A 72,089-nucleotide genomic window follows, 5' to 3' on the forward strand; every position below is an offset into this window, starting at 1 on the left:
AAATTAATAAATTATTTTTAAGATCAGTTTTAGATTTGGAGCAAAATTGAGCAAAAAGTATAGAGAGTTCCCATATACTACTTGTCCCCACACATGAACAACCTTCCCCATGATCAACATTCCCCATCACAGGGGTACATTTGTTACAATCAATGACCTTCATTGACACATCATTATTCCCCGTTGGGGTTCACTCTTGTGGTTGAATATTCTGTGGGTTTTGACAAATGTGTAATAACATATATCCACCGTTATAGAATCATACAGGATAATTTTACTGCCCTAAAAATCTTCTCATGTTCCTATTCATCCCTCCCTCCCCTGGCCCTTAGCAACCAACAATCTTTTTACTGTCTCCATAGTTTTGCCTTTTCCAGAATGTCATGTACTTGGAATCATACAGTATGTAGCCTTTTCAAACTGGCTTAAATTTCTCTTAGTAATATGCATTTAAGTTTCCTCCATATCTTTTCATGGTTTGATAACTCATTTCTTTTTAGTGCTGAATAATATTCCCTTGTTTAGATATACCACATTTCATTTATTCACTTGCCTGCTGAAGGATATCTTGGTTGCTTCCAAGTTTTGTCAATTTATGAAGCTTCTATAAACATCCATGTGCAAGTTTTGTGTGCACATAAGTTTTCATTTCCATTTGAGTAAATACTAAGGAGTACAATTGCTTTATGTATATATGTGATGAAAGTATATTTAGTTTTGTAAGAATTGTCAACTGTTTTTCAAAGTGGCTTTACCATTTTGCATTCCTACCGTTAGCGAATGAAAGTTCATCTTGCTTCGCATCTCTCGATATCATATCACATCACATCACATCACATCACATTTAATGATGTCTGTATTTTCGATTTGAGCTATTTTAATATGTGTGTGATAGTACTTCATTGTTGTTTTACTGTGCAATTCATAAATAACAGAAGATACGGAATGTTTTTTTGAATGCTTACTTGCTGTCTATCTATCTTCTTTGGTAAAGTGCCTTTTAATGTCTTTAGCCCATTTTTTAATGGGGCTGCTCATTTTCTTATTGCTGAGTTTTAAGAGTATGTTTATATATTTTGAATAACAGCCCTTTATCAGATGTGTCCTTGGCACATATTTTCACTGTGTCTTGTCTCTCATTCTTCTGACATTGTCTTTTCACAGAGCAGAACTTTTTAATTTTAATAAAATTTACCTTATGGTTTATTTATTTCATAGATTGTGCCTTTGACATTGTATTTAAAAAACTCATCACCATACCCAAGGTCGTCTAAGTTCTCTCCTATGTTACCTCCCAGGCTTTTTATAATTTTGCTTTTTACATTCAGGCTTATGATCTATTTTGAGTTAATTTTTGTGAAAGGTATAACATCTGTGTCTAGGTTCACTTTCTTGTATGTGGGTGTTTACTTGTTCTAGCAGCCCTGGGTGTAGAGACCAATTGTATTGCCATTTCTCCTTTGTCAAATATCAGTGGATTATATTTATATATATATAAACTGATCTGCCTTATGAAGTCATCAAATATGGGTTTCTACTCCCTTCTGTTGAGCTATTTCACCAATATTACGCTGTATTGACTACTGTAAATTTTACAAGTCTTCAAGTTGGTTAGTGTCAGTCCTGTTACTTTGCTCTTCTGCTTCAGTATCAAGATGGCTCTTCTGAATCTTTTGCCTTTCCTTATAAACTTTAGAAACAGTTTGTCGATATCCATAAAATAACTTGCTGGGGTTTTGGTTGGGATTGTATTGAATTCACAGATTAAATTAGAAAGAAGTAACATCTTGACAATATTGAGTTTTCCTATCCATGAACATTGACTATCTTTCCTTTTATTTAGTTTTCTGATATCTTTCATTAGAGTTTTGTAGCTTTCTTCATATAGATTTTATACATGTTTTGTTGGATTTATTCCTAAGTGTTTTATTTTTAGGGGTGCTAATATAAATGATACTGTGTTTTTAATTTCAAATTTCACTTGTTTATTGCTAGTATATAGGAAAGAGATTGACTTTAGTATATTAACATTATATTTTATAACCTTGCTATGATCACTTATTAGTTCCAGGGTTTTTTGGTTGATTCTTTTAGATTTTCTACATTGACAAATCTGTCATCTGTGAACAAAGACAGTTTATTTTCTTTCTCCCAATCTGTATAGCTTTTATTTCCTTTTCTTGTCTTATTGTATTAGCTACGATTTTAAGTATGATGTTGAAAAGCAGTGCTGAGAAGGAACCTCTTTGCTTCATTCCTGAGTATCACCATATTTAATACCATATTTGTTCATCACGAAGTCTTCAAAGTAATCATTGGATGAAGACCTTGGTGGTGGCATAATATAGTGAATAAAACATAGTCTTGAATTTGGATAAACATGGGTTCTTATATTTGTGTATTGCCTATGTGACCTTAAGAAATTATTTATCCTTCTTGAGCCTTGATTACATTATATAAACATTGGAAATAATTTCTATTTCTGCTGTTGTTATGAGGATTAGAGGTAATAGATAAAGAGTGCATGGATCAGAGAAGTTGATTCATAATAGCTGCAATTATTTGGCTATAATGTTTGCTTTTCGGAGAAGATGTAGAACCGACTTGTAGACTTGTAGACTTTATTCTCTCCACTATGAAGTCCTTAGACAAAAATAATTTCATATTAGAAAATTGTAGCCCTTCCTTGTCTTTTCTACATCTCAATGACTTCTTTACTGCTGTCACCACTGTATTCATAGTCATATAGTATAACAGCTAGCTACGGTTATTATTAGGGAAATAAAGTAATTTCCTAATGGCTCTAACTTGTTCAGGTTTTATAAAGATAGCCATAATCTCCTCTTAGATGTTCTCGACCCAGCAAACTTGGGGAATTTTTGTTTAAGTTCGTATTTCTTTATTTAGAGATATTTAAGGAAATAGGGTTCTTGGAGTTTCGAATAGAAAACAGAGTTAACATGATAGCAGACCACGCTTTTTGCATGAAATTTGGGGATAGAGAATGTTACGTGAAACTGAATTGCTAGCTCTCTGTGTCTGGGCAATGCATTAAAAAGATCTGATGGCATGCACTATCTTTAAGTTATTAGAGGCAGAGATAAGACCATTAACCTCCAGTCTCACGGAGGTGGTTGAGAAATAGCTGAGTAAGTTAAATAAAGCTTAACTAAATACAAGTCCTCCTCCTGTTGGGCTTTCTGAAACTTAACCCATAGAGCCAAGAAGTGATTGTGACATTGGTAACAAAAGTGGGCAAAAGATGAATGTGGCCTAAGACTTTTTAGAATCCTTAGGACAGAATCGTAATGTAGAAGCTGGCAGACCATATACAAATCCTAGAGCCTGGTCCCTTTAGTTTGCAGAAGAGACAGTTCCTAATGAGATGAAGATGTTCTAAAGTCACACAGCTGTCCCTCAGAGAGCCAGAGCTTGGCAAGGTATCCTGGCTCCTGCTATCACACCTCTAATGTCTTATGCTGATTCTTTGAGTGGGTACACCCTCCCACTTCTAAAATGGAAACTGCTTCTTGTTTTTTTTCTGCAGCTCAAAACACAGGCACTGCTGATCTACCTTATGAAGTCATCGAATACAGCTGTAAATCTGGGGGAAAAAATTCCCTTCCATTACAAAAATTTTAACAGATCTTTTTGCACTCACCCTGATAACATTTGAGCAATTGAGAAAATAAGTACTAATTGGTTGGTATTAGGTATTTAATCTCTTTGTTGATTCACATCACAATCGAAAGGGAATATTAATTTTTAAATAAAGAAGCATTATACTGTCAGCAATAGGATGCATAATTCATATCAGTCAACATTCTTTGAACTCTTATTTTCATACCAGGCGTTGCATTTTGTAATTTTCATATATATTATCACATTTTCAAGAACTCTTTGTCCAGTTCCTTAGGAATGTCTCCTGGAACGAAGGGATATTAGGAAATGAGCTCTCAGAAATATATAAGGGTTGGATGAGAATACAGTAATGAAAGTGTTTGGGCTACGGCATCAGACAACTTGGATTGATACTGGTCTTCGCATTCATTTATTGTGATGTCCTGGCCCTTGACCCGATTGCGTTTTACTTTCTGCATATGAAAAATGAAACAATAAAAAAAAAAGAATCTATCTTTCAAGAATCAAGTGGGATAAGATATGTAAAATATGGAGAGGGCCTAACATTTAGATGGTGCTCATTAATGTTACCTAACATTAGGATTTGTGTTATTATTCCTAAATGAAAACTCTGCATCACTGTGAATGGGTGAAACTTGACACTTTTAGTGGATAGGTGATTCGAACTGATTTTGTTACTGACCATTTATGAATGGTAATTAAAACAAAACAAAAAAATCTATTTACTGGTTTCAGTAACTGTGTATTATTTCAAGTATGACCACATGAGGGCAGCATGGTACCTTTTAAGACAAGGATGTAGCCTGGCTAAGAGAAGAAAAAAAAATCGAATATTAAAGCTTTAGGAATCATAGATACAAAATTAAAGCTAGAAGACTCTCTAATGATTCTCTAATCCAAACTTTCATTTCACTGTTGAAGGAACTGAGCTCCAAAGAGGCCAGTTAGCAAGTCCCCTGTCACACAATTGATGTCTGTTGACAGTGGAGCCGAGACCTGGTCCATAACATTATTAGTGGCAACAATAACTGCATTATCGGAGCACCTAAGGACTCTAAGAGACTCCTTGTTATGTATTAATATTGTGTGTGACAATATTTTAAAGGAAATCGAATAGTTCTGATAATGAATTCGCCACAGGAATGTTCCTTTCCGGTGAAATAGAAAAATTAAAAGATCGAATTTTATTTCTGGAAGACGTAAGTGTGAACTTGAAGGCAGAGGATTGAACTGTATGAGTTCTCAAGGTTGTCATTAATATTTTGCTCACAACTGCGTGTTTGTGAGTTGCCTTGAAACTGCAACACTGTCTCTAAGAAGCAGGAGCTAGCAAGGGAGGAGTACCCACCAGTTTTGCCTGGTCAGTGTCCCCATTTTTTAACTTACTTTTTCTCTGCACCCCCATCCCCAGCAATATAGCCATGCAAATACTACACATATACAGCCAGTAACATGCAAAAAAGGAAAAAAAAATACTCTCCAGGGCAGTACCACAGTGGGAGTACTCGGTGGGGGGAAAGGTGCTTTAACTTTGCATCTATCACGTGGACCGCTTTTCCAAACGTGGCGAATAAGCATCGGATAATCTGAGTGAATGGAAAATGCTTGCTGCACACTCCACTCTCCCTATTTCCCTCCACCTCCCTAATATCTTTTCAATGTTTGCAATTCTTTCCTTTTCTTCTCCTTTTCATTATCACCCATTTTCATTATCTATCAGCCTCAAAAATTGGATACTACGATATTTAATTTATCAACTTGACTGGGATGCAGAGTTCCCAGATACTGGGTCAAGTGTTGTGTTTTTGGATGAGATTAACATTTAAATCAGTAGGCTGGGTAAAGTAGGCTGTCCTCCACAATATGGGTGGGCCTCATCCAATCAGTTGACGGCTGAGCAAAAAGAATATCATAAGATAGCTAGTCGGTCCCAAGTAACGGAGAATGCCTCCTGCTCGACTGCCTTCGAGCTGGGCTTTAGACTTGAGCGGAAACATCAGCTGTTCCCAGGTCTTGAGGCTGCCAGCTTCAAACTGGAGCTTCACCATCAAGTTCCCCTGCCTCGTAGGCCTTCAGGCTTTGGATTCTGTACTGTACTTGTTCTCCAGCGGACGACTCACTCCGCAGATCTGGGGATCTGTAAATCTCCATAATCATGGGAGTAAATTCCTTACAATAAATCTCTTTAGCAATAAATACATAAGTAAATACAGTTATTTGGCTCTCTCCGATCTATTTTCCATTAAAATGAGCATCACTGTACAAGATTTTATGAACTTGAATAAATAATTAATTTAATAAATGATCTAATAAGTATGAAATCCATACTTTACACCAGGCACTGACTTCAAGTCCTCAGTTATCGTCAAGGTCCTCAGCATTTAGTGGGATTTAACAAACACATGCTGACTGGATGAATACATAAATTCTGTTATCTTGTGAAAGAATTTTTGTTTCTGTTAGAGCTCTGGCATTTTCCCTTCCAATGATACGTGAGCGTTTTAAAGAAATTAGCTTAGTACAAAGAAGTGCTTATTTTTTTGTTGCTAGGATACTACTTTGTCCATCCACAAAACTATGCTTATTACGGTTTTAGACTGAAGGACAAACAGATTCCAAGTAGGATTAACATAAAATAGAGAGGCTTAATATAACAGTGTTAATTGTAGTCAATGTTAGATCATTAGATTTCTGTTTAAGTAAATTTTTAAAGGCAATAATGGCAGCTTGACAGTATAGATTCCTATCTTCACAGGTAAGAAAGATGAGATCCATAAGACTGGTTCATTCGGTCAAGTTTGCATAATTAGTGAATGAGAGAGCTATTACCATAAATAAGATTCCCAAACATCTGGCCCTTGCAGCTTCTTCCTGGGCAAACTGCTTCTCTTTGTTGGCCTGCATATATGCTACCCCCTGGAAACCACACCTGGAAACCACTATCATCTGTATTAAAACTTCCTCAGAGACATGACCCTGCCCACCACTCTGAGCCCACCAGCCTCCCCTTTGCTCACTGGGCACCAGCATCCTTTCTTGTCTTTCCCCTGTCTCTCGGACACCACCAGCTCCATTCACACGTGAAAGCCTTTCCCTTATTTTCCTCCAAGCCTAGAGATCTCTTCCCCAAGATGTCCACATGGCTGGAGACCCACATTGCTTACCTCTTTGTTCCTTTAGATTTCAGCTTAAATGTCTTTCCTGAGCCCCCTAATTCGAGTAGCACACATACTGGGAGTCATTTTCTATTTCGTTTCTCTACATATTTTCCCCATAAAACATTGAACTATCCAAAAATATATTTTTTTTCTTTTTAATTTATTTTGATCTTTCTTATCTGTCTTCCTGGCAGATAATATCTAAAATCTCCTTGACGACAGAACCCCTCTATACTGTTGATTCTTATAGTGGATAGTGTCCAATACTCAATATATGGTAGGTGATCCATAAATACTCTCTGGAATGACTGACTCTAAGTCAGTGAAAAAAAACATTATGAAAATGTCGTTCATGAGAATAAGACCTTTATATCAGATGCTCGTTGAAAAGTATGATCCAATAAATAATAAAGTAAAGCTTCAAATGCTAAGCACTATCTAAATCAGCTGTTGGATCACTTGAATATATTTGTTAAATTTGTATGGAATTTCTAAACCTTCAAATTGAAGGGACTATATGTGTGTGACATTGGGATTAATTTTGAATAAAAGATATATGTCTTTATTTTTTTGAAGGATAATTTATTTTAGAGAGCAAATGTGCATGAGGGAAGAGGCAGAGGGAGGGATGGAGGGAGAGGGAGAGAGAGAATCCTCAAGCAGATGTCACCCTGAGTGCAGACATTGACACAGGGCTCTATCCCAGGACCCTGAGATCACCACCTGAGCCGAAATCAAGAGTCAATGCTCAACTGGCTGAGCCACCCAGGTGCCGCAAAGATATATATGTCTTTAATTGACAAAGATAATGTTGTGACCTTGTCTCAGATATTTAGTATCAGTTGAGTAGGAATTTATTTAAAGGCTTATGTTGTCATCATTAGAATAAGGTTATCAAGAGATCAAAAACAGAGAGATGCATCATGTAAAAGGTGACTGCAAGTCTTCATGACACAAGCAAGGATAAAAGCATAAACGACCTTATTCTACCATATCTCATGCCTTCTCTGGTATTTAGGAAGCCCAATAGCTTATATTTGATCTTTGTTTAAAAAAATAATGAATATATAAATATGAATAAATGAATATATAGAATCGAATCACAGTTTTTCTTTGTGTTATTGATTAAGTAGTCCAACTTCATAGTATTTTTCCACTGATTTATAACTTTCGTATTTTGAGTATAAATATTCTGAATAAAAAGTTGGATGGTTTCAAGGTAGAACACCCAGTCAGTCGGGAGTCATGGTTGCCAGGTTCTAAGTGCCAAATGCTTCTGGTGAAAGATCGGATGGTGGGAATAGCTGACCCAGGCTGAGTGAGTAAACATGAAGGATGTGATAAAAATGAATATTTGATGCAGAGGCCAGAGCTAAACTCAGAAGAAAAGCTGTTGTTTGGGAAATCATGGCCGGAATACTAAACCAAACGAAGGGGAAGAGGGTATGCTATAAAATGGAGTCGGGAAAGCCTCCCCATCAGTGCCTGAAAGAAACAGCTGAATAGGTATGCAGCTGGTTTGGGCTGGGTAGGAGCTTGAGTCATCCTTACTAAGCAGTTTAAATTGCTACATCCTGACTTCTTTTGCAATTGTGATTTTCTTTTTTTTTTTTTTAAAGATGTTATTTATTCATTCGACAGAGATAGAGACAGCCAGCGAGAGAGGGAACACAAGCAGGGGGAGTGGGAGAGGAAGAAGCAGGCTCATACCAGAGGAGCCTGATGTGGGGCTTGATCCCATAACCCCGGGATCACGCCCTGAGCCGAAGGCAGATGCTTAACCGCTGTGCCACCCAGGCGCCCCGCAATTGTGATTTTCTTAGAGGGGTGTTTGCACATTAGCCCCAGACACCAGGTTTTATTATCTATCTCTTTTCTTACATTACTGGGGTGCATTGTATCTTGGGTCTATAGTTCTTTCTCTCACCTGCTGTGTTATCACTTACCTGTGGATGGAGTATATTTCCTTACCCCATTGACTTTGGGCTTGTCCAAGTGACACCTGCTTTAGCTAATGGAATATTGGGCAGAAATGATCATGTGCCTTTTCCCAGCTTGTGCCCTCGTGGCAAGACTCAGCCAATACTCTTGGAACAGCTCCCCTTTGCCATGACATATCTCAGGATCTCTCCCTTCTTTAGTCTGGATCCTGAAAGGAAGATTCAAATCAATCTGAAGTTTGTGATTCAGCCTAGCCCAGGAAAGATGAGACAAGCCCAGCTGAGAGCACCCAAATGACAGATCCCTACTTTAAATAGCCTGCTAGATCTCTTTAGGAAGACTCCAATAATTGATCTATTACAAGGTCTAAAAGCAACTCAGGTTCAATATGGCAACTCTGGTCTGTAAGCTGCTGTCCCCTTCTCTCCATGCCAGAGAGCAGTCCTGGGTTCAGATTCTATTTTAGGGAAGGACAAACAGTAAACTTGCACCAGGACCCTGGTATCCATATGTTGTGATTCTCTGATCTGGATATTTCTGGGAGCTCTTCAGAGGAACACTGTAATACCAGTGTGACTGAACCATGTATCCCTGTACACACTGATGTACAGAACTGCTGATCCCTCTCATGGGCACAGCCCATGGCTTGTCCTTCTGTATTGTAACAGAATGGTCCTATATCATTTTGCACCCTACTCTTCTTTCTTAAACCTTGTCTATTGCAAACAAGTAAAGAATCGCAGTAATAGTCTCATCTCTGAAAGTGTGTGGGCTACAAATACAAGCTATGTCTGCGGTATTTGTTTGTTCCTAACTTAGCGTATTTATTCATGTATATGTATAGATGCTTTTCCTTTTTAGATTATCCTATTTAATTTTAAACACTGTGAAGGGAGAGACTATTGCTCTCTATAAAGTTATCCATAGGGCATACTAGAAAGTTCTGTGAAAAGTGAGTACTCAGTAGTTGTTGCTAGTTGCCTCTGTTCTCCACCTCGGTTTGCTACAACAGACCTGGCCAAAAACTCCTCGACCAAATGAGTCCCACCTTTGGTCCAGCTAATAATCATACTTTTGGAAGAAGTAAACATTGCTCATTAAAACAAGTAGTAAATATGCATCACACATTGGAGGAAAGCTCTAGTTAGTATATGAATAAAAAATCATGATCCAAATTAAAGATTAATTTATTTTATTGTTCTGAAAAATCAAAAAATCCAGCTTCTGAGACATTTTTAGTGATTGGCTTAACATGCCATCCTTCACGCATCAGTAGTTGATGGTTTTACTTTTTTAGAAAGGGAAAAGCTGGATGGCTCAGATGGTTAAGCGTCTGCTCAGCTCATGATCTCCAGGTCCTGGGATAGAGCCCCACAGGAGCCAGACTCAGCAGGAAGTCTGTGTCTCCTTCTCCCTCCGACTCTCTCCCTGCTCATGCTTTCTCTCCTCTCTCTCTGTCCCAAATGAATACATAAAATCTTAAAAAAAAAAAAAAAATAAATAAATAAATAAAAAAAACCCCAGCAAAACTAACCAAACCTGGAAAATTTATTAACTTTAAAAATAAACCGTTTAAATTAACATAAGCATATTTTCAAAGATAGTTTGGGACATCAACACTTTTTAAATTTACTCCAGCTCTAACTTTGAAATACTGGTTTGAGGCTTTTCAAAGTTGTAAACGATAGGGTTTACAAGGCAATATCAGTTAAAGAGGTGGGAGAATGATGGTACTAATTTCTTTTTAAAAATAGTTCTTATGATATATTTTGGAATTTCTTGAAAGAAAAAAATGACCTTCAGTTCAAGTATGTGATTTTCTAGATGTTAAGTATATTCTTTCAACAATCAAATTACAGACCATGCATTTGAAAACTCTGAATGACATTAATATATCTTTTCCCAAAAAGAAAAAACTTCTATAATATATGGAGAAATTTTTATTTTTTTATTTTTAAAAAAATTTTTTAAAAGGTTTTATTTATTTATTTGAGAGAGAGTGAGCATGAGAGGGGGGAGGGTCAGAGGGAGAAGCAGCCTCCCTGCTGAGCAGGGAGCCCGATGCTGGACTCTATCCTGGGACTCCAGAATCATGACCTGAGCCAAAGGCAGTTGCTTACCCAACTGAGCCACCCAGGTGCCCCAATTTTTTTTATTTTTAATATTTTTATTTATTTATTTGAAAGAGAATGAGAGCAAAAGAGATCACAGAAGGAGAGGGAGAAGCAGATTTGCCACTGAACAGGGAGCCTGATGTGGGGCTCGATCCCAGGACCCTGAGATCATGACCTGAGCCAAAGGCAGACACTTAACCAACTGAGCCTTTAGAACCTTGTGGTTATCGAAAACTTATTTCATTATTTCTCTATCTTTAATAATCATATTACAATATCGTAGTAAGATTTCTTTATATATTAAGGTGAAGCCACAAATCATGTAAGAAAATGCCCACTAGAAATTACCAAGTAAATAACAATGGCTTCTTTCTTCTGTAAACTACATTGGAGGTGATGGCCACCTTGTACAGTCTCAGTGAACTAAGTATCTGGTAGTTCAGTCTCTTACTCCAATGGAGATTGAAAATTTGCAAGAGAAACTTAACAGTTATACAGAATCAATGAGAAAAACACACACTAGTTTTAAAAATCATCCCACAGAGGACAGAGGAGCCAGTATCCTCATTAAGAGGGTAGAATAAAATGGTCTCACAGGCATTTCCAATCCCACCTGGTTCCCACATGTGATAGATGCTGAGTGCAAGGCCAGTGGGTCTGTCATGGCACCCACCAAGGGAGTGGGGACATGAACTTGCCTTAAAAGCTGTAAGGGCCAGGGGACCTGTTGAGGATATGCGGTATCTAGCTCTGCCCAAACAAAGTAAAGGCTGAGGCTGCAGGGAGAGGGAACTGGCCACAGCTGAATGAGGCACGAGCTGCTGTTAGCTCCAGTTAGCTGCTGATTCAGCCACCGATGCTAATTAGAACACCCAGAGATGAAACCAGACGCCATGTGCACCCCAAGAAAGATCGGGCTGGCCACTGTACAGTGAAGACTGCCGTGGACCTTGGGAATACTGTATAGATCTGAGAATCCATTCCCTATGCTTCCTCAAGGTCCCCTGAGTGTCCTTGCTTTCATGCACCCAACGCTGTCTTAGAGGGGAACGTAAAGGAGAGCTGGAGAATAAAACTAATAGGCTGGATTTTTTCTACTACCTTTCGTGGGAGTGTGTGAAGACAAGACCAGTTATAAAGTTGAGCTGGAGTAAGTTTGTGACAATGCTACAGACAAAAAAGCAAACCGTCTGTACACCGAATATTTGTGTTTCTTGCCATGTATTCCACGTCGTTATTTCTCAGACTTCTCTTTACCATTCTTTTTATTTGTGATGACATTGCAATCCAATATTATTAACGCTTTTCCCTTTACCCTCAAATGGGGGGCCTGTATCCATAGCTGAGAAGTAACAAGAGCATATTCCCTACATTTCAAAGAGAACCACTGACACTGCGGCCAGAAACCTGCGGAAACAGTCCTGTGAAAATGAGGAGCCTTGACCGTCCAAGACTGGGGGGATGGCCGAGGGGGAAGAAAAAGTGATTAGCTTTCTAGGAGGTATAGTATTAGTGGTGAGTACTGAGTCCTTCCCTTCCCAGCTTAGGAAGAGGCCCACCAGTCCCAATCCCCATGTTTGTCGACAGCAGGGAGCGTTTAGGGGAAGTCATAAAAGATAGAGGGCTTCCCTGCAAAAATGGAAAACCAGGGAAGGCTGGCCTTCTGATCTGCAGTTGGATGCCCGCTCAGGCAGCACATCTGCCTCTCTACCAGGTGCCCGCTTGAGCAGGGCTAAAGGTGAGCTGGGAGAGAGAGAATAGGCCAGAGAGAGAGAAAAGAAATGGTAATGGCTGCGTCTGCCATTTTAGTATGACAAGAATGTGTGTTTTTCACAGGTCAAATGGAAATCTCTAGACGGAGTTGAGCTGAGCTCTTTCTAGCATGTTGAGCATGTAAGAGGATCCTAGTAGCAGTGGGTTCAAGGTGGACCATCAGGGGCTGGAGCTGGAGGGGGTACTAGAGACTGGAGATGGAACCCAGACCAGTTTCTCATTTCAGGAAACTGTGGACCAGGGGGCTCTAGAGAACCTTCCAAAGACCTACACATGGGCTCAAGGAGTGGGCCAATACCAGGATGTCTGCCTCACAGAAGGCAGTGGCAGCCAGTCCGCATTAGCGAGGGGAGCAACAATAGCCCACCATAGAAGGACGGCAGCTGATCCCTGCTACAGTGACCTGTCCCGTCCCCCAGTCCATTCTCCTGGTCACGATGATCCAGGATTTAAAGTTTACAAGGGCATGGGGGAGGCAATAAAATTGCTGACCATTTCTCTTTCCTTAAACCCTTTCCCTGGCATAGCCAGAGAGAGCACACGGGAACGCACTGAATTAGATGTGACTGGACTTTTAACTTGAATGGCCTGAATTCTGGTAAGGGAAAATATTCAAAAAGTTACAAAATCTGCCTGAGATGCCACTCAAGGTTGAGAAAGGGGATTCAAATGAATATGACCCAAAATAGTGACTAGAAAAGAAATACAAAGCTATTTTATGCTTCTAGGCTAAATAAACTGCTTTTACAACGAAGGAGCAATTGTGAATTTAGATCAAAGTAACGGAGACTATTTTATAAGGAAAGCAGAAAGAAAACTAACATTTATGGAGCACACATTAACATGTAGGTAGTTCGCGAAGAGTCCGTATCTTTTACTCATTTTTACAAGGAGTTGCTTACCATTTCCTCCTTTAAATAGTGAAACCGAAGCTGCCAGACATTAAGTAACTTACCCAGGGACATAGAGCTAATGAATGGTGGATCTAGGATTACATTCAGGTAACTATGATGTTAACGCTGGTATTTATTCTCCTGTTCTCTGCTGCCACCAACCGAGGTGGACTGTTAGACATTCTGCATATTAAAACTTCCTTAACTGCTTTCTTGTTCATGTCTGATCTAGTATAAAAGTCATTCTTTGAAGTACGGTACACTTTACCTGGATTTGTCAAATGTATACGATGAGTCTTTGTCAGTTCTAATACTAATTCCCTGTTAAGAATGTGTAGAGTCTTGCCTTGTTGTGAATTTCCTTTGTTTGGGTGGTGTACTTTGGTGCCATGGAGATGATATTCACAGACAGATGTTAACACGTCATTATAAACACTGCCCGTTCTTGCTCTCTGCTGAAAACGAAGAGCTCTGTTAGCATTTCCTGGCACATCGCCATCTGGATTTGACTCAAACCTTCTTTCTTGACACATTTTCACTTTGAATGACGAGGGGTTTTGGTTGTTGTTTGCTCTGGTTTGGATTTCTCAGGTCATGCTGCAATTTCCATTTTGAAGAGTGAATGGTGGGGAAAGGAGAGGCAAGAAGAAGGGTTAGGCAGAGAAGACGGCCCTTTAAAAAACATGTTCGATGCTGGAGATTTTAATAGCACAAATCTGAAGTCAAGCACTGACTGAGTGATTTACTCAGATTTTCCCGTCTTAAGAATTCCAAGATCCTAAAATCTCAGATGAATTTTTCTGATACTCATCTGTTCCTTTGGCTTCCCTGCATTAGATAATTTCCCAATTTGTCCCTGTGCTCAGTATTTGATTAAATCTGACTAGTACATTCATGTTTGGCCCAAGTCTACTTAAAGTCTTTAGTTTTATCATTAGAGCTAAGGCTGAATTACATCAAATGCCTCTTTTTCATTCTGTATTTTAATACCTTCCTCCTTGGAACCACTCAGTGACATTTCTTCTTACACTGTGGATATTCGGCCGTTTCAGACCAAAAGACTTCATATGCTCATAGTCTTAATATTGATAACCATTTGGAGCTTATTTTTTCCAATCACATCTCTGTGGTGATTTAAATACCTTGATATTCATTTCCACCAGTAAGCAGTCTGTCTCATGGCAGTAGGCAAAGCATTAATCTCTCTTCAACAGAGAGAGAGAGATTTCTGAGTTGAAGAGGGAAAAAAAAATAATAAAACAAAAGAAAATACCTATACAGACTGTATTAATAATATATCATAAATTTAAAGGTTTGATTAACTCAAATGTCTGTACTGGAGACAAGAAAACGAAAAAAAAAGTAAATAAAATTTCTAATTGTATCTAGAAGTTTAAAGATACACCTTCGAAAGTGTATTTCTTACATGGGTATGTCCTACAGTTTGAGCTCTGCTTTCAGAGTTGTACTCATGGTTGGTAATTTAAGGACCACATGAGTGTGGAATTATGAGGAATAATCCCGTCCATCCTTGCTACGTTTGTGAGACTATACTTCTTAGAACAAGCATCAGCCCTTTTTTGTTTTCTAGTCTATTTTTACAAAGCATAAGAGCAGATCATGCAAACCCTACTTTGTTGACAAAGGCGGGGATGTTCTAAAATCACGCTGTTGATCAGAGGACCATCCAAAGGGAGAGAACTCAAAACATTTAACTGCCAGATGCTGGATCAATGTCTACTTTGAGCAAATGGAAGGTGACTACATGTTATCAGTGAACAATATATGCAAGAATAGTTTATATAAAGTTGAACTTAGGAACATTTCAATCTAAGTTTTGCATGTGCATTTCACCACACAGAGTTAAGTCTAGGTTTTGCTGTGTGTCCAGAGGAAAAAGAAGTTACAAAGATCCTGTCTGGATTATCTTGGGTGACCCTGATGTTGACTCTAAGGGCCACGTGCGGTACTGCTCTCCACCTAATGTCTGTAGAAGGTGAAGTTGAGAAGGTCACAGGCTACAGCCAACATTGGCTAGTTGAGGGAATAGAAAGCATGGGTTGGTTGATGCAGAGTGAGTTCGATGAAAGCTGCTTAAGGGCATCTATTCTAAATTCACTTCACCAGTTAAGTGACCATGTGAACTGGGTGATTATATTATCTTTACAACCTATTTACTCTTTTGAGGTTATCTATTTGCTCTTTTGAGAAGCTATCACCTGGATTCACTTTATAAAAATGACGAGAGATATCAAGTTCTCTTACTATTCCTATGAGCCTTCTGTTCCAAGCACTATGTCCATCCTACTGAGTGGTTATTTGAAAAGCTCAGTGGGTAAAATCTCTTTGAACTGTATTTTTCTTTTTAGCTGAATGAGAACATCTGAAAGTCCATCTCCCATTTTCTTTCATTGACACTAACTCAGTTTGACAGTCTGTACCCAAGAGAACTATATATCACAATGTGAACTAGAGTTGGCCAGACATTTAAATGCTCTTCCAGCCCTGAACTGACAAGGCCATTTTTAACTTTTATTTTGTTTGTAGACTGCTGTTCAAGGTAAGTTCCCATGTAAAGTGCCTGCCTCTGTTCCATATGGAGTTCACTTCTATTTGTTAGACGGACAACCTAATTTCTTCTTCTTTATTACATTGCAAAACACTTTAGGAGCCCTGGAAGGTAATTTTTGTCTACTTTTCTCTTCAGTAGTCACCTATTTGTAAACTTATGACAAATCAGGTGTCCATCACAGCCATGACAATCAAATGATATTTGATAAATAAACATAAATTGTGAGCATAAAACTGGTGCGGTTTTATTGGTGAAATAGAATGTACATTTAGGCCATCAGACAGTTCTGTTTCAAATCAGTCTAAATTGAGGGATCCCGTTTTTCTACCATTTTTCTTGATACTTTGGAAATTGCTCCAAAATTGAATTCATCGCTCTTGGGTACCACGATGATATGAAACCTAGAACTTTATGTACTTTGTATGTATGTTACTTCACTTAACTTACTGGATGAAATCACACTTTGCCCTTCTGTCCCTAAATGCATTATGACATTCTGTGTGTTCCTAATTTCAACACATAGCTATAACCTGATGGAAGCATCTTTGATCTCTTTGTATTTTAGTGCCTAATATTTGGATCGTTGCTTTGTTATAACTTCAGCTTTTAGTCTAACTAGTTGTTTCTAAGCAAAGCCTTTAAATTAATTCTTTAAAAATACCTCTTTTTATCTTACTGTACAAGACATTGTTTTAGGAGACACGGTTTCTGCTGCTGAAGAATTTCTCTTCTGGTGGGGAATAAAAGACACGCACAGCACAACACAATCAGTGAAATTCTGTGTTATCAGGGGGTAAAGACGAAAGTGTTGGAGTGCCCCGAGGGAGGAGAGATTGTCACAGGAGTCTTCCAATCTAAGAGACTATGACATCCTTGAAAGATAGATGAGAACTTGATATGCAGAAATGAGATTGAGGGAGGAAGTGGGTAGGACACCACAAACATTCCAATGGCTTGGCTTTTCTCTTAGAATAAAATTCAAGCTCCTTTCTTCAACATACAAAAGTCCCATCAGTGATTTTCCTCTTCGGCTGAACCTCAGAATCTAACACCTGGCCTTCTAACATCTGATTTACGTCATCCTAAGGTAATCCCTCTATGGAGCCAGAGTTAGGAGTTGCTGATGGGAGTGGTCTGGTCCCTGGCTCCCTGTCATTTCATACCATGCTCTCCCATGGCCACTTAGCTCCCCATCCCTACTGTCCCCACCTTGGTTTCTGCTCCCCAGTAGCATCATTCCTACTGAGGGTAACCTGCTGTTACTTGTACGTGGACTAATATTTCTAAGACAGTAACAACACCTAACACTTACCGAGCACTCCCAATGTCCCGGCCACTCTGTAGCATATGCATTGTGAAATGTATTAACTCATTTAATCCTCCCAACGAACTTATGACTTATCCTAATAATACAGTTGAGGTACCGGAAGCACAAAACTGTGACGGATGTGCACGGGCATGGCGGTGCTGAGATTCGGAGTGATACAGGCAAACCTCACAGCCCTGATGCTAAATCCTGTCAAGACACCTCTTTTTTGCCTCATCGTTATTTAGGATGATCCAAATGTCACCTTCTCTGAGAAGCTTTACTTGACCATCCTATCTAAAATATTTCCCACCTCACTCTGGTTACTCTCTAGTCCTTTACCTGGCAATTATAATGTTTATTTATATATTATATAAGTCTTTCCTCTACTACAATGTAAACTCCACAAAGCTGACTGTATCTGTTTGTTCACCACCATATTTCTAGCACCAGAAAAGCACATAGAAAGTTTTCAATAGCCATTTGTCACAGGATAGAATGAATTTCTGGTGTGAAAGGTGTACAAGGGGAACAAATTTGCTCCAGGCATGTTTCTTTTCCGGTGTATCTCTGGCATAATGACTTTATGATTTGAAATTCCGAGGAGAGGGCTAAGGACTGTTGGAGTTCATATACTCAACCTGTATGTCAACATTCCTGGAACCTGACCTTAAGGTGGACACTGCAGCAGACATGATGGCTATTGAGCACACATCGATTGTCCCCTGTGTCCTTGCTGGCAGAGCACTCATGTTGTCTTGGTGTTCCTTCTCCAGGAGGCTTCAGGAGAATCCGCCTGCACCGCACTGCCACAGGGCCAACTGTGAGAGTGTGAGCCCATCATGGTGGTCCTGTTCTACTTGCTGATGGTAGCTCAGGTTGGGCAAGGGTGACAACTGTGGCAAAAGAGACCTGAGAGAGAGTCTGCAGAGGGGGCCTCTGGCGAGGTGTAGGGAGGGGGGCTGGGTCTTAAAATCAAGGGACTGAACACCTCCTCTGTCCTCAGATGTGATCATGTGTGAAGGGAATTCCTGAGGCTGCTGTTCCATCTTGAGACAATGAGGATAGACAGCCTAATGGTTAAAAGTAGAGGCTTTGGTGTCAGAATGCTGCATTCAATTTCCAAATCTGCCACTTGCTGGCCAGGTAGTCTTGTGCTAGTTGGTTGACCTCTCTGTGCCTTATTTTCCTTCTCTGTAAAATGGGTAATGATGGTGCCTATTTCACGGGATCTTTTGCGGATATCTGAGTTAATATGAATCTAAAATTCTCTTATTAAAAAAAATAAGAATAAAAAGAGGGTCTGCCTCAGAGGACTATTGTGAGGAGTACATGAGCTAAAACATGTCTAAGACACATACACCAAGTCTGGCACACAGGTAGTGTTAATAAGTATTAGCTAGAAACAAAATAAGATAGGAATGCAGAGCCAAGGAAAGCCTCATGGAAATAGAACTGAAGCCCTGATTGTACCGATCTTGGAGCTACCTTAGCTTTGAAATGTTTTTGTATCAAATTAAAAAAACAATGTCATGGTTTGAACCATTAAAATCAGGGTTGCTGTCTCTTCCAGTAAGAGTGATCTTATCTGACAGATTGCCCTTGTGTGCAGAAGTAGTGCTACTGAGATCCCTGCAGCCAAGAGCTTCTTTTTCTACTCTATTCTAGTTTGGGCTCTGCTTAGGAACAAAGAAGCCATTCTCACTCATACTGAACACTTTGCTTTCACAAGGGTGAGTATTAAGTATTCTAATTCAATCCAAAACATTTAAATGCTCTCCACTTCCATGACCAAGATGGCTGATCACAACTACAGGGCACAGTTCTGAATGCAGACACTGGTAAATGTCCTAGAATCATGCAGGGATTTAAAAATCTTCAGCCGAGGGGCGCCTGGGTGGCACAGCAGTTGGGCATCTGCCTTTGGCTCAGGGTGTTATCCCGGCGTTATGGGATCGAGCCCCACATCAGGCTCCTCCGCTATGAGCCTGCTTCTTCCTCTCCCACTCCCCCTGCTTGTGTTCCCTCTCTCGCTGACTGTCTCTATCTCTGTCAAATAAATAAATAAAATCTTTTAAAAAAAAAAATCTTCAGCCGAGGCTAAAACAACAGAGAAAGCTTTCCAGTCTTACTTTCTTCCAGATCTAGCTCCCATGGCTAAAATTCTGAAGTCCAGAAGGTGCACTGTTTAATTATCTAGCAACGACTGAATCCATTTGAGAAAACCAGTTTGACCGATGGGTCCAGCTGTGGCCACTGTGCAGCAGGAGTTTTCTGATCACTTTAAAATGTTGGCTCTGCAGCTGTCATCTGGAACTTTAGACTGCACTAGCATTAAAATGCCAAAGCTATTTTCCAGGCTTGTCTGTATCAATGAGAAAGGTGGCATTCTTCAGCGGGAGCTTCAGTATACAATTTGCTACATATTCCAGGGATGTTGTAATCAGTGCTAATGTTTTTGTTTCTCTTAAATTCCTGGATTAGTGTAATTGAGCAGTTTAGAATGGGGTTATCTCAGGATAGTTTTTGCCCAGTAAAGGACTATTTGTTGAAGTCCTATTTTTCTCCTGCCTACCCAGAGCTGCTTATGATGGCTCAGACTGTGGAATGTGATTTCTGCCTCTTCCATTCCCACACTTTTTGAAATTCATTAGGGAAACCATAGGAGGAAGGGTCACTCCACCATCTTTCTTACCAAGACTGTCAGGGTGGGCATGAGAGACAGTGGAACGGCCACGAGCTTCTCTTTGAATCAGGGAGGTATGAAGACGATGAAGTTTCAGGATTGAGGCCTGTTTTTGTATCATCTCTGCCCTCAGAGCACATTAATTGGGATTATTCTTATCTTCCACTGAAACCAGCTGTCAGGTCACTCATAGGTGTACAGGGGTAGAATGAAGATATAATTTCTATGGCAACTTTAGTGAGAAGAAGAATTTGTAGTTTTCAAATGGCTAAGTAACAAATGACAATTTAAAAAAATGTATATATAACATCATTTTAAAATGGTGCTCACTTCAATCCTTTCTTTGTTGTGCTGCAAGGTCACACTTATTTCCCAAGTCTTTAGAAAGAAAAAACAATCTAAATGTTAGTATGGTATCTTGAGATCTAACTCTGAATAAATGCATCATTTATGTGCTTTCAAGGTCACCTTTTCAACCAAAGAAGAGAAAAAGGATCATTTAGTTGGAAAGGTCAGTTTTGATATTATAGGAAGGTGAAGAAATTTATTTCAGGTTACTTCTCTCTGGAGTCTATAAACATTAATTATATGGCCAATTATATAGAAGTGTAACTTTCTCTTTTTCTTTCTTTAGGGGTTATTTCTGCTCTAAACCCAGTTAGGTGTGTTTAGCATAGGAACACTTTGTGATCTTGACCACAATCGCTCCTCACCAATGCTTGCTGTAGTTTTTAGTAACACTAAGAAAAAGAAGAATTAGTTGTAGATATGTGAAAAGCTTGGTAAAGTATTTATTACAGTGAGCATTCAGACAGTTTTGCTTGGAAATTATTTCACATAAAGTAGAAAATCTTCTACAGTGCCCAGAGTTATTTATCCACAAACAACATCTTGACCTTTGTTTTCTCTTAGCTGAACTGAATTTTCCAGTTGTGGCTCCATCTCTTACACACAGCATTAGCTGCTAATGATTGCAGTTTTTCTGGTTCGGAGAAAAATTTTCTTGTTTTTGCTATTTTTCAGAACCAAAGGTCAAAGGTTTAAACTTATTCATATTTTCTCTTGGTTGGTAGGAAAACAGTCCTCCTGCAGGATCCGTGAGACTGATCTAAGGAGAAGTCTTGGTCAAAGGGAGTACAGTAAAATGGCAGAGCTGTAAAGGAAAGGATCAGGAGATCGTGCCGTTCAGTTTGGCCCGAATTTCCAAGCTTGGAAGCACAGTGATTAGTGCAGGAATGATTACAAGGATGAATGAAATGGACTTTTCAAAACGTTTTGTTATAGTTTCCTTCTTATTTCCAGGTGCATGATGAGAGAACAATATGAAGTCATAAATCTAGGTAGAAAACCACAAAGCTTAGTTATAGTCTTAGATAATTTCTATCTTTTATAAGCCTCTCTGTTTAGCTTCCCCATTGCCATGTTAGAATTTTTCTTAACAAACTAAAGAAAAAACACATGGAATACATTTTTTGTTTTAACAGAAGAGAGCTCATCTGCAACATTCTTAAAGAGATTTGCATTTAATGTTCTGGAATGTTTGTTTTTACATTTTTACCTGAAAAAAAAACTTCTTTTTTTGGTCTTTTGTCATTGAAAAGATTTTTCATAATTTATACGCTACAGAAAACCTTCCTTAGTTTCTACATATTTAAGCAGTTTGTGCTATATTTATTTGCACCTGTTTATGGCATCTTTTAAAATGCCCCATGTGCTCTGTAAGAATCTGTCTTCTCTTCTAGTTGGTTGAACACAGAAAAAACCAACCAAAAAAAAGAAACAACCAAAAAAAACAGATTGAAAATCTAAAGAAGTTGAGATATCAAAGGTAGACTAGGACAAAGGAAACATTTATCTAATGGGGGTTCTAAAGAAGAGACAGATGAAAATAGAGAAACAAAATAGATGATTTTTTCAGACCAATAAATAATCCCTCGGATTGTAGAAACAATTTAAGTCCTGATCAATAAGAAGACACTGAGATATATTATAGAAAAACTGCAGACCAACAAAGATGAAGATTAAATATTAAAATAAGCAGTGATAAATCACAAATTATAAACAATAAGTCACAGGAATTATAATTTGACAGTAAGCATCACATTAGTAAAAACTGAGTGCAGGAAAAAAATATACTGAGAGAAAATAACTTTCAATCTAAAGTATCCTTCAATAGTGAGGGTAAAATAAAGATATTTAATACAAGGGTGACTTAATACAGAATTTTGCTGAAAAAATCATTGAAGAATGAAATGTATTAAGAAAGAAAAAAGAGCTATAGTGAAAAAAAAAGAAGGTAATAAGGGAAATATAATAACAATTTAATGATTTTAAACATAAATTTGGGGCTTTGAATACAAAGGAGAACTAACATACCAGGCAAAAATCACAATGGAAGATAGACTAAAGCATTCTAAGTCCCTTGTGTTATTTAGGAGGAAAACAGAAATATTGATTAATGTGCACCTTTACTAAGTGAAATGAGTACATTAAAAATTTAGAGAGGAGGCGAGTGAACTTGAAGATGTATTTATTTTATGATATTATTTAGAATGCAGTATAAAGAGTAAACATGTATAAAAATAAAAGAGTTTGTTACAAAGTGGTTTCAGAAAGTTAAACATTCCACTAAGTAAAGTTCAGAAGTAGAGAAGAATGGTAGAGAGAGAAAACATTTGAAGATATTTGGAGAGTATGTTAGAGGTGATAAAAGATTATAATCTGCAGATCTGAGAAGTCAAAAAAGTAAAAGTAAAATCTAGTAGTAGGAAAATCTACATTGTGTGAGGCTGTATTATTCTTCCCAGATATTTTCTGCTCCTTTCTAAGTAAGAAAACCATTTTACCACGCAATTGCTATTGAGTTTGGCTGTACAGCTTGCTGTGGTTAATGAAATGGAAGTAGAAGTGACATAGGTCTCTTTAAAGCTGAAGCCTTAAGAGAGAGTGTGTTTTGTCAGGTCTTCCTTCTCTTCTGCCATGATTACTGAAAATGCCCTAATAAAGGCTTGTCTATCAGCCTTGATCCCAGACAAATGAAGACGGGAGCAAAGACATAGTCAAACTGCAATGGACATGTACCCTAACTGAGGTATAAACATACGTTGCTATAATCTACTGATGTATTTCAAAGTTTTTTTGGTTTTGTTCGTTTGTTTTTATTAATACAGTTTCAACTAGCTGAACATTTCTCTATGGAGAGCGATTGTGTTCTTCTGGGGACATTTGTCAATATCTGGATTCATTTTTGATATGTACAATTCAGGGACAGAGGTTGTGGTGGTGCTACTGGCATGTACTGGGTGGAGGCCAGGGATTGCCACTCCACATCCTACAAGATACAAGACACGCTCCATGACAAAGAATTATCCAGCCCCAAATGTCACTAGATTGAGGGGATGAGGATCACTGACCTAGTCTATCCTGATAGCTCTATGCGCAAAGACATATTCCAGTGAAACTGTAGATCACTGAGGACGCAGAGCTCTTAAAACGAATTGACTGATTACAGCCAAAGGAATACCAATGAGCCTGTCAGCAACTTTCAGTAGAGACCAGAAGATGAAGGCATAATACCTCAAAAATCTGAGAGAAAATACCCATGAACACAGAATTGTATAATCAACAATCTTTTAGACGTGAGAGCAAACTAACGACATTTTCATATCACCCCAAACTAGAACATTTGCTGCAATTAGGCTTTAAGTAAAAAGTATATTCCAGCCTCTCTCTACCCCCAAATTAATCCTAGTTGAGACGTCTAGTATGCAAGAAGCAATAATGAGCAAGCAAAGTAGTAACTACGAGGACATATTTAAACAAACATGGAGGGATGCCTGGGTGGCTCAGTCGGTTAAGCGTCTGCCTTCGGCTCAGGTCATGGTCTCAGGGTCCTTGGATAGAGCACTGCCTGGGGCTCCCTGCTCAGTGGGGAGTCTGTTTCTCCTTCTGCCTGCTGCTCCCCCTGCTTGTGCTCTCTTTCTGACAAACAAATAAATAAAATCTTTAAACAAACATCGAACATATAAAACAATATCTTGTAGAGTCAAAAAGAAATGAAAACAAAGCTAAAATATCTGATAACTAAATCAGAGTTGAATTTTCCAAGCTTCTTGTATTATTTGAAGTCTAGTATAGTTTAGGATGGAAATTAAAACTTCTAAGGTCTCTGAGTCTTAAAATACATGAAACTAAACTTGGCGGAGATACAAGAGAAATTGACCAATCTACGGATCACACTACGTTTTTACTCCCACACATAACTCATGCCACTCTCCATACCCAAAGAACTTGCTAAAACGAGATTGTAAAGCAAATCTCGAAAATACTGAAAAGCACGATAGGCTTCTTTTCACTTTTGTGGTAAAAGCTTTTTCAACCCAAGGACAAAAATTGGACTAACACCTAGATGGAAAAATGTCAGTTAAATGAATATACATTTACGAAAACATAATGAAGAGGACTTTGCAAATTCACGTATCCACATTATTTCTGAGTCAGACTCTGGCTACTTTGTGGATTGACACTGACATGATTACATCTAAAATTAATGGCTTTCCTGTATTCATCGGTAATGTGTGGTCATAAGACAAAGCATTTTAACTTCTTTTTATTACGTGACACGATTAATGCAACATTCATCATTTAAAATCACTGGGAACATTGTTAGATACACCGATTACATATAAAACAAATGGAAATTTAAAAAATACATTTTCCATTCATTCATTATGTATCTCTCTACACTTTAGCAAAGGTAAGCAACAGCCAGATAGAGTTGAAAATTAAGCTTATAATTGTGATGTATAGTTTCTAATTTTAATATCAAGGTCTGCGGAGAGAAGATAGAGAACAAATTAAAATTATAAAAAGAATATTAAACATGCAGTTCTGGCAGGATACAAATTGGTTTCACAGAGCATTTTAGTAGAGAGGTTAATGAGAACTTGTTGGACTAGTTTCATCTGTGAAATTAATATTCTCCATATATTTCTTTTACTCTTCATTTATTTTCCTGTAGCACAAGTATTGCAGATTTGATAAGTTGGCACATTAGATAAGTAGCTATTTTTCTCAGATATATAGTCTAAACGTACTTTGTGATCAAGCATAGCTGGGCATACTACTCATTATTTTCATGTTTTAAAGTAGTATAAGAAATCAAAAGAACAAATGAAAAAAATCTATTTTTCTTCCTTACCTTGAAAAAATGAAGGTGGAAAATAATTGTGGCTTTTCTATGTGTGAAACTAGCAATCACTTTTTGAAATATTACCCCATGTTTTTCTAAGTTTTATTTTGGATGGTGATGAGCACAGAACAGATTCACTCAGTACCATAAATTACTATTTCATATTTCATTTTCACACTTAATTTGTCTTTGGGAAAAACAGCTAAAGCTCAACTTTGCCAAGTCTTTGGAGTGACTCCTAGATTGCTTCTACAGCTCCCTTCTCACGACCTCTGCAAATACGTGCACTACCAACCCTTTATTCTGAGACCTGAACTATGAAAGCTCTTACATGCAGTTGTCAGAGGAGCAAATGAATTAAGACTGGCAAGAAAAGAAAACATAATCATAATGATTAAAAAAAAAAAAAAGCATTTTCAAGAGTTTACCATGAACTATACAAGTAATTTGCATGGAATTCTCATCTAATCCTTAAAAAAGAGATACTGTTACGAAACTCATTTTAAAAATTGGGAAATGTGTAATAAAAAGTTTGGCTTCAGCCCAAAGAGAAGTCTGCCCTTTGTCCCTAGTTACTAAGAAGTAGCCTCGAAGCTCTTGGAAATTCCCAAGTGATTGGCATGTTCTGGTTATTTACGGTGGGCCTCTGAAATCACACCTGATAGTTTATGCTAATGAGATGATTCAAGATGGGAGTATGCCATTCAAGATAGACGAACCACGTGACCAAAGGGTTGGGGCTTTGGGCCAAGTGACATCAGTCCAACCTTCTGGGAGAGAGGAGCTGGAGATTGAATTCAACCACATGGTCAAAGATTCAATCAACCATGACTGCATAATGAAACCCTAATAAAAACCGAACAGTGAGCTCTGGTGAGCTTCGGGGATTGGCAATACACTGTGTACCTCCCTGAAGACAAGGAAGCTTCACATTTGGAATCTTCCCAGATTCCACTGTGTGTCTCTTATTTTGGCTGATTTTAGTTTGTATCCTTTAGCTCTAATAACATTGTAATAGTTAGAATATATAACAGTAGGCATATAAGTAGTAAGTATACTTAACTTTTCTGAGTTCTGTGACTTCTGGCAAACTATCAGTCCCGAAGGTAGTTGTGAGGACGCCCAAATTTGTAGCCAGGTGCTCTGAAATGAGAGTGGTCCCAGGAATCTTCAACCTCACAGCTGGCATATGAATTAAAGGCAGTTTTGTGGGGACTGTCCAATCAGACTCTGCAGTTTGTCAATCTCATTGCACAACTGAGGCAGACTTGGCAGGCTGGAGGAGGGTGCCCTTAACCTTGAGTTTAGCTAACTCTGGCTATGAAATCAAGTCTCAAAGAGTTTCGTTGATTTGTTCAAAAATTTAGAGCAAATATGTGGAGAATTTAATATCTCTATCCCAGCAGTGTAGTCTGATTCCAAGATCCATTCAATTTATTTTACGCTGCTTCATAAAGCTCTAGAGTGAAAAGATATGATCTTAGTTTGGGTTCCCCCAGAAGAATTTGAGACAAGGCCAAGAGCAAAAGTAGTGGTTTTGGGAGGTGCAAGACGCAACAGTAAGACAATGGAGAATTGAACCAGGAAAGGCAGCCCGTGTAATCAAACCGGCTCCCATTCTAGCTGACCAGTGCTATTACTTCTGGCACACTCTGCATAATGGTATAAAGCACGGGCCAGCCGGGGGCCAGAGCGCTGTGACGTTTGCAGTCCAAGACAGCTCCTGGTTGAAGATGGAGTGCTGAGAAAATGGGGCATGTTAATTTCCTGGCACATCTAGACTGCATAATGAAGAGACAGCAGTCTTGAAGGGTTTTGGAGAAAGTTATTCGACAAGCACATGCAGATGTAGCAGCCGGCCGTCTGTGGGGGAGGGGGACATGCTGCAGTAACAAGGTGTGAGGGGCCGGTGCACACACAGACAGCTATAAAACATTTAATAGCAGATACAATAGCACTGTCTTGGAAGGTGAAGTATAAAGAATCACAAACTACACCAGACTCCGCAAGTCACCACTGTCACAATCTAAAAGGTAAGAGAGGAAGTCTATGACTAGTCATCGCACTGGAACACTGAGCTACATCAGACAGTAGAAGTCCACAGTCATAACAAAATCATCTGCTTTTCAATCTTTTTCTCCCTTAGGGAATGAGGGGCTTCGTTATTCCTGCAGCAGATGGGAGTACAGCCTGAAGATGTCAGCCCTCGCCACAGAGCTTCAGTTGAAGGTAATTGCTTTGTCATGGGTCTTACCTCCTTCCAGGATATCCTGACTGCAATGCATGATCAATACAAGACTTCACCAAAAACTCTTCCTAGCCCCAAACTCCACTTGGGGTCAACAATGGCCTTTTGGGCTGCATTTCATCTTAACTCTTAGCTTTGCCTATTCCTGCTTTTCTCTCTCCCACAAGTGCCAATTTCAAGAGCACTTCCTAAGAAATGTCTTGCACACAGATCTTCATCTTGGTCTGTTTCCCACAAAACTCAACTTGAAACAATCAGAGTACCTTAATGTTTCCTCTAATACTAAGTTGTGATGATGCCATTGTCTAAATATGGAAAAAAACCCCACCCTAGTCCTGTAAATATCGTAACATTTTCCAATTCCAAAGTACTATTATGTAATATGGTATTCCTGTATAAACCCAGTAACTCCTTTTCACTCTTTTAAAAGAAATCTTAAGGAAGTTAATAAGCCAAGGTCCCGTGATGAACAGCCAAAGCTTATGTCTGATGTTCAGTTACTTAATAGTTGATAACTGTCTTGCCAATTACATGCATTTTTAATTATGTCAGTTGTACGCTTAAGTTCATTTTCAAGGGATTGAAAAATACGATTTACTCTTACAATCTGAAAATATAATTGTGGTCTAAATAAAAGTGAATTAAATTTTAACAAATGAATTAGACAGTGCTTCACCTTTTGGGAAATTTTGTTTCAAAAGCCGCATCACTATCTTTACCTATGCCTTTCATCACTTTTGATGTACAGTTTTAAAGAGGCTATCTAGCTACTCTTCCTTTAGTCAATCAACTTTATCTCCAGTCACAAAAGGCAATTATTATAAAAATTGCAATCACAAAATAACCATTAAGTGCATCTTTGTTGTGAAAATATTTAAAACAGGTTTTCAGAACTTGCATGAAGCGCTAGAATGCCTCAAGGTCAGAGGATCTCCTCTGGGAGCATGTTTCCAGGGGCTTTTTGTATAAATGGGTGCATGCTTTTGTTGCTGCTTCAGGGACTGAGAAACTCAAGTGGCACTTACGTAGCCCTGGCCAGGAATACTAAACAGGCTGAAAAATGTGGAATAGACTCATACACACATCGACCTGTCTCAAGTGTGAATAGTTACACCATGAAAAGATGTTGACAACTGTCAGTTTATAAATGCAAATACAAAACATACAACAAATTGGTTAAGTCACTTTTTGTTCTCTAATCCTAAATACTTATTATCTACTCTGCTATCTTTTCGAAATGTGTAAAGGCACTTTGCAAATGTTATTTATTTAAAAATATGTGTGTTGTTTAAAAAGTATTTCCAGGCTCATAGATTGAGTAAGAAGAAGATTTTTAACAAAAATGTATTGGTTATTTATTTAGTTTTAAGAGGTCTTTAAAACTGAATTACAGTACTCTTTAAATTTTGGAAGAATTTAGTGAAATATATTTAATTTTGTAGCTGTGATAGAGACATTAATTTTGAGTGTCTCTAGAATAATATTATTGATATGATTGAAAATTGATATTTATAAAGATTTATTAGCCCATCTTAGGCAAGTTAATTTTAATTCATGTTTGTAATGCTTATTCTTTATGCATTTAGAAAATTTATTTTATTTACCCTAGAATCTGTATTTTCCTCATGGTTAATTCAATCACTGGAACTTAAGAGATTTATGTAAATACTGTAGGACATCATTCTGCTACTCTATTAGACCACATAGAGACTCCAAAAAGCCTATAAAAAGTATGCCCAAAACCACTAAGGAGAGGTCGGTTCTCTGGGACTGAACCAGATATTCACAACCATAAATTAATACCACTTCATCTGTGTTACCTAACTGCTGGAAAAGTAGAGAAACGAAGGCTGTGATGTCTTGATCTGTATGAAAAAGAAAGCTAATTGCATCACATCATTCTGTTCCACTGCTTAGAAATAGAATTCCAAGTAGGTAAAAATGCACTTTATTTTTATTAGAGAAATGATGGCTTTCTCTCTCATTTCACTTCAGTCAGTTCCTAAGGATTGGGAAACATAAGTGCAGTGAGTTTCAGCGTACTCTTAATTAGGCTTCCAAAGCTAATGGTGAGAGTAAGTCACTGAATTGGCCCACTAAGCAATATTTTTCAATTCACCAACTGACCTTAACTTTATTACGTAGAATGGGAGGCTTTGCCATTTACTCTAAATTAAACTGAACAAATTATCTATATTTTGTTTGATCCAATCCTATCAAGAAATCACTACTTCCCCTTGGAGCACAGTCGGATTAGTACCAGTATCTTGCCAGGTTTCTGTTTGTACTGCAAAGTCTTACTGGACCAGATGGCTTCATGGTGAAGTCTATCAAACATTTAAAGAAGAATTAAGGTAATTCCTTTTCAAACTCTTCCCCAAAACTGAAGAGGAGAGAGAACTTCCTTACTCATTCTATGATGCCAGTGTTACCATCATAGCCAGCAAGAGACACTACAAGAAAAGTGCAGGCCAGCATCTCTCATGAATATTGATACAAAAAGTCTTCAACAAAATACCAGAAAACAAATTCAGCAGCATATGAAAAAGATTATATACCATGACTAAGAAAGACTTATTCCTGGAATTTAAAGATGGGTTAACATATGAAAATCAATCAGTGTAATAAGCCACATCAATAAAATGGAGAAAAACCACATGATGATCTCAATTGATGCAGAAAGAACATTTACAAAACTCATGATAAAAACACTCAACAGGGGCACCTGGGTGGCTCAGTCAGTCAAGTGTCTGCCTTCGGCTCAGGGCGTGATCCCGGCATTCTGGGATCGAGCCCCACATCAGGCTCCTCCGTTGGGAGCCTGCTTCTCCCTCTCCCACTCCCCCTGCTTGTGTTCCTTCTCTCACTGGCTATCTCTCTCTGTCAAATAAATAAATAAAATATTAAAAAAAAACACTCATCAAACTAGGAATAGAAAGAAATTACCCCAGCATAATAAAGCCCATATATGAAAAACCCACAACCAACACCATATTGAATGGTGAAAGATGGGGGAAAACTTTCCTTTAAGATCAGAGAAAATACAAAGATATTCACTTTCACAGTACTGGGAGTCCTAGCCAAGGCAAATGGCCAAGTAAAGGAATAAACGACATCCAAATTGAAAAGGAAGAAATAAAATTATTTCTGTTCACAGGTGACATGGCCTTATATATAGAAAACTCTAAATATCACACATACACACAAAATACTAGAACTGATACATGAAGTCAGCAAAGTTGCAGGATACAAAGTCAACACGCAAAAATAAGCTGTATTTTTGTACACTAACAATGAACAATTCAAAAAGAATGCTAAGAAAAATAATTCTATTTTTTATAATACCATCAGAAAGAATAAAATAACTTAGGAAAAATTTAACCAAGGAGGTAAAAGACTTATTCACTGAAAACTACAAAACATTGCTGCAAGAAATTAAAGAAAACATATATAAGTGGAAAGACATTCTGTGTTTATGGATTGGAAGACTTCATATTTATTTATTTATTTATTTTTATTTAAATTCAATTAGCCAACATGTAGTAACATTATTAGTTTCAGATATAGAGATCAGTAATTCATCATTTGCATATAACACCCAGTGCTCATCACATCACTGGTCCTCCTTAACGCCCTTCAATCAATTACCCCATCCCCCCACTCCTCTCCCCTCCAGCAACCCTCAGTTTATTTCCTATGGTTAAGAGTCTCTTATGGTTTGTCTCTCTCTCTGATTACTTACCATTCGGTTTTCCCTCCTTTCCCCTATTATTCTCTGCACGTTTTCTTAAATTCCACATATGAGTGAAACCATATGATAATTGTCTTTCTCTGATTGACTTATTTCGCTCAGCATAATACCCTCTAGTTCCAACCATGTCGATGTAAATGGTAAGTATTCATCCTTCTGATGGCTGAGTAATAGTCCATTGTATATATGAACCACATCTTCTTTATCCATTCATCTGTTGAAGGACATCTTGGCTCTTTCCATAGTTTGGCTATTGTGGACACTGCTGCTATAAACATTGGGGCACATGTGTCCCTTCGGGTCACTACATTTGTATCTTTGGGGTAAATACCTAATAGTGCAATTGCTGGGTCATAGGGTAGCTCTATTGTTAATGTCTTGAAGGACCTCCATACCTTTTCCAGAATGTCTGTACCAGCTTGCATTCCCACTGAAAGTGTAATAGGGTTCCCCCTTCTCCACATCCTCACCAACATCTGTTGTTTCCTGACTTGTTAATTTTAGCCATTCTGACAGGTGTGAGGTGGTATCTTATTGTGGATTTGTATTTCCCTGATGCCAAGTGATGTGGAGCATTTTTTATACTCCAGAGAGTATATAAATTGGGTCATTATTAACAAATTTCGTGTATCCGCTTACAGATGTTTTCTTAAGGGGCACCATTTCCCTCAAGGTACGCCATGTGTTACACTTGGATATTGAATACGTACCCAGCCACGAGTCTGAGCCTCCCAGACCTTTAACTCTGCGGAACATAAGTGGCCAAGAACTTCACCCACTGCCCTCTGAAATGTACCACCATGTGTGTTTGCACCTGTGCCATGCTTCCCACAGCCAAGTCCCCACCAATGACTGAGCACAATCGGGATACCAGGCAAGCCTGTTCCCAAGAAAAATACCTTCGATGCCATCTGTCTTGCCGACGCTTTCTCCTACTGTATAAAAACATAGAAAACTTCCATTCAATTTTCCTTCCCTCTCACCTTTGCTCACGGTTAGCCTAGCATGGTTAGCCTAGCACGAGTAGCCTAGCACTTTCTCAGCTTTATCCAATGCTGGATAAATCTCTTTATCTCCTAATTGAATGTAATTTATCTTCATAAATAGCTTTATCCACAATAGAGTATGAATTTTCTGCATACAATCTAAAGAGAGAATAATTTGAAGGAACACCTCGTGCCGTGCCTTGTATATGGAATCCTATTGTTCAGCAGTTTCTGGAAGAGGAAGTATACAAATTCATGTTGAATGAATGAATTGCATTTGAAGATCCAACATTTTAAGTACAAAATTATAATATCTATATGAGATTTTAAAATTGCAAATTAGTTAAAAAGTATGTTAACTGGCAACACTTAGGCATCTGAAGTAGAAGTGGGCCTGACCTTAGATATAAATAGTAAGACTTTTTTTCTGTCATAAAACATATGTAACATAAAATTTACCATAGTAACCATTTTGACATGTGCAACGCAGTGGAATGCATTCACCGTGTTGTGCAACCATCACCAGGCCTCATCTCCAAAATTTTTTCATGATTCCACATTGAAACTCTATACACATTAAACAATAACTCCCCAGAATCCCCTCCTCTGGCCCCTGGTAGCCACTATTCTATTTCCTAACTCTATAAATTTAACCAGTCTAGGTACCTCATATAAGTGGAATCATGCAATATTTGTCCTTTTGTCTGGCTTCTTTCATTTAGTATGTTTTTAAGTTTCACCCACGCCGTAGCACGTACCAGAGCTTCACTCCTTGTTAAGACTAAATAATATTCCCTTGTATATTTAGACACACTTCGTTTTTCCATTCATGCGTCGAAGGAAGGTTTGGGTTATTTCCACTTGTTGACCGTTATGAATAATGTTGCTACGAACACGGGTGTATAAATACCTGCTCAAGTCCCTGTTTTGCATTATTTTGAGTATGTACCTAGAAGTGGACTTATTGGATCATGTGATAATTTTATGTTTAATTTTTTGAGGAAGCACTCAAACTCAAACTCTGGAATGAAAATTATACATATTTCCTAATACATAGTCCTACACAGTACATCAGTGAAGATATAATGAGAGTTCTGACATCAGCCTCTCCTCTAGGGAGCTAGCATTGACACTTAACCTCTTTCTTTCTTTCTTTCCTTTCTTTCTTTCTTTCTTTCTTTCTTTCTTTCTTTCTTTCTTTCTTTCTTTCTTATTTTAACATTTTTGGCTATTTATTTATTTACGTATTGAGAGAGAGCATGGGGGACGGGCAGAGGGAGAGGGAGAGAGACAATCTTTAGCAGGCCCCACGCCCAGACCTCAGGCAGGGCTCCATATCATGACCCCGAGATCATGACCTCAGCTGAAACCAAGAATGAGATGCTTAACCGGCTGAGCCACCCAGGACCCCCTTAACCACTTTTTCTGAGGGATCCATGTGTATCTTCTGTGTGTCTCATGTTTCACTTCAACCAAATTATCTTTTGTTTCAAGACTTTTATATCATAAGATTTGATATGTGATAACACATTCTTATTCAATGTCAATTCTTTGATATTTATTTAAGAGTCTTTATTTCTTGATTATACTGAGGACCATTTGCTTTGCTCTCTTGTGCTTATAAAATACTTACTATGCTTATGAGATACTAGAGCATTCTCTCCCTATATCCAGCACAGCCTTCTCTGTATCTGTGTTCCCTATTGTGGCTGCATTTTCTCTGCAAGATATGAGCACTCTATCTATTACATGGCAATGACAAAAGGAGCTTAAATCATGTGGGGCCCTTTATGCTTGAGGTTCCAACAGAAAATAATTTTCTTCTTTTCAGAAGATGAAAAAATGTATTGTACAACTCCAGAAATTATTACATCATTTCTCTACCTACGGTAGGACAGATCATTTCCATCTGAAGATTGCACCACCATGTGTAGGGGTGTGTGTGTGTGTGTGTGTGTGTGTACGTGTAACTGAATAATAGACACAATGGTGTACATAACAATGCCAATATATTATAAATGTATTTAAATTAGTTTTCTAGATGATGATACACTTTGTTTTACTTTTCCATTTATTTACTTAATCTAATAAAAAGTAATGTCTTATAATTTTATACATTTCATAATTCTATGGTTACTTTTCTCATTTTTTGTTTTATACATTTTGTTCCTCTTTGCTTTTTTTTTTTTCAAAGAACCAGATTTTAGATATATGTATTTTTTTGTTTGTTTCTTCTTTCAGTTTTCAAACTCATTACTTACTCCTTTTAACTTATCAGTCAGTCCCACTCTTCTTTCTTTTGGTTTACATTGGTGTCTGGGGCCCAGACTGTTCTAAACTTTGTGGGTTTCCCTTGTATTTGCCCATAAGTGAAGCCTAGTTGCAGATTTGGCTAAGCTTTCAGATTAGCTCACTGAATTTTTCAACCCATATGGAGACCCCTTAATTTGAGGATTATTACCTCTTTGTGGTTTTTTTTTCCCCCCTTGGGTCTTAGAACTGTTAGAAGTATATTTTCCTTCTCTATTCCTTCCACATAACTGCTGACAATCAACCAGATCATTTTGCTTTTGGTGACTTGGCCCCATCCATTTGCATACTGGAACTCTTGGAAGACGCCTCGTTATTCATTTTTTCCAGATGTAGTGTGTCTGTCTGTCTGTCTGTAGGATTTATTTATTTATTTATTTGTTCATTTGCTCATCCTTTTACTCATTTTTCTCTTCCTCCTTTTTTTTTCTTTTGTTTTTGTGGGGGGAATTAGGGATCTTCAAAAACTATGAAGTTGCCACCATCTTCCCTTGACTTATTTGTTAAATGACACTCCGACTGATTTAATAGTGAGGACGCAAGTCAAGAATGGCAACTGGGAGCCTGGTTGCATAGCTATTGCTATGGTCCAGGTGAGAGATGGTGGTGGCTTGGATACTTTGAAAGTGTGGCCAGAGAAAGCCCCTCTTGAGGGTCAACTTTTGAGCTGAAACCAGAAGGGTGAGAACAGACACATGGAGAGCTAGGAATAAAGCCTTCCAGACAGATTCTGGTACAGGTGGGTGGTGGTGAACTGAACCATGAGCAGTGGAGACAACAGTTCAGGGAAAGACTAGAAAAGGAGATAAGATCCAAGTCATGTCTGTCCTTGTTACCTCTGAGTGTTTGAGATACACTCAGAAGCTATTTCAGATCACAGCCAGTGGTCTACACAAGTAAGACAATTATAATAGGAACAGAATGAAAGAACGGCCAAGTAGAAATACAAGAAACCCAGCATCATGCCAGAGAGAAAAGAACAATAGAACTTGACTTGGGCTTTGGCATAAGTCTTTTCGGGGAAAAAAATAGCATTTACGCATTAAAGAATGAGCATGATTTTGGCAGATGGGGAGAAAGGCTATGAGCACTTCCCATACTTTTCAGACTGAGAATAGCTAGTTCCAACGAAAAGTTTGCTAGTGTATTAAACTATATTCAATAAACGAATTATCTCACACTTGAAATAAATATATACCCTCCCTGCAAAAAGTCAAGTTAAGGTATGTTAAATTCTGTAGTCATGGGTGATATTTGATCATCTCAGGAAGACTCTGAAGACAACAGTCATATTTGTGTTTTATTTTGAGATTTTAATCGTACAAAGAGTGTAGGGAAATTGGTTTTCAAAGAGGTGGTTATACCGTCTTTGCTTTTGGGACCCTTTATATACTAGTCATCACAATTAATCGATAAAGATATTAACCACCTTTTAACAGCATATAGTATAACAATACTTATGGTCAATAAAAATAGTATCTAAAACTCATACATGCTAAATGCTTTACATACATCATTGCACACCTCACTCTAACCCTTCCAAATAGGTAATATTATTATCTCCAATTTACAGATGAGCCCACTGAGTTTCAGTGAGGTTCAGGCTACATTCGAAGACATTCATCTGTGAAATTGCTAAGCTGGAGTCATACAAAGTTCAGCTGACCCCAGAGGCCACGTTTTTGGTATAATATTCTACTGATAAAGTCACTGTTTTACTGACTTTTAAGAGACTTCTGATTTTGAATTCTGTGCACTGCCAGTATTTTTAACCAGATATTTGAAGACTTTTTCTACTTCTTTTCATGGTCAAATTTTATTTTCTGGACATTCCAAATAGGGTTGAAATTTCCCCCCAAATAAATAAACAAAGTGTATTAACACAACGAGAATTGTGATTTCAAGGACTAATTTAATCTTTTCATGAGTGCTTTTCATTTCAGCACAGATTATTCCGTTATGCCATTAAGATTCAGCTCTGTTGTGTGGTTGTTTAAAAGCTAGTTGCATGCCATTTTAATAGAAGCCTTTGTATAATGTTGTTTGTTTCATTACTTTCAGATTAGTTGATCAACAACCTGCAACACAACATTCAATTTTGTTCCCTGTGAAAATGTTCAGGCTAATAGGTTTCATACGTTGTAGTTCAATTTATCTGCCTATTAGGAGAGGTCATTAAGTAGAAGAAACCAGCTTTTAGAAATAATGAGTTTTTCATTTACTGGTACAGGCATTTTCTTTAAAAAGGCATCATTAATCACATAGTTAAACCACTAATTAAAAATGTTTTACTTTGATTTGCTTTATTTTCCTGAACTACATTAAATACCAGTCTGTCATGTGAATGGCAAGATCAAAGACCTCTGTGCTCCCACTTGTCATTAAAAAATTAATAATAGCTTTGCTTTGCACTTTTTTCATCACATAGGCCAGTGTGTATGCACGTGTGTGTGTGTGTGTGTGTGTGAGCTTCTACTTAAGCCAATGTGTGAGATATTTTCCACTAACAGAGAAGCCACCTTCCAAAATATATATCAACTATAGAAGCCATCTAAATATGCAAAATGTATCAAATGGAAATATTTACCATGCAGTTACTATAATTTCATTTTTATTTCTGTTGGTGCATTTTGTTGGTTTAAGTTAAAATTTATTTCTAAGCGTTCTGTTATACATGGGTTGCATTATGCGAAGAACCAATATGTTCTCGTTCTTTTTTAGTGAACTGGACATCACTGGAAGATAAGAAGCAGGATGTTTTGGTAGAAAGAACAACAGAATGGAACTAAGAGACTTCTGTTTTGGTTCCCCCCCCCTCCCCCCAATCTGCCCTAACTTGCTCTGCAATGCAGATCACTGAAACTCTCTGGGCCTGAACTTTCCACTATTGCAAAATGATAAAGTTCAAGATTTTGTGTTTTCTTCTAGATTTAATGCACCACAATTTTAAACTATTGTTTTGTTTTTAGGTGAAGAAACGAAATTTGCAAGAATATAAATGCACAAAGTATATGTTCTTTCCTCATATACTGTGCTATTTTATAATGTAGTATATTATGCTCTTTGATCTGAAGGTTCTAAACCACTGGATTAAAGTCCTTTATTGAATGATGAAAACAATAAAAAGAGTAAATGCCTTCGTATACCTTTTTCTTCCTTTTTTTTTTTTTTTCAAATACAAAGGTATGGTACTCTAGCAAATGTTTTGCATAAGCTAAATTTAAAGGCACAGGCATTACTGTTTGCTCAGTATTGCATTGCCCGCCCGGGGAATAAGACTGACGTTTGCTAGCATGTATATGCACTCCGAAGTAGAATCTCGTTCTTATTCTGGTTTTTTCATGTCAAAATTGAAAGCAGTCAAGAAATACAACTGAAGGTATAAATAGATCACCTTCTAAGCTCTAATTTATTTGAAAATGTTACCTAATTTTCATTTAGTAGTTAGGTCAATAGGTAAACCACCATTGGTGGGTGAGCTAATAAAAGAAACCAGGGCAACAAGTGACATAGGGGAGTAGAAAGGGACATTCCATATGGCAACGCACCACTTATTTACCTACTGTTTTTCCTTTGCTTTTCCTTCCTAAAAATTTCAAATGTAGGAACCAGCCTGGATTTGGGAGTCACAACTAGTTCTATTTGAGCAGATTGGTCAAGTTATCATAACTTAGTGGATCTAATTCTCATCATTGTGAAATGGGGAGAGCTGTGCCTGCTACTCAGGGATGTTTGATGGTTAAAAGGAATGCCAACATTAATTTAATGGCATTCATTGCATACCTGCTATTTCCCAGGGACGGCAGTAAAGTGATGAGTAGGGATGACAAGGCCCTATCCTAATGGATCTTATGTTCTTATGGGAGACAAACAATATGCAAGAAGTAAATACGTGTATAACACAGTTCCTTGAAGTGATAATTACCAGGCACATACACAGTGCTTATTAAAAACTACGAGATCCCTTATTCTCATGAAATACAGCTATTCATCTAGTGCTTGAATACACTGTACAATATATTTACTATATGATTGTTTAGTATTTTCTTGAGCATACAGTAAATAAGAATTTACCTCCCCAAACAAACCCATTTATTCTTTGGGAAGCACTGATAGTAAGGGCTTTCAGATTATGCTGAACCAACTTCTATCACTGTCTACCAGTCCTCATTGTATATGAGAAACGTCCATATGTTGAAAGACCTAAACCTCTGCTCCCTGATGTCATCTCTTCCCTAGGTTGGCACCCTGGTTCCTCTCATCATGATCCATAAGATATGTTTTAGAGCCCCTCAGTTTTCTTTTCATGCTCTTCAGTTTTTCCATTTTCCTTTTAAAATCAAAACTCCATATGGCTTCTGACCAGGGAAGAATATAGTACACTTAGACATCTGAAGCTAATCTTATCCTTGTGTTGGAGTTTTTCCCCCCATTACTTTAGTCTAAGGTTACATTAACTATTTTGCTGGCCAGGTAATACTATTGTTGTTATTTATTTAGCTTATTCCTAAAACTCTTGAGACTTTTAAATGCTTTACTTCAATTTTTAGCCCTTTCTCTTCCTTCCTTCCTCCTGTCGACACTTCCTCCCTCTCTCCCTTCTTTTCTTTCTTTCTTTCTTTCTTCTTTCTTTCTTTCTTTCTTTCTTTCTTTCTTTCTTTCGCTCCATTCCCATTCCTTTTCTGGGATTTGTACATGTGGTGTTCTGAAGTCAAATGCAGCGTCAGTGTGTCTTTTCAGAAGACTGATCTGGAAAATATGGGGTTTATCATACTACTGTCTCTGAATTGTGTTGTGTAGACTCTTGGTAAGTTCATGCCTGCATATAAGTTAGTATCCTTTGGATGTCATTGTTTAAATAGTTACATAGTCCCTTACTTGCAATTTAACTTATCTATCAGTCTGGCTCCCCAAAAATGTCAGAAAATACATGTGTCCATGCCATCGGAATGTGAATGGCTTGATACATGTGATAGTGTCTCATGAATTCTAAATGACAGAGCATTGATGGAAAGACATTAATTACGTGGGAACCTGATTTGGTTCCCCAAAGATTACTGAATAACTTAAATAAAAATACAGTAATATTGTTATATTCTTACAATTTTATATATAATTGTATATATATATACAATCTTATATGTGATATTATATATAATATATGTAATATTAAGGAATATATACCTATTCCTTCTGAGAAATGTGGAATAGATTTTCCTTAAAAACAAGCTAACTTTTTTATTAATGTATTTTCTTACCTTAATGGTGTAGACTGTGGAATAAACAGTTGTCACTAAGTGCTATGAAAGAAACCGTCTTTAAGGCACACTACGCAGTTTGTTTTGTTTTTTCAGAATCTTAACAGTTATTGTTTGGCATCCTATGCTCCATTTGTCCACAAACAATATCTGGACTGTGTATTATTTTTTAACTTGGTACCTTGGGAACATTAGCAAAGATTTGTTGAGGGGCCCCTGGGTGGCTCAGCCTGTTGAACTTCTGACTCTTGATCTCAGCTCAGCGGTCCTGAGTTTTGAGTCCTGGGTTGGGCTCTGCGCTGGGTGTAGAGCCTACTTAAAAAAAAAAAAAAAAAAGAAAAGAAAAGATTCGTTAAGCTCTGAGAAATCTTAATTTTAAAAATAAAACATTCTATTCAGTTATGTAACATATGTATGATTAATGTATGCATAATTTATATACAAGTACAAGTGATATACTAGGAATTCTGATACAAGCCAGTTATTTCTCTTCACTAAAACACTGAGCCAGGGCTGTGGGAAAGACAAGTTCTGCTCCTTGCTCTTTACCTATGTGATCTAGTTTTCCCTGTGCTGGTATGTGCTGGAAGAGCTCTCTCTCAGATCAAGGTTCTTACAGGTCAGTCTCTGCGTGTGCACCTGTTCCAGTGATTGACTCAGAAGGTTGCTTCTTCTGGCCATTTGTGTTGTGTGCCCCTATATCAGAAATAATTTTCCCTATATGTAAGGACCTGAGACTTATAGTGAGTCTTTGGGGTTTAAGAACTATATGTACTATTTATCTTGATCTCCACTGAGTTCCATTTCATTCCCAGCTGTCAACTGCCATTGTGCCTAAATGGTGTCCTCTATCTTACAATAGCAAAAAGAGGAATATTTTTTACACTTTTCTTGGTGAAAGAGACTTCTCCATTTAGGCTCAAGCTTGCGATGTCACCCACTGCATAGAGTGATTGGTACAGTGGCACATACAGTGTAGCAGTATTAAACATACCTTCCACTGGCAATAATTTTAGAAGAGTTTCCATGCACTAGTGAGACATTTAGAAAATTAATATTTGGGGGCGCCTGGGTGGCTCAGTTGTTAAGCGTCTGCCTTCAGCTCAGGGCGTGATCCCAGGGTCCTGGGATCAAGCCCCACATTGGGCTCCCTGCTCCACTGGGAGCCTGTTTCTTCCTCCCCCACTCTCCCTGCTTGTGTTCTCTCTCTCACTGGCTGTCTCTCTCTCTCTGCCAAATAAATAAAATAAAATCTTTAAAAAAAAGAAAATTAGTATTTGGCTTGATTTTGCTTTCATCAGAAGAATATTTAGTAATACTTACTAATAAGAGCACTTTTCTCTTTTGTTCTGGCCTAAAAGCCATGACCCAGAAGCTCAACTAGCATTAATACTCATTAAGCAGTGTAATAATTCTATATACTTGTTAATCTGAAAGTTGAATTCATATGATTGAATGATGATACTCAACATGCTCTTAATTTAAAATTATAGGGGCGCCTGAGTGGCTCAGTCAGTTAAGTGTCTGCCTTCGGCTCAGGTCATGCTCCCAGGGTCCTGGGATTGAGTCCTGCATCAGGCTCCCAGCTTAGCGGGGAGTCTGCTTCCCCTCTCCCTCTGCCCCTCCCCCATGCTTTTGTGCTCTCTCTCTCTCTCAAATAAATTAAAAAATAAATAAATTAATAAATTAATATATGACATATATTTAATTCTTTGGGAATTCGTTCAAGATATTTTCTCTAAGTTTATTTTTTTAGTGTTTTAATCAAAACTTTTTAAAATTAACTTTTTGATTTTGAGATAATTATAGATTCACGTGTAATTGTAAGAAAAAACACAAAGAGATCCCATGTGCTGTTTCCCCAGTTTCCCCCAATGGTAGCTCTTTGTAAAATGATAATACATTATCACAACCAGGAAACTGAAATTGATGCAGTTGACATACTTCACCACAGGGATTCCACAAGCTGTCCTTCTATAGCTGTATCCACTTCCTTCCTGCTCTCCTCACCCTCATCCTTGGAAACTACCAATCTGTGCTCCATTTCTATCATTTTGTCATTTTGAGAATATTGTATAAAGGTCATCATATAATACATAATCTTTTGGGATTGGCTTTGTTCACAGAACACATTTCTCTGAAGTTTCATCAAGGTTGACATGTGTAACAATAGCTTGTTTTACCTTTTTTATTGCTGAGTAGTATTCCATGGTATGACTGTCCTCCAATTTTTGTTTTTATCTTTGTTTTTAAGCATTTTCCCATCGAATGACGTCTGAGCTGTATCCGGTTTTGGGATGCTATGAATAAAGCTGTTAGGAACACTTGTGTTTGTGTAAAGGTGTTCATTTCTCTGGGATAAATGCTGAAGAGTGCAATAATTGCCTGAGAGCGGGTCCTTGTGGATTCCATATTTTCTTTGATGATAGAACATGTCCTTCTTGAGAGTCCTCTGGAATAGATGACAGAGTGATGCTTTAAACTCCCATAGACAGCAAGCCATGTAACCAAGGAAACTACAGATTATCTCATTCGACCTTCTAATTTTACGAATGAGGTTTGAGATTTGGAGAGCTTTACTGTTTGTCTAAGTTCACAATAGTTTTTAAACTTTAATTCACCATGCTGCTCAGTTCTAATATTATTTTTCCAAATTTTCTTACTCATTGACTAACTGAGGCTCAGGTCTTGCAAGGAACTACACGGGACAAGGTCATTAAAGTTACGTCTTAAGTTCTTCAGAGAAGCTGTGGAATTTCAGCCATATATAAAGAGGAGTGGAAACAGGATGACCTATAGAGTTCTGTTCTATTTAAAATCATTCTATTCTACAACAATGTTGATTGTGTCCCTTCAGTAAGTCTCCAGGACCACTTCTTGGCCCTGGGCAGTAATCGAGTCATCTCTCATTCCTTCTTCATACGTTCTTTGGGATTCAGACTGTTCCTTTTCCAAAGCGTTCATGCTCTGCTCTGGTTTTATGAGGATCTTTCCTCCTAAGACTAGCAGTAAAATAGAAAATAGTCTCTACAAACAAAAACAAACATAATATATTTCACTGCTAATTATTGTGACACAGAATATGGAGTAAAACAAACAAAAATCATAATTCAAGACCAGTTACAGATAGTTTATAAATTCAGTAGCGTCCTCCAAATCACAATCTAGTGAGCTCTAGACTTTGTGTACATGAGAATTACCCAAAACGCTTGTTAAAAATGTAGCCTTTAATCACTGCTCCAGAGTCTGAGGCTGAGAAATTTGCATTTTAAATAAGACCTCCCTCCATTGACCTCCCTCCACTGTGGCCAGCTGGTTCTTTTCCGGATCATATTTTGACAAAACTTTGAGGAATATGCTCTTTTTATATAGTAGCTGAAAACCCGCCTCCGACAAGGTGATTCTTGAAGCCATGGGATATGACTCCTCTGTTAAGCCTCAAGTTAGGTTGGATCTTCACAGCTACAAGGTCTGATGGAATTCCCACACACTTCCAAATCTTTTTCTCTAATCACTCTTCTGGTCATTGTATTCTGTTATTATCATCAGATCTCATTTTCTTCCCCCAAAGAGATTATTTACTGGTTTAATTTCTTTGCCTCTCTTACTGTTTCAATTTGTTTATGAAGAACTTGAAACAGGTGATCTCTAAATACCGTCTTGCCCCTGGAGTGCTGTAATTCTAGGATTCTGTCTGGTCATTGAAGGAAAGAATGACTCATAGCTGACAGTGATGAAACAGATTTGACTTTAGCAGCAGGTCAGAAATTTCCAGCCCTATAAGAAGAAAAGAACCACACATAAAGGTATTGCTTTAGAGGCGGAGAAGTTTTTATTTTACTCTTCAGTCGCCTATTATAATTGCTATGTCATTGATTACCCATATCAGAACTTCATTTGGATAATGAGATACAGGGTTTACGTATAGAAATACATTTATAAAAGCATTTTATAAGATTTATTTTTTTAAATTTCAAATCTATGTGAATGGAAGAGTACAGACTTATTGACTGGGGAGAAAAGACACAGATGGCAAAATATATTCAGCAAAATGCATTAGCATAATTAAAATTAGAACTCAAACTATGAGGGTTTGGAAGGGCATTTTCAAGTGCCCTGATGGAATATTGAATAAGATTCCAGATATATGGATGTGCGGATGGGGAGGAAGCAGATTGTTCTGCACTAGTGTCTGGAAGGCACTATTTGCATATGGTGAGTGGAGTCAGCATGCCGATGCCCTGTACCTTCCCAAAGACCTTGCACATCTAAGGATTGCTCCACTCCTGGTACTACTCATGTTCCCACTGTCAAACACTGCAGGAGATTAGGAGTTCTTCCATCCACAGGACTTTCTGGCTCTGATTTTGTTCTTTAGAAAAAAAGTAGCTGAATCATGTCTTCAAAGTTTGTTTTCTACTATGAAAAATGTCAGCACATGTATTATATTTTTTATTAGACCAACCTTGTGTGCTCTATGCCATTTAACCATTGCAAGTCAAAAGGAATAGATACTTTGTTAAATCCACAACACACTAGCTTGTTAATCTTTGGACAGTATGAAAAGAGCTGATTTGTTTTCATCTGTTCAGTAGGTATTGCAATAAGTTTTTGTTAATGGTGAAAATTCTGGGGAGAGGTGTGGTAACCTTGCAGTGCTGACGTAAAGGTTTAAGGAGCAGTAAAGCAGTAAAGCACCATGGGTATTTGAGTTTAATGTGAACTTCATGTAACAACAAGAACAAAAAATAAGAAAACCCCTGATGATCACAGTCAGGGATGTGGCTAATGTTAATATTTAGTGAAAATGTAAATAATAAAATAAATACTGTGTTCTCAAAGTCATATAATGGGATGATACTATCACAATTCTTATAATATACATATTGGTAGTATCTCAGAGCTAATTTATAATACTCTTTCTGGACTATGTTAAAAACTCTATATCAGCAGGCACAAGACCATAATTTTGTATAGAGTTTTCTTAGGATGCAAAATAGCTGAATAAAGACACACAAAAATAGTAATATTCCCCATAGTAGTGCAATTCCTACTCAAAGTGTTGAATAGATAACCAAACTGATAACTTTCAGACTCAACCGATATTTTTCTCAAAGAAAGAGATGGGCAGAACCTCTTCCAATTTCCCTTGCAGAGGAAGATGTAGATTTAGAAAATAGCATTTGTTAAATATATTCAAGAAAGACCGGTGCAAAACCTAATTATTGTCAGAATTTTAAAGTTTATACCCATTTAAAAATCCAAAGTCATAATACTGTATCTAAACAATTCTCTATTTTTACTATTGATTTCCCTTTCAGCATACAGAGTCATTCCATCCCTTTCGCTCATGTATTTAGTGACTGTAGTGAGTCCTGTAGCATTAGGAATCAGCTCAAACGTTCCAAACAAAAGTGCATAAAAAGCATATCATATGTAGCTTCCAAGTTGTCATATTGGTATGAAAGCTATTTTGTTTCTATTCAAAGATATTGTGTGAAGACAAAAATGAGCTGAGAGCTCACAGAACTTAGTTAATATTCAATCCCTATGGAAATAGGTTATCATTAGAAAGGGGTTCACAGGGAACAACTGGCTTAATGAACAAGGTAGAGTCACTTTTATGCCACACCATAGATTATTCTTTCTGACTCTCAGGGTAAAATCTGAATGTTCCCTTTCTTCCTTTCCAGCTGGTAATCATTTGTATGCATTTCTTAGAATAAACGACACTATGCCTCTTACATCCATTCCTCTATTGTATATTTGGATTCTTCATCCCAGTTAAAAGACCAGAAGGGAGGTACTGTAGGCTGCTTTATATTGTCCTGCACTCCTTCTCTCTTCTCTCTCACCCAATAAAAAGAAAATAGAGGAGCAAAATATGTGTAGGAGTCACTGTGGTATGGCTGTGATATATCTTTATATTGTTCTTATGTTTTAAACATGAAATCCTCAGTAAAAGGAACAGTCCCTCAGTGATGTGAAGTGTCAGCACTTAGCATCCGCATTACTTCACGATATTGGGTCTAGCCACTCATCCTATTTGTGGTATGCTTTCTGTTTATGCTGAGTGATTGAAAAAGAAGGCCAATTTCATGTGGTTTTATTCCCAATATTTACTTGAGGGAGGATATATTGATATAATATGGTTTCAAACAGCTCTAGTATTAAGCCTTCTCATGAGAATATCTTTTATTTTTTAGCTAGAGTTTAAGTAGAAAATGAAAAGACCATTTATTTCAAACCTAGTAAGTGCTTACTACTGCATATACATTATTTCATTACTACTTACACTTACTAGGTTAGGTATTATCTCCCTTTTACCAATGATGAAATTGAACCTCAGAGAGTTAAAAGAAAGTGCTCAAGGTCACCTACCAAGTAAATAGTGAGAAGAGGAAACTCAGGTGCCTGACTGGAGCCTCTAGTTGAACTACAGCTGGAGAACTTACATTTGCCATTTGAGGTCAATGTAGAGATATTCTGGAAGAGTGACCAGCTGCCCTGCTTTGCCCAAGACTGAGGAGTGTCCCAGGATGTAGGACTTTCATTGCTCACCCTGGGAGAGTGTGGGGAAAACCAACACCATCAGGCTCCCTAGACTGGAATGTCAAACCAGAGTATCCCTCTGGCTTCTAAAGACAAAAATTATTCAGCCAATTAAAAAAAAAAAGTCTTAAGATTTTACTTGGTTCTCCTGAAAGTCTTTTGAATACTGTCTACCAATCACGCCCACTTCCAGGGTTTTTTTTTTTAACTAAGCTACACTGGGTGCATGATTCTCTAAGAATAGAGCGAAGATGTTTTCCTCCTTACATAAAAAGCCATTGATATGAGCATTTCTCTCTCTCTCTGACTCCCAGTCTCCTCTTGTTATGTTGGTGGAAACTTTTGTCCTTGTCTCTCTCTCTGTGCGGGTGTATGGATATATGTAGTATTTCAATAATGAAATCCTTTATATATTGATGATATCTCTGGTTCCCCATCATTAATTTTGAATTTATTTTAGTAGCAATCGCTGTTTGTAATGTTAAATCATCCACAACTTCTAATGGGGAAACCATTTTTTAGCATGTGACTTATTTGATTTAATCATAATATGTGGTCTTGAGACAGTGACTATAACTGGCATATACAGAAATTGAAAATAAATAGCCACAATAATATTTCAGATAGTAAGACCTTCCTTCTTGTTTTGAATGCAAACTATAATCTTTTTTTTTTTTTTTCTGAGAAAGAGAAGATGAGGGAAGGGCAGAGGGAGAGAAAGAATCCCAAGGAGGCTTCATGCCCAGTGCAGAGCCTGACGTGGGGCTCGATCTCACAACTCTGAGATCATGACCTGAGCCAAAATCAAGAGACAGATACCTAACCGACTGAGCCACTCAGGTACTCAAGACTATAATTTTCTAAAAGTACTACTTGAGTTCCTGCCCCATCTCATACAAAAGGCATTTAAATATTTACTAACATAAAACTGTTTTTTTTATGTTGCCCAGAACATTAGAAAACTTAATACAAACCTGCATGTTCAAAATGACCATTTCCTAAACTTGTTTCATTAACCTGGGAATTCCCAGATAACATTAAGAAGAATTTTATATATCAAAGAATTAAAAAAGACTTGGGCCTTCATCAAATTAGACTTTTAATAATAGAAATGATCTATGAGAAAGCTTACTATGTTGAAAACCCTCTGGTTTTCTGATTTGAGGTGGTGCTATTTATTATGATGAGATTTTGATTTAATTTTCAATGCAACGGTGCAGATATCTGGAATCTACATTCACTCGGTTAACGTTAAATTAAGATTGTGCCATGTATTTGCTATAGCCAATGTATCAGGTTGTCATTAACATTCAATAATAACGAGAAAACTATTATTGTTATTTTTTTTATTACATGAAAGCAAAGGCTTCTTACCCCAGGTGTTTGTGGTAGCCAATAAAAGTATAAATACTCAAGCTATAAAAAACAAAATTCCATCAAGTCCTTCCATAGTTCATGTTTATAGAGCATTCTAATTAGCGATTAAGAGCAACATCTCCTCTCTACCACCTCCAAAACATTTCCTTATTTTCCCCAAACATTTCCTCATTTCACTCATAATATCGAATAAAAATGTGTCTGATGTTTTTCTGACCTTAGGGAATAATTTAAGGGTAGTGCAAGGAAACAAGCTGATAGCCGGAGCAGGTGCAAAGTAAGTGAGAACATCTGTAGTTACTTCCAGTAACTTTAGAGCCTTTCATAAAACTGCATGGCAGGCCAGAAAATCAGGGACAGTAGATATGAGCGGTTGTCAGCAACTTCACGTCAAGCGAAATAACCAAGGATGTTATCTAAGATCTCTTGATGGGAAGATCAGTTTTCACTTTTAATTAAATGGGGAAAACCCAACCCTCTCAATGAAAAACTTTTGCTCAGAGAAATACATTGTTAGGAAAATGGATCTTTATTGCCTTTGCCCACGCGGCCTCTCATAATGGGGAGTAGGTTGTGCTTAATCTTCTAAGCGAACTGTCTTTATGTTTGTGTGTGTGTGTGTGTGTGTGTGTGTGTGTATAAGATAAATTATATGTTAAATGTATATTTATATATTCTATACCTGTATAAAATGTATCTAATATATTACATATATATTTTAGTAAAAGCCTAAGGCCAAAGTGATCTTGTTCCAAGCACCACTCTCTCTGTATAATTTCATGACTGATTGTAGTGGAAGATGTAGCCAAAGGGACCCGGTTTGTAATGTGTCTGATCCATAGCTCTGGGGCACTCAGGGTCACTGCTTAGATTCTCCGCGGTATACCTTTGTACTACCGAGCTTTTAAAAGGACATTGTATAATGAAATAGTTATTCTGCAGTAAGAAATAGGAACAGAAAGATTTTTTTTCTTTCCTCTTGGCCTAGAAGGGTTCTTTGTTATTTTTTGACCCAGTGTGCAGGAAGGAATATCCATGAGCACTATTTTAATACACACTGCAAAGTATGCATGAAGCCCCTTTGTAGCTCTGGGTTTCTGCCTTCCAGGGCCTCCACAGTGTCTGAACACTTCTCTGCACGTTTTGATGGTGCTTTGGTGATCCGTAGCATTCTCTGACCTCGTGAATATTTCAGTCATGTAGTAAGTAGCCTGTGTAATAGACGCGGAGCCACCCTGCCCCTTGGCGATCGGAGGTAAAGCCATCCAGATCTCCAGTTCCACTGCCCAGGCAGGTCAAGGCCCTTTCTAGGCTTTGCCATGATTCACTTCTTGCTTTTTCCTTTGCCTCCGCTTCTGAGACATTGTGGACAGCTGAATTCCCCCCAAGATCGTATTGACATATTAAACTTGACTCTCCATTCCTTTATCCCTTAAAACATCAGATCACACAAGCATGCGGAGGATTTCAGGTGGCAGAGGGGAGGAACCATGACATACTGCGTGGATCGTCTTCCACAGTTTTGATACTTGGATCTGCTCACACCCAACACTTTTCAAAGACCTGGTTGCTGACAGAAGACCCTCTCAGAACCCTTGAGAAATGTGGACCACTTCTTCCACTCATTACTAAGCCAGATGCCCTAGAAGTTTGGTGAATACAAGTTTTCTCCAGGATAAATGAACTTTTCTTATTGATAAAACTAAACTATTTCATACCACAGGCAAAATTATTGTTATTCAACAATAACCCTACTTGTCTTGGAGGACCTGGGTAAAGAGAACTTCCGAGTTTTTTCATATGTGCTCTGTTTTTGCTCATTAGATGAAGGACAGAATCTGGTGTGAAGATAGAGCTGTCACTGCAATTCAGTAGCTTCTAGAAAGAATGCATGGCTGTAAACAAGGTTTACAAGGCAAATATGGAAAACCTGTTAAAGGGCCGTTCGAAGCTGAAAACCGTACCTGTGAAACCAGACAACCTCGAAGGAAACAGAACTGAATGGGACAGAAGGAGGCTGAGGACATGAGGCAAGAGGCAGTGTCTCACTAGGCTGAACTGGGTTATTATTTAAAGGTAATAATATGATATCCTGTGTTCCAAAACAATGTACAAAGCATCTGATAGTTGAAAAATAAAGCTGTGGGGGTTTTTGACAGAAATATTTTCTGAAATTATTTCATTAAAATCATTGAGGGGGCACCTGGGCGGCTGAGTCAGTTAAGCGTCTGTCTTCAGCTTGGGTCATGATCCCAGGGTCCTGGGATTGAGTCTCCGCATCGGGCTCCCTGCTCAGTGGGGAGTCAGCTCCTCCCTCTGCCCGCCCCTCACCCTGCTCTCATGCTCTCTCCCTCTCTCTCTCAAATAAATTAAAAAAATCTTTTAAAACATAAAAATAAAATCATTGGTAAGTAATTTAAACTACCACAATCATCCAGATCACTTTGGATTTAGAGATTTAAAAATAAATTAAAAGCACTGACTCTAGCAAGGACTGCAGAAAGGTGTTACTGGATTGGCAGAGAGAAGAGCGCTTCCAGCTGTTACTTCTGTGTGCAGATGCAGGGACGACCTGATGAACCAGACCTGAGAGGACAGTAAACGTTTAGGAAGGAAACCCACACTGTGACTGTGTTTGTTATCTGCAGAAAGGCATTCTCAGGTATATTTGCCATTTTTTAATTAAAATGATTCTTTTAACTGAAATCTTCCTAGCTTGTTTCTTCTTGTATTATGTTGTCATTATTTTTTTTTAAAGCAGGGTCTATGCTTACTTAGTTTCAATATTCAATCAAACAGGGCAAGGCTCCCCATTTTCAATCCGGGAAATTTGCCTTTCTTGGTGCTGCTCTGAAATGTATTATTCCTCAATCGTTTTCATTCCCAATTCCATTTTGACTAGACTGAGTTTCCCCCAGTGGCTCTCCATACTGGCTTAATATACAGGTGCTTTTCAAATCAGAGCAGTCTTCCAGGAGGAGGTTCTAACTCCTAGAGTAACAGACCACGAAGAACCCCACAAGGTGAGACATTGTCCGCGTTGGGGCGTACCTCAGAGGGAACTATGAAAAAATAGCAGAGAAAGAGAGAGACTTCTGTTCTTGTGCCAGGGTCGGTCCTGTGGTTGAAGCAGGACAGGCAGCTTCTGTTTTCTTTTGCTTAAGTTTCTTGACTTGGCATCACATTCTCTGTGGCGGAAGGAAACATCACTGCAGTTGGCCTTCACGCCAGGAGAAAAGCCACAGCGGCCCATAAATGAAAAGAATTGAATTGTAGCATTTAAATGTCCGCTGCATCTGCCTCCTTTGTCTCGGCCCTCCCACACCGGGACCCGAGTTCAGCAAAACCTCAAAGAGCCAGCAGGCAACCCTCGAGTTAGCAACAGCTCCCTCTGACTCACACTGGGCGTTCTCTTTGTAGCTTTCTAATTTAATAAATGATTCAGCCTGACTCTGCTGAATTGATAAGCCCCAGGAGGTATTACAGCTCACGAGTAGGCAGACTGATGTCTCTCTAATGGCTAAAAAGCATTGGAAGAATTTTCTGGAAAGGTTTGCTGAAAACAACGTTTCATCACATTAAGTCACAAACTTTAAAACAAACATCTACTTCTCCTGTGTTAGTACTAATTTTACTGCATTGGCTTCCTTAATTATCTGAGAGTTCTGAGGGCAGGAAACCTGTCTATCTTTCCATTTACTTGTCAGGGCCCAGTACAGTCAGTGCCTAGCACTCAGTAATCAGTTTGTATACCTATTTCTGTATCTGTTTACATCAATGCTTGTACTCAGACCCGTATCAGTGTTAGTTAAGCCCTTATTACTCTATTCCAGACGTTGCTATGTATGCATCACAGTACTTCAGGGTTTGTTTTTTATTCCTGCACATCCCTGCGAAGTGGTCATTACCTCCGAGAGACTGGACATCTTTCCCAAAGACACATGTTCGTGTGCGGCTATAATTCAGATCACATTTTCTCTGAATTCAAAGCTATTCTACACTGACTTCTGCACAGTGAGGAAATGTATTTACTCTTTTATATTTCTCAATAAAAGAGGACATTACAGAGATTCATCGAAAGCCTGTGTTCTCAATTCATTTTTCTAAGCGTAAGAATATCTGTAAATACTCTACAAATATAAATATGAATAGCTACTATTCAACATTCTTGGATATTGGCCTCTCCTCACTCCTAATGCCCAAGTGAAATGACGTTAAAAGACGGAAGTCAAATAAGCATAAAAGAAAGGCAATTTGAGAGCAGGGAGCTTTGATAATTGAATAAATTTGTGAAAGGTGTCGGATCAGCCCGCTGAAGATGCCCCAGCCCCAGAAGCAGACTGCCTGGCGCTGTCCCAGCTTGGAACCCAGATCTGGAGGTGCAGTATTTTCCCCCAGCAACGAGCAAACCAATTCGACACAACTTCTCTTTGAAGAAACTAAAAGAATTGATTGGAGAAAACTATTGCTGCCAGGCAGATAGCAGAACCCTAGAGAGAGACGTGATATTTTGAAGGACACTTTTCCAGACACAGGTTCACCCACCTCTGCTGGTCCCAAAGCAGGCAGCCGACCAGAGATGCGGGGGTTTCAGAGTCTAGATTCTCGAGGGATTCCTAGCCAAGGAAATTCACACAGCTACTCAGGCATGGCAACCCAGAAGTCTGTTCTTAAGCATGAATTGAACAAACAAACAAAGGAAAAAAAGTAGTGTTAACATGGTGAAGAAGCAAAATGGTAAATGCAATAGTACCCTTCATTGTGTGGTGGGAAGGAAAGCACTAGATAGGATTTGGAATAGGAAGAGAATTAAAATTTTCAGCATGCATATCAGATTTATATAAAGGAATGGGAGACAAAAGGAATGAATGAAAACAAGAAAGGCCTCTTGGATTAAAAAAGATCAACCTAATAACAATGCAGTTTACCTAATGTGTGTGTGTGTGTGTGTGTGTGTGTGCTCGCACGACTGCCCGTGTGCTTGTGCGCACATATGTGTGGAGAATACATGTTTGAAAAATTGGCATTTTACAATAATTAGGAACTAAACTAATTTTACTGTTTGAATACTAATTTAGAGTACCACTTAGAAAGAGATTTAAAAGTTTGTTTGTTTTCCTTTTGGAAATGACACCAAAACTTTTATTTTAAATATTGTCCCTATTTCCTGAATCCAAATGTCTTCTATTCATCTCTGTGTCCTGGGCAACTCACGTGTCCTTATTGAGAAATGGTGCTTTGTGGACGATATGGTCATTTAGCAAGTAAGTCTAATTGACATTAGCCATTACTATTCTTCTGATATTTAAAGACTCCTCTTTAAATATCACCTAGCCATTTAAAACTGTTGGCTCAAAATCTTCACAGAAAAATCTGTGAAGAGAAATCAAGCTATAAAAAGAAAAATCTGACTATATTGGTGACCTACTTAAAGCTCTTCAGAGGCTTTTTTTTTTTTCCTGTCCAAGACCCTTGTGATCTGGTACTGCCGAATTTTGTTACTGTAAGTGTTATTGTACTTTCGGAATGAAAATAATAAATCACTTAAAAGAGTAGCTGACTGGGCCTCCCGGGTGGCTCAGTTGGTTAAGCGTCTGACTCTTGATTTCACCTCAGATCATGATCTCAGGGTCCTGAGATCGAGCCCCGTGTGGGGCTCCAGAGCATGGAGCCTGTTTAGGATTCCTTCTCCCTCTTCCACTGTCCATTCTGTCTCTCTCTCTCTCTCTTAAAAAAAAAAAAAAGTTGATTTATACTCTTCAGGACTCCTTGGAGAGTAGTTCAACACCATCCTCCCATCTCCACCCCTGCACCCCTACACAGACAAATGCCTAGTGTTCCATCTAGGAAACTGAGTGATGCAAGTGTTTATTTTGTTACTGATTCTGCTCTGTTTGACTATTAAGAGACATAGTGGCCTGGTCACACTGCAGGGTACACAAGAGAAATGAAGAGCTGAAAGAAGGGTTTGTTATGCTTTGAAATGGCACGGAACAAAGGGAAAGAATATAGGAAAGAGACAAATGCCGTGAGCGGAGGAGAAAGAAAATAAAGATATAATCTCTGATAACTTCATCATATTGTCCAGATAAAGCTTTCTTTCTACCATTTTAAATAATCTTTACATCAACTTTGCATACATAGTACACAAACTGCTGCCCCCTATAGGATAAAATAAGATGTACTCCAGCTTTTAATCAGTGGAATGATAAGATAAAACAGTGTGGATAGAAGATTTTTTTTCTATATATAAATTAGACAGGAATGAGGTGATGGTGAGGTTCATGACAAGAAGTTGTAATAGTCAGGACAATTAGGGCTTCGATAAAAATGATTTTTGGAAAAATACTGTACTAAAGCTATCACTCTGTTCTAACCTCCCCACATTGCTAGAAATGGGATAATATTTTCTTTTATCGCTCTTCCGCCCCTGAAATTATCCTACTTCCAAACTGAATAGCAGTTTTGACATTTCACTGTCCTAAAATTTGGCATGAGAATATCATTCAAGTTTATGTAAAGAGATTATCTTATCAAAATTCTCTAGGCTAGGTTAAAAGTTGTGGTTTCTTTTATATTTTTCTGAGATTTCAAATCTCTTGGTATTCTATTAAGAAAAGAATCTTGATGTGAGGTCCCCTTGTATTTGTGATAAAAATTATATCCAGTATTTTTAACAGGAATAATATTTACTTTAAAATATCGAAACTTGAGTGTTTTGCATCACTCTTTTCCCTAGTGAGTACTTTTCTTTTGCTGCAGTTTTTCACTAAGTGACTTGAAACAGTTTGAGAAGAAAAGAAATGTACAGAAGCTGATGGGTGACTTAGTCTTACCTCATAACTTTGTTCCCCTGCTTATGGTGTGGCAGACAAAGTTTACAGTGGAAACTCTAATAAAACATTAACTGAAAGGTGTATGTGAGTTAATCAAAGTTGGCTTATTCACTGGGATAAATTAGTTTGAAGAACTACTGTGTCTTCAGATTGGCCATCAGCTTTTCCTTTTATTTTACCATGATTGGTATAATTAAATTCATGTCTACCATGTGAGCAAATGTATTCTAATCATCAACTAAAATGTCACATTTGTGAAAGTGAATGTCACAGTGTCTAACACATAGTAAATATTCTTTCCTCTACCATCCTTACATGAATTGTTTTGGAAACGTCCTCATCAATGATCTAATTTCTTATGAATAAACCCATCAAGGAAGCATCTTGTTTCATTATTAAAACACCCTCGTGGCTAGAAAATTCTTCCTTTTTTTAAAAGTCTAAATCTGACCATCCCTTCCAACAACTGATTCTAGTCCTTTTACGGAGAAACTCAAGTCAATTATTTGAAATAATATATTTCTAAAACAAAACACACTACTAGCACCTTTAAATGATCCTCATAAAACAGTTCAGATTTCATACCATCTTTGCTATAGTTATAAAATGGTAAGCTGGAACTGGATGATACATATTGCATTTCCACTACTTTCTTATTTCATAGCTCGTTTCCTCCCGTGCAAAAAAATGACTTTTGATTCACTCATTAGAGCATCCCAGGCAATAATTGTGTAGGTAAATTGAAACTGATTTGCCATCGTGGATAGATACAAAAAAATGTCATTTTAAAATTAACATAATAAGGTTCAAAGAGTCTTAGTAAATGACTTAAACCCATGGAGCTAATTATGAAGCCTGGGTCCACTTCTACTTCAATATCATCATCTACTTTTTTTCTGATTATAATCCAGTACTTCCCCATCTGTTAAAATCAGTGATATATTTCGTGTTTTTTTTTTTTTTTGCAGCAGTGTTTGTAATATCTAAAAAATTTGGAGAAACTTAAATGTTTATAAAGGAGAAAATGGTTGAACACATTATAGTATTCATTCTATTTATATAAATAATTAGATTTATGTGAATTGAGTTAAAGTTACATAATAATAAATGAAAAAAGAGATCCAGAGTATATGTAATTTAAATTTTATCCAAAAGAAAAAAAATTACTTGTGCTTGTACATATCCTGGTATTTATCATTTTACTTATGTTCACATATATACTGGTAATATACCCCGTAGCTGATGGCTATGAGAGAAAGATTGTGTTAGCAGGAGCGATTTGTTTTAAAATAACAGAAACAAAATAAAAAAACTTAAGAATAAAAGAGAGGAAATGTGTATGATTTCACTTGTATGTAGAATTCAAGAAACAAACGAACAAAGAAAAAAGTGACAGACAAAACAAAACCAAACAAAACCCAACAGACTCTTAAATACAGAGAACAAACTGGAGGTTCCCAGAGAGCAGGTGGGTGGGGGGGGGTGAAATAGATAAAGGGGATCAAGAGTATACTTATTGTGATGAGTGCTGAGTCATGTATAGAATTGTTGAATCATTGTATTGTACACACGAAACTAATGTAGCTCTATGTGTTCATTATATGCCAACAAAACATTTTTTTAATGAAATTGAAAAAAAGAGAGAGAAGCAAATGTTTGCCTCATGAAATGAAAAATTTTTGGGCAGTGTTACATTTAGGTATAACTGATGGAGTGATACCATCTGGCCTTTGTTTTGCAATTTGCCAGCTTCACTTCTCCATCATGTTATTCTCATCTTCTCCCTCAGCAAGGAGCTTCTCTGATTGACTAGAAAATCATGTCACAAGCAGCTGTAGTGACACCCTTCTAACATTCCATAGTCCCAGTGGAAGTGAGAGCATTGTTTTGTGTTGCTCATAGAAATATCCCGAGGATACTTGTTCCTGGAGATGCAGGATTTTGCAGCTTGAAAGATTTCTAGATATTTTTCCATTTTTACAATTCTTCCTTTACCTGGAAGGAGAATTTATATCTCTCATTATTGCTTCTCATGTGTGGTCCTTAAAGGCTCTGACCACACAATTCAAGAAAACAATGTCTGCATATTTAATAAGTTTCCTTAATAAAAGAAAGGAAATTCTCTCTCTTTTTCTCTCTCTCCAGCCACACACATTATGCATGCTTGATATATTTTAGTGTTTCCCTAGAGAAAAGAAAAAAAGTTGGCTTTCAGTGTCTTAAATGTGAAAAGAATACCAGTTGGATTTCACAACTGCCGGTTGTCTGGTTTATATAAGAAGGGTTCTTCTTGGAGTTATCTGTCAGAGTTTGGCCAGGTAGTAATCTCTCCTTTTGTCTGTTCTTTCCAAGGCGGTACAGTTCTTCACTGCTCAAATATTAGAAACAAAAGAAAAAAACTCTATAGGTAATATGTACTATTATAGAATAGTGTCTATCAGGCAATAAAATAATTAAAAATCCTTTTGACATTTCCATCTCATGTTGTTCTGAAATATTTAATGAGTGCTTTACAAAAGAGTTATATGTTAATTCCTTTTTCCATCATTATGGCAAATTAGATGTACCATACACTTAAAATGTTAAATAAGATACTTGAAATATTTGTTAAGTAGTTGGTTGGACTTGAAAGTAAAAACCAAAACAAAACAAAACACCCAGAGAGGATAGGTAAATACAAATATAGAAAAGTGACAAGTTGAAGCTTGCATCTGCATAAAGAAATCTGCTCTACCTTCTTATGTGAGGAACTCGCTTTAAAATTAGCCTCAAATATTCCCATACAAATATCTACGGAGCATGAATCAAGAATCGCAAGCACACGACAAAACAAAACAAAACAAAACAACCCTAGTTTGAGAGCCAGGTAAATAAGTTGCAGAATCAGAAATTTTTTGAGTTTGTACCTTGTATGAGATGAGGAATTCAAAGCTAAGGACTGATTTGGACTTACCTAACTTAAATACACATGAAAAATCTAGTAAAATATCTATAAAAAATCTAATTAAAGCCCAGAAATAAAATGTATAATTACCAGAGTAATAACAGAATCAACCTAACTGAAAGTCAGAGTGAAGAAAATAAATGCAGGGGGAAAAAACCCCAAATACAAAATACAAAGTAAGATAGTGAAATAAATGTGAATAAATCAGTATCAACAAAAATTACATGCAGAATAGGATGACTTTGAAATGTTAAGCTTTTATGCATCTACTAACAGATTATAAATATGTAAATAAAAAAATTGACAGAAGTAGAAGGTGAAATAGATGAATCCACTAAAATAGTGAGGTTTAACACAACCATCTGAGAACTAGATATACTAAGTAAATTTCAATATTCTTAGAGTAACATGTATTATCTAAATGTTTGTGTTAATTTTTGAACTGTTATTGGCCTATGTGACTACCCACAACCATGAGTTTTTGTTGTTGTTGGAGCTACCAACTTTTAGAGTTAAAGGTATAAAAAGGCTTGTTCTTATAACCTTGCTACTGGCTAATTTTTTATTATTTTTTATTTTTAAAGATTTTATTTATTTATTTGACAGAGATAGAGACAGTGAGAGAGGGAACACAGCAGGGGGAGTGGGAGAGGAAGAAGCAGGCTCATAGTGGAGGAGCCTGATGTGGGGCTCGATCCCATAACGCCGGGATCACGCCCTGAGCCGAAGGCAGATGCTTAACCGCTGTGCCACCCAGGCGCCCACTACTGGCTAATTTTTTAAATAGTAAGTACCAAATAATACTTTAAAATCGAATAAAGCTGCAAATTCAAACAGGAATAAGGCATAGGAACTTTTTATAAAACCTAAAGGCAAAATGATCTAGTACCCTTCAGTTGTGATAAACATTTTATACTAAATTTCGTATTTTTAAAAATCTTTTTCAGGCATAAATACAGACAAAACACCCTTGCTGTGTGTTTTAGTTATTAGAATCATTTAATTCCTCTTAGAGTTTAGCTTAAATTAGGATATATATAACATTATCTATGCTTAAGTATTTGAAATTAATTTCTGACATTATACCATAGAAAAGAAGCAATAATAAACGTTAAAGAATTAAGCTTCCAATTTGTTGGCTCAAAAATAAACAATGAAATAGATAAAAATAGGTCAATAGTAAAGAGAAGAGCAAATATTAAATAGAACAGAAGATGCAAATGAGAGAGCCACAAAGGCATACTATTTTCTTTGGAGAGTTTAGCAAAATAGATAAACTTCTTGAATGTGTATGCAAAAGTAAGAATTCTTTAAAAATAATAAATTAAAACTGAATCAAAAGTTAAAAAATAGAAAAGCATTAAAGTTTAATTAAAAGTAATGTCTGCCTTAAATTAAAATAGCTGTCTCCAATGGTTTAAAAAGAGAATTTTATTATATACTCTGTTAAAAGATAATTTCATTCTAAAACAAACTCTCTCAAAGAATAAAATAAGGACCCTTGCTAACTTGTATAATGATTCAAGCATTGCTTCATATGTAAACACAAAAGGACTGTAAAGGAGAGAACAAAACAGTTCAGACTCGCAAATACTGATACAAAAATTTTTAATCTAAATGTTGGTCATAAAAATCAGTAATATCTAAATAAACCAATATGTAATGGTCAAATTGACTTTGATCTAGATTGTAAAAGCAGTCACACATCAGAAAATTTGAAAATATAGTTCACCTCATTTAACAGAATATATTTTATTTTTTTCACATTTAACAGTTTTTAAAAGAAAAAATACAAGCATCTCAATAGAAGATAAAGCCTTCATAGAAAAAAAGCCCTCTGCTTCCTAACCTTGACCACTAAAAGGGCCTAGAAATAACGCCAGTCTAATGAGAATGAGCATGCCTAATAGCCAGATCTTTCTTGCTAAATGACATTGCACACTAAAATCCAGGGGGAAAAAAGTTTTCAGAGTTCATTGCGGAACCGTCTGATTCCAGGTCTGTAACAGAGAAAGCACAAATGGAGACTACAACACACCGCTGTGTCGGAAAATAGGGAAGAACTTAAAATACAGAGGAAGACCTCAAAATGGCACAGGGACCAGTTTGACAGGCTTCCTTTGGCCAAGTCTAGGGAAATCTGAGCATAAAAATGAACTATAGTAATAGATGATAGAACGTTAAAAAATTCAAAAGTCTATAGTAATACTATCATTATATATAATAAATGTATATTTGGTCTTTGTCCCATTTCCAGCAGAGCTTCTGAAACTCTTGGAATTTCCAACTCCTTGAGAGAGATAAGGTGTCTTTTGTTATGTTAATGTGCTGAATTTTGGTCACCTAAGGGTAGAAGTTAATTGCCAGGAGGAAAAATTTGGTGGTTGCAGTGTTGGAACCCTCAGTCCCACCCCTTGCCTTCCAAGGAGGGGAGAGTGGCTGGAGGTTAAATAGATTGCCAATGGCCAATGATTTCATCAATAGTGATCATCTAATAAAACCTCCATAAAAACCTAAAAGGACGGGTTAGAAGAGTTTCTGGGAAATTTGAGGACAGTAGCACATGTGGAGAGGGCGTGAAAGTGATGTGCTCTTTCCCCATCTCTTGCTTTATGCAATCTTCCCTCTGGCTGTTCTTGAGTCATAGTCCTTTATAATACACCAGGGATTTAGTAAGTAAAATGTTTCTCTGAGTTCTGGGAGAGGTTCTGGCAAAATAATTGAACCTGCAGATAATGGCGTGGGAACCTCCAATCCACAGCCAATTGGTCAGAAGCACAGATGATGATCTGGGTTTGCGACAGTGGTCTGAAGTTGGGGGGGGGGGATGAGGGGAGTCTAATGGGACTGAGCCGTCAACTTGTGGAATCTGATGCTGTCTCTGGTTAGATAGTGTTGGAATTGAGCTGGATTGTAGGACACCTTGCTGGTGTCAGAGAATCCCTTATTGGTGGGGGAACCCCTCCCTGCCAAGAAGTGGAATTGTGATCTGGACTTTTTAAACTATTAAACAAACAAATCTCCTTTATACTGAGAATACCGAAAGTAGACGAACAATGAAATAAAAAAAAATGATTATTTTGTAACCATCATGTGTTAGCAAGGCTACATGCCTTTTGGAGGCTCTGGGGGAAATCTATTCCCTCACCATTTCTAGTTTCCAGAGATCTCTTGCACTCCTGGGCTGATGGTCCCTTCTCCATCTTCAGAGTCAACAGCGTTTCATCTTCAAATCTTTCTCTGGTGCTGACACTCCTGCCTTCCTCTTATAAGGACCTTTGTGATTACATTAGGCTCATCCAGGGGATCCGGGATAATGTCCCCATCTCAAGATCTTTAAATTAACCAATCTGCGTAATCCCTTCTGCCATGTAGGGTAATACTTAAGGGTTCTGGGAATTAATGCATAGACTTCTGGGGCGGGGGACGTTATTCTGCCTATTCCAAAGGGCATATAAGAATTCATTACAATATTTCCATAGGTCAGGAATTTCTTTAAAATTCAAGTTCTCTTTTGAAAGTATACAATTTAAAGAAATTGATAATGATTTAATTCCAAAATTCTAGATTATAACAATAGGGAGGAAATAAAAAAAAATAAAAAAGTAGTGAAAAACTTTCCCCAGGAAATTATAAACTTAATTTATAGGCTTAAAAATATATATGTGTTATATTACAGAAATGTATTATATTACACATGTGTATTTCAGAGGGGCAGAGTTTCTGTGGTTTTATTTAACACAAATACAACATGCACAAGTTTCTTTGCTTCACAGACTGGCATTGGAATTGGTGACTCTGATGGCCAGTGGGTTTTATATATATATAAAATATATATATATATATCCCCACATATGGGAATATATTTTTCCTAATGATTAACATCAAAAAGAATCAGCTTCTATTGAATAATTTATATTTCCTGAATTAGCAGTCATATTTAGAAAGACCTTTCACACCCAAAGTTCCATCATTACCTATTCATGTAGATTTTTTTTAATACTAAATTTTTTTTATGTACAATCATAATGTGTTCTAACCTTTTTCTTCTCCAAATGGTTAACCACTTGTCCTGACATGATTTTGCAAGTAATCTATATTTTCTCATGAGCTGCAAATATCACTTTTATTAAATATTAAATATCTCAACACTATTTTAAATGGTAGTCTCTTGTCTGATTTTGTGAGATGCTGATTTGGTGTGGTCAGTGTTCAGCTGTCAAGCATTTAGGTCTTTGGGATGACTGTATGCTTACTGGTGACTTGAAATCATAATGCATTTGTTAAATATGATGAATCACGCCTGTGTCAGTTTCTGATACTTAGCAGTAGAATTGGAAGATGCTGTTTTTTTTTTATAAACCTAAAGGGAAATTTAAAAATTCATGTGGTGTACTGCAGAAAGACTCATCACAGTGACATTCCAAACTCATTATACAGAGTCTCCGAGTCACATTTTAAACCTCAGTGGAGATTTGACAGTAGAAAGCTTCATCAAATATTGGGGCCCCACAATATGTGACTAGCATTTTCAGCAAGGATTCTGAAAACTTTCTTTTACAATGAAGACATGACAATTTCACAAAAAGAATTGTTTATGTAGTAACTTTCCGTGGGCATGATTTTGGTTGAAAAAGAAGAAAGGAAGGAAGGAAGGAAGGAAGGAAGGAAGGAAGGAAGGAAGGAAGGAAGGAAGGAAGGAAGGAGAGAAGGAAGGGTTGCCTTGTGAACTGGTGAGACACCAGGCTCTGGAGCCTCAAAAGAAGTAGCCCAAGGTTCTTGGTCTTGTCTCCAGAAAGAATTCAAGGACACACACACAACACATTGGATGGGCTACACAAGTGGAAAGTTGATTAAAGCAAAAAGTACACTCTCGAGACATAAGAGAGGGCAAGCTCAAGAGCGATAGAGAGGTTGGGTTTTTATCTTTTATTGACAGTTGTTCACTAGGGGGCGGAATATTTATTTCTTGGGGTGGAAAGGAGGGTTTCAAGCTTTTTCCTTCTAATTTGGTCAGGGGTTTCCTGTCTGGTTTGATCCTGCTTCTTGTGGAGAGCTGCAGGACAGCCTCTGACTTTCCCAATAGCTGACCATGACGTCCTCTATGCTGACGTTCAGGTATCCCTTTAGAACCTAACTAACTGACTACTTTAATGGAAGGAAGGAAGGAGGGGGACATGAAAAGGAAAATAACTCACCAAATTCTCTCTATACCTATCATGGTATATGCAGTACCAAACGCAGTAGGCTCTGGGACCAATGTAAATATCCATTTAGTCACTCTTTTTGCAAATTATGTTACATCCAAGAAATACCAAACTTCTGATTAAGGTTGTTCAACTCCAGAGAAGGGAGGCGTTGAAGAGTGTTGACACAAGTTAGTATTGTACTGGACTCACCGAATTCTAAGTTTATGAATATTTTCATTCTTAACATTATACTCTTTAAAAAATGTCTTCAAGGATGGTAATGTAAGTTTTTAGGTTGACATCTCTTTTCACCTCTTTTTCTTCTCACCTATTTTTCCACATGCCCTGGACAAGACACTGAGTCATGTGATGACTTATTACTATGGCATTTCACATATCATTGTAGAAAATTATATATTGCCTAGGGCTTTTTCAATATATATGACCATAACGCATCAGATAAGTTAATGTACAAAATTTTGAACGAAGTTGTATATTTTTGAAAACTAAAACCTTTTCTTTGAATTCATGAAACAAATACGTGAGCCAACATCCCCAATATAGTAAGTAAAATAATTTTTAAAAGGTTATGTCTTGTATTTTATTTCTGAACACTGTAAAAGTCACAATAGCCACTGCCATATACATTGTCAAATGATTTATTGATAAACTCATCCTTTTAACAAACCCAATTACACAGAAATATTCAGTATCATTTATTTTTTCTAATGTGGATTTTAGTTTGAAAACTCCATGGAAAATGTTACTAAGATGACAGTAAGTCCCAGTTTGTCTGGGATCATTCTGATTTGTCCCTGTTGTTCTGGCATAATGATTAATTGCACCCCCTTTCACTCTCAAAGTGTCCTGGTTTGCGATAATAAATTATATAGTCACACTACACATGACCCATTCTTTTGATTTTAGATGATAAGAATTTTCCAAAGCAACATCCAGATAGATTGCAAAAGAAATTCTCTCCAGGCATTTCTAAATACTTGTTCATAGCTATGCAAGGTATAGGGAGGGTAATTGACCTTAGCCATTCCAAAAACCAACAGGATTGTTATTGCCAACGAGGCAAAATCTTTTGTTGCAATACTAGTCCTAATCACAGGTTTTTTGGAAATAAAACCAACCTCTGGAAATTCATTTAACCATCACAATTACTTTACCATTAAAAGAGCACTTTTGTTAATGAAGAAGATACATTGAATCTTAACATTAAAAAAGCATCAACATGCGTGCTAGTGCCTTTGCCTCGGAGGAAGGAAGCCTGAGTTTAATTTTTAATTCCATATCAGTCCATTAACAAATCCCATGACCTTTTGGGAATAAGTTCTTCAGAAGTGTGGGATTTATTTCCTCATTTGCAAGAGTTGCTCCAGATCAGAGGTTTTCAAACCTTGATCTGGTAACCACTGTTGATGAGTTTGAAGTGTTCACCAGTCTGTGGCATGATGCAAAAATATAAAACAGTTTTTCCTGAAGTTAAATTTATTCAACATAAGCATTTATGTTTTACTCTGAGATTATATGTGTAATATATTTTGAGGAGGGAATAGTATTAGTTGGTAAATTTTGTAATCTATTTAACCCTACTAATTGATTAATTGATAAATCTTATCAAACTTTTCCATATTTTATGTGCTAACCCAAAGGAACAATTGTCCCAAACAGAGTTAGGATGGATTGGTGAACAGTGTGCTTCGATAGTTGCTATAGTAATGGCTCTATAATCATAACTCTATCACTGTGGGTAGAAGTTTCAAGTCTTTCTACTTTGAATGTATGTGTGTATTTCCATTTACTCTAATTACCTCCGATGGAAACTGAATGCACGCAGGAAAATATGATAATATTAGACCCAAATGAATAGGCTCCTTAACTTTCCATAGGCCTAGTCATGCATTAGGATTTGTGGCAATGCAATGACTCAGAATGGTAACAGACATAAACTGCTACGTCTCAAACTCTACCTCACATTAGAGGCAAAGCCTTAGAAAGAAGATAATAAATGTGTGTTCCCACTGGGAAAGGCATTTCTTTTTGTGAGCGCCCAGGTATGCTCTTAAAACTCAAAACAAAATTTCATATGGTGTGCTTTCTTTTATCCTGTTGATTGTTCTTGTATGATGGTTGGAATGAACACAGCAGCACTACGGGAGGCCATCACACTGGCTTGAAAGAAAAAGATGAGAGGATCAGAAGAGAAAGGAGAAAAGCTTTTATAGTGCTAGAGGAAACCACTTCAATGCCCAGGCCAGCATAAAAGCCATTTAAAGGACGAAAAGACATACTAGGAGTTCTATTAATAGTACATTTAATGTGTAAAGATGGGGGAAATGGCCAGCAGAAAGATGAATTAGTATATAATAATATATTAGGACATCGTTATTAAATCGAGTGAAATTTTTGAAGCTAATAACCAGATTAGCCTCCATTTTGAATAGAGGAAATACTGTTAGAGATAACTGATCATCCTGTTGTCTGAAAAAATGCTGACAAACAAAGCAAATCTTGTAGATATAAAGGCCCTTGAGAAGTCAAAGCAATTTTACGTCATAAAGTAGGAGTTGATAAACATTTAGTGGGCACCGCCTCTATACAGGACGTGGAGGAACTGAAGGTGCTGATCCAGGCATCCTTCGTAAGGAAATGACTATCTCCCCACAACCTGAGGAGCAACAGTGAGCGATGTAAGATATCGTATCACTAGGATAAAGTCTGTTATAGATCCTGAGTGGGGTAAATGTTTAGATTCAACAGTTGGTGGAGGGCAGTTATTCTCAAGAGAAAACTGCATGGGAGACGTGAGATTTGAGCTGAGTGATGTAAAAAGGTTTGGATAGAATTCAGGCAGAGGAAGAACATCTACGGAAGGGGAAAAACACGAATTCGTGGGGCTGAGCAGGCGAGGAACGGACAGGAGGAGACTGTAAGGACAGTAGTCCGGTTGGAACGATGAACACTAACCTCTAGATAGCGGTCTTTTTTTTTTTTTTTTTTTTTATAAATTTATAAAAGCAAAGAAAAGTCATAGAAAATAGAACTACATGATTTTAAGAGCTTATGTTCCCAAACTTTTCCATCCATAACACATTCCCAATTTGTGGTCAGTTTTGAGGTTGTCTTTCAGATATTTTCAATGTTTTTATGAGTGTATGTACTATGTCTCATGTGCTTATACATACATCATTTTATTATATTGTTTTTTTAATCTCTTAAAAATGTTTAACAATAAATAATAGTTATATTTTCTTCCCTTTTACATTGTACCTTTTAACAGCTGCTTGGTGTTCTTTTCTATGGATACATTCTAATCAAGCAATCTGTATCCCACTGATAAACACAGGCTATTTCTGAGATTTGGCCCATACAAACAATATTAGTATGAGTAAAAAAACCTGCCTTCATATGTATATAGGCAGCGATGTGAGTATATTTAGAAGTGCAATTAATGAATTAAGGCAATTTCCACTTTAAAGTATAATAAATATTGCCAGCTGTCCACGACATTGTTCCAATTTCTAATCCCATCAACAGTGTTGGAGAGGCATAGACGTAGAGTTTCAGACATGACACATATTTTGTTAGAGTAAAAGCTAGACTAAGAAGCTGGAAGATTGACAGGCCAATCTTTTGGTTCTCTTTTCATTGATGCAGACCCATGAAATTACAGGATCCTTGGGACACGAATCTATAATAAGCAGCAATATACAAATAACCATGTTGGCATCTGTAGCACCTTTTCTTTCTTTGTACAAGTTCACAAAAGGATCTTTGACATGAGAAGTAATTATTAACCCAAATTAGGCAGTGAGTGGGTCCCTGGGTCAAGTGGAGGCCCTACAGTAATGGTATCCATCACAGTGAGTTGGGCTCTTGGATTATGAATTCCCATAGAGATGGACTGAAGCAGCAGGGCCATTTCTACACAAGGAATCCAGCCTCACAAGGGAGACAAAGCTGAGCAACTCTGGTTTCCTAATCCATTTTCCCCTGTTGTTCTCATTCCATCCTCTGGACTTTCTATTCTTTTTATTGGTATAACTATTTCTCCACTTTGAATTTTTTTTTAAAGATTTATTTATTTATTTGTCAGACAGAGAGAGAGAGCACAAGGAGGGGGGAACAGCAGGCAGAGGGAAAAGAAGACTCCCCACTGAGCAAGGAGCCTGATGTGGAGCTCGATCCAGGACCCTGGGATCATGACCTGAGCTGAGGGCAGCCATTTAATGGACTGGGCAACCCTGGCATCCCTCCACTTTGCATTTTTAAATGAGTTCTGTAAAATTGTCCACATGGAAAGAAAGAACATTTGATAAATTTCCAATTAGCCTGAGTTTATAGAAATTTTCTTCTGGATAATTTGAGGCTAAATGAAGAAATGATTTTTTTTTTAATTTTATTTCTTTATTTTATTTTATTTTTTTAAAGATTTTATTTATTTATTTGACAGAGAGAGAGACAGCCAGCGAGAGAGGGAACACAAGCAGGGGGAGTGGGAGAGGAAGAAGCAGGCTCCCAGCAGAGGAGCCTGATGTGGGGCTCGATCCCATAACGCCGGGATCACGCCCTGAGCTGAAGGCAGACGTTTAACAGCTAAGCCACCCAGGCGCACCAAGAAATGATTTTTTAAAAAGAACATTAAAAGTCTTCGTAACATAAACGAATGAGGTACAGAAAAGAGAATATTTTGGGTAGGATCTGCTTTGTACTTTGATGAATTTCAAAGAAATATGACTTTTATGAGTGAAATAGAAGAAAGTTGATATACACAATGGGGAGGAATGAAAAAATGAGAAGGGGAGGGAAGCGTCAAGCAGAAATAGAAATTAATCCCAAAACGGAATAAGTAAGGTCTTACAACATAAAAAGTAATTATAAATTTTAAAAAATGAATTTAAAACAGAAAAAGAAATCAGATAGAACTTTATCAACAGAACAATGGATATGAAGGACAAAAATGATAAAATCTCTCAGAATTCAGAGGGAAAGACAAAGAGACTGAAGCAGTTGAGTATATTTTTATGTGAAGGGAAGAAAGCAGAGATGCTGCCTACCTACTCTCCCACTTGGTTAATTGGTTCTCCATTTAAAAAAATGAAAACTTTGAAATAAAACAAATAATTAAATACATAAGCAACTGGGTAAGAACGGGAGGGGAGGGCAAATTTTGAATGTTGAGCTCTGCGTACAAGTGTAAAGAGGCCAATAAGTACCAGGCAAAATTACTGGGCTGAGGAAAGCGTGTTAAAGGAAGATGAAAACAAAAACAAAAACAGCCCCACATATATCTTTATAAAAGTCTTCTACATCAAGAACAATAAATATTATATGAGTTTTATAGAAATATAATTTAAAAAGGAAAGAAGAAATGTTACAAATAAATAAAGTTAGACTATTAGCAGACAGCATTCTGACTGTCAGAAGAAACACAGAAAGCATGAAATGGCAGGACCAAAAAAAAAAAAAAAAAGAAAGAAAGAAAGAAAGAAAGAAAGAAAGAAAGAAAGAAAGAAAGAAAGAAAGAAAAAAAAAGAAAAGAAAAGAAAAGAAAAGAAAAGAAAAGAAAAGAAAAGAAAAGAAAATCCAAAGACCTTAATAACAGTAGAATAAAGGACAGGATTTGTCTTTCTCTGTCTGATTTATTTCACTTAGCATAATGCCCTCAAGTTTCATCCATGTTGTTGCAAATGTCAGGATTAGCAGAATGTAAAAACAAAAAAACACAAAAACCCAAAACATGGAACTCCTAGAAAGAGATCAGACTTGCGGTTGTCAGAGTTGGGTGGGGGAGGGGGAATTGGAGGAAGGTGGTAACAAGATATGAACTTCCAGTTACAAGAGAAGTAAATATTAGGGATGGAATGTTAACTGTAGCCAGACTCTGATGATTATGGTTAACACTGAGGTGAGGTGTGTTTGGAAGTTGCTAAGAGTAAATCCTAAGAATTCTCATCATAAGAAAAAAAAATACAAAACTTTTTTCTCTCCCCTCCTTTTTTTTTTTTTTGTAACCATATGAAATGATGGCTGTTAAGTCAACATCACACTAATCAATTTGCAATATATGTAAATCAAGCCATTATGTTGTATACTTGAAACTTAACACAGTGCTGTCAATTATATCTCAGTGAAACTAAAGGAAAAACAAACCAAAGGACAAGAACGGGTAATTCACTAAGAGAATGACAGAAAGAAATTCAAACCTCTCGAATAAGGACAATGCTTCAAAAATTCTACAACTAAAATAAAAACGTTGCTGTTTCTCACTACCATATTGACAACAATCAAGTCTTTGATTGTGACTTCAAAAAGTCACAGAAAAATCACATCATGGACAATTGTTAGGGTCACACAGATTTGTTTGCACCTCTTAAGGACTGAGCCCTGATTTTCCTTTGGAGTGTCACCGTTTGCCCTCTCTCAGTTTGTAGAGTTAGGGTGAACTGACAGCCCGCTGGAGGACGGTCCTCTCTTCAGAGATGGGTGTAGCCTAGGTCAGGTCAGACGAAATTCAATACCATTGTGGTCTCAAGGAAGCAGAACTTTCTGCTAGATTTGGTGCTGCAGTAATGTGAATCTGACACCACTGGGGCTGGAGACAGGAGGTGTCCACCACAAGGAGGCTGAGAATAGAGCCAACAGCTCAACAGGCCAAGCTGAGTGGCAGATTCTGGAGGCGCCATTTTAGCCCAAAATGAAGATGCACCTAAAATCCCTTACCTTTAAATCCTTGAGTTATAGGAGCCAATGCATTCTCCAATGAGTTTGTTTGTTTGTTTGTTTGTAAGATTTTATTTTTATTTATTTGAAGACATAGGGACAGCCAGCGAGAGACGAACACAAGCAGGGGGAGTGGGAGAGGAAGAAGCAGGCTCATAGCGGAGGAACCTGATGTGGGGCTCGATCCCATAACGCTGGGATCACACTCTGAGCTGAAGGCAGATGCTTAACGACTGCTCCAGCCAGGCGCCCCTGTTTGTTTTTTATTTGCAACAGAAAGGGTTTTAGCCAATTTGTGTAAGTGCTCTTAACCCAGGAATTCTAGGAATTTATCCCAAAGTCTGAGAGGAAAGGAGGGGGCAGGTGAGAGAGATACCCCACAGAGTTTAGTTTTATAATAATTAAAATGGGATATACTAAATGATAACACAACCAGACAGTACAATAGACTTGGTATTTGAAAATATTATCATAAAGGATACATGACTAATGATTCTACAGCAAAAACTGCTTTTTAGATACTGTTGATCTGGGTGTGACCTGACTCTGAGATAACTACATTACCCAGACTTGCTCTCTTCCAACTCTACCTGGAGTTTGGGATGCTTAAATTTCAACTGCGGATCGTTCCTAGCCTTTCTTCGTCCTCTATAAATACATTGCCCTCAGAGGTAGCTTTGTGCGGTGTTTTGAGAATAAGATTTGGTGTTTGGACGGTATTGGTCCTGGTTATCTATTTCTACTCTCAGTACTGATTTCTGACTAGTGAGATTACAGGTGTTTTAATATTTTTATTTTATTCATGTAAATTTTCTGTTTTTTTCCAATCAATATGCTTAACTTTTGTAATAAACACCTTATTAGGTAAAGACCCGTCACAGAAATAAGATGAGACCCACGGTAACATATCTGTGAGGAGGCTTCCTAAGGTGAACATTTTAAGGGATGCTGAGAAAGATTGAGCTATACTAGTTACAGGCCTGTGTTGCTGTGGGAACGTAGGTGAAAAGATCACAGATCTTCCCAGGAAGTGTAGGTAAGAATGGGAATTGGTAAAAGGAGAGGCCAGAGTGTTTTAGGGAGGTGAGAAACAGAGGTGGGAATCTGGAGGTTTGAGCAAAAGGTTTGCTACAGCTGATATTTTAAACTTGAAAGGGAAACATTAATAAATGAGGAAAAAACCACGTTGCTGGGAGAACCAAGAGGGAGCTGGATAGCACGCAGGTTAGGATATCTCGTCGACTGGGCGCCCTCATATCGCTCTGGCAAGACCTGGTCTGTTAAAAGGACAGAATCTCAGTTAAACCAACCTCTGTTCTTTTTTTTTAAGATTTATTTATTTATTTGAGAGAGAGTGAGAGTGAGCTTGCGTGAGTCGGGGGAGGGGCAGAGGGAAATCATCTCAAGCGGACTCCCTGCAGAGTGCAGAGCCCGATGACGCCGGGCTCCCTCTCAAGACCCATGAGACACTGACCTGAGCTGAAACCAAGAGTCCGACGCCTAACTGACTGAGCCCCCCAGGTGTCCCCCAACGTCTCCTTTTTGCAATTAAACAGGGAGACAAGTCATAAATATGGCAAGAATTCCACTGCTGAGAAAACTGTTATCCTTGACAAACATCAAGATTGGTTTCGTGGAGTTAAATTAATACAGGTCAAGTGCACGGGAAGTCCCTCAGTGAGAAGAGTAGTAAAACTGCCAAGTGCAAACTACTCTGTATCCTTATTCTTTGAGAGATTCCTGGATCTGCCAAAAGGTAAGAAAATACAAATAAAATAATTGCGACGGCTGAATATCGGGTTTAAGGTTGATTATTCTTGATGGTTTTCAAGACTAGTTCCTTACACAGCAGAAGGTACACGTTCTGACAGGTGGTGTGTCTCTTTATGCATTTTAGCTTTACCAAATTGGCGAAGGAAACAAATCATGCATTGTTTCAGTTGTTTTGTCATTTTAAAATTATTACTAAAAGATGTTTGTTTAAAAGTCTTGGATAAAGGCAGTGATTTACGGCTTTTCTTCCTTTCAGCAAATTGAACTGAGGCCTTTATTGGAAAGGGAAACAGCAGTATCGTAAGAAAAGCCTGCCAAAGTGACAGCAAGCTAAAAAGCATTTAGTTTGCATTCTTATAATTATTTTTTTTTCCTTCTTTTTCAGCTAATTCGTTATTATCTAATGGAGGAACAGGGCAAAAAAAAGATAGCTTAGCATTTGAATACGTGAGGTTTTTTTTTTTTCTTCTTCTTTTTTGCCAAGGTCATTGCTAGTCTCAGACCAATAGAATGAACTGTTAAAAATGAAATTACATCAAAATTCCATAAATGTAGAGGCATAGATCCTTTTAGGAAAATAGAACATTTTAGGGACAGCCTAGGCAAAAAAAAAAAAAAATAAGTAGTTTATATTTACTATAAGAAGGACCTTTGAGCATGAGTCTTTCTTTATTGAGGCATAATTTACATAACATATGTAACTATTTTAAAGTGAACAATTCAGTGCATTCATAAAGATGTGCAACTACCGCCTCTATTTAGTTCCAACACATTTTCGTCACCTCAAATGATTCTACCCCCCATTAAATTACTCCCCATCCTCCCTGCTCCTATCTTTTGGCAACCACCAATCTGTG

General features: G+C 37.5%; 1 long non-coding RNA gene across 1 annotated transcript; it reads left to right on the forward strand.

The window, feature by feature from the left end:
- Nucleotides 1–26,721: 26,721 nt before the first annotated feature.
- Nucleotides 26,722–37,661, forward strand: LOC103658048. Its single transcript, XR_567033.2, has 3 exons — nucleotides 26,722–27,309; nucleotides 27,423–27,505; nucleotides 37,293–37,661. It is a non-coding gene; the product is annotated as an uncharacterized LOC103658048 (long non-coding RNA).
- The last annotated feature ends 34,428 nt before the right edge of the window (nucleotides 37,662–72,089 follow it).

The sequence above is a fragment of the Ursus maritimus genome, unplaced genomic scaffold (genome assembly GCF_017311325.1).
Source record: "Ursus maritimus isolate PB19 unplaced genomic scaffold, ASM1731132v1 scaffold_11, whole genome shotgun sequence".
NCBI lineage: Eukaryota > Metazoa > Chordata > Mammalia > Carnivora > Ursidae > Ursus > Ursus maritimus.